This window comes from Lepisosteus platostomus, chromosome 14 (genome assembly GCF_059453375.1).
Source record: "Lepisosteus platostomus isolate fLepPlt1 chromosome 14, fLepPlt1.hap1, whole genome shotgun sequence".
NCBI classification, from domain to species: domain Eukaryota; kingdom Metazoa; phylum Chordata; class Actinopteri; order Semionotiformes; family Lepisosteidae; genus Lepisosteus; species Lepisosteus platostomus.
In genome coordinates this window covers 39022872-39075731 of record NC_142624.1, presented here as the reverse complement: position 1 = coordinate 39075731, position 52860 = coordinate 39022872, and the positions used below count along the sequence as shown (strand labels likewise).

At 42.5% G+C, this 52860-nt stretch overlaps 1 protein-coding gene and 1 long non-coding RNA gene across 4 annotated transcripts; one reads left to right on the top strand and one right to left on the bottom strand.

Moving 5' to 3' along the window:
* Positions 1-5163: 5163 nt before the first annotated feature.
* On the bottom strand, positions 5164-9066 carry LOC148649483 (uncharacterized). The gene is made up of 2 exons (XR_015926367.1): positions 8598-9066; positions 5164-7246 (listed from the first exon to the last, which is right to left on the bottom strand). It is a non-coding gene; the product is annotated as an uncharacterized LOC148649483 (long non-coding RNA).
* A 127-nt stretch (positions 9067-9193) lies between these two features.
* lypd6 (LY6/PLAUR domain containing 6) lies at positions 9194-40523 on the top strand. Of its 3 annotated transcripts, none has more exons than XR_015926366.1 (6): positions 9194-9345; positions 32600-32787; positions 36841-36939; positions 37701-37831; positions 38809-38941; positions 39205-39339. XR_015926366.1 is itself a non-coding variant. In XM_088606254.1 (6 exons), the coding sequence occupies exons 3-6, from the start codon at positions 32670-32672 to the stop codon at positions 39376-39378; spliced, it is 522 nt and encodes a 173-aa protein (XP_088462380.1). In that variant the 5' UTR covers positions 9226-9345; positions 31956-32048; positions 32600-32669; the 3' UTR covers positions 39379-40523. The 3 variants fall into 3 exon arrangements, 2 of the variants coding, with proteins under 2 accessions (XP_088462379.1, XP_088462380.1); XM_088606254.1 differs by lacking the exon at positions 38809-38941 and adding an exon at positions 31956-32048 and having other exon boundaries at positions 9226-9345; positions 39205-40523; XM_088606253.1 differs by lacking the exon at positions 38809-38941 and having other exon boundaries at positions 9196-9345; positions 39205-40523.
* Positions 40524-52860: the final 12337 nt, after the last annotated feature.

Below are 52860 nucleotides of genomic sequence, written 5' to 3'. Positions count from 1 at the left end.
CGGGGGAGGATCAGGTGAAGAAATATATGGGAACGCAGAGGCAAAAGGAACCGGATGAAGCGGCAGGTCAGGTAACAATATCATTTAAGTTTTTGTATATAAATGCTAGGCAAATTAAAAATATCGTAACGCATACGGCCTCCATTGCAGGTTGTGAGAGCCGGCCTACCAGCGTGGTGACGTCACCGCCCTTCCCTGTGAACAGCAGAGACTGCAGCCGTTGGGCTGAGGGGAGATTTCCCTTTGGCTCAACTGGCTGGGTCCTTGTTGAGTGAAGCTGGAGGCCCGGGTTTGAGTCCCCAGCAGTGGGGGCTGACCTGAGGCGGCAGTGGCGAGGGTGCATACCCACGTGAACCCGAGAGCACTACAATATATATTACAGCTTTCACATATATCCTGTATCTCATAGACAACCTGTAAGAACAATTACTATATATGATACTTTTAAAAAATAAAGATCAGAGTAAGACAGGAGATCAAGAAGATTGTGCATACAATAATATTGAACTGCAATTTACAGCAGAGGGTGATCTCAATGGAGTGTGACTTCCACACCATATGGCAGAAATGGCATCTTCCGAGAGGAACCAATTCCTTTGTATTCATGACGGCACATATCTTGCAGCTGTAGGTATTTATGCTCACCATTGATTTAACAGCTGAACCAATAGCTGTAGGGTGAAAGGATGTGGATTCTGCAGTTAATAGTTACGACTGCAAAAAGAGCATCAAAGGCCCTAATCCAGTTATGACACGCTGCAGCGAGCTGATGTGATTAGTCTGCAGAGAGCAAGGTGTGTCGCTCTGTTCGAGGTGGTGAAACGCAAAGATCTAGGCTTTCCTATCATGTGAATATCACAGGGGCCACAGATGTGGATTTGATCCCTTGCATTTAAAGACCTGTCAACTGCCCATCTCAGAGCATGTCTCGAAGCAAAACTCATTCCTAAATCACCTTGAAAAAGTTTCACGTTACCAAAATAATCCTTACAGAAATGACTGAACGTAGGCCGACAGAGAGGAAATACAATACGAAGCATATCTGTGCGCTCAGTGTTCGGCGAAGGCATGAGTCTCAGTGTGGAACTCTGTTTATCCTGGGCACGACCTTGTTACATGAGTCTTTCTGAGCATCGGGCTGCTGTCCATCAATTTAGCTTCAAGCAGTTTGAATCATTGCTTCGGATGGGGTAGTTCTTGAACATTTAAGCATTGATCCATTGAAGGTTTTTCGTTACTCCTGCCACGGCCTTTCATTCAAACACGTGTTTTAGCACCTTCTCATAATCGGGAGGTCCGTCTTCTGTGAGGTCTTCCACAGTATCATGACCCGTGCGGCAGAATTCTCCTCCAGGGCTTCCCTTGTGGAAGATTCTTCTAGAAGTCGACAGACTGTGCTTTAAGAAGTCCATGATTTCCATAATAAGGAAGACAGTAGTGCAGAACGAAGACAGAACAATTGTTTTGCTAGATACAGTATATATATACCCACCTCTTTAAATAATGCACCATGTAGTTACAGCCTTAATAGATTATCCCCTAAATCATCCAGATGATTCAGCTCAGAGCACTTCTTTAGTAACGTCTTCTGATTCCTACCTCAGCTTGGATGGTCTTTTACCTTACAATACTGTTTTACAACTATAGTACCGTATGTATTCTCTGGAAGTATTTTAACGATCACCTACACTTTCAAGAATCTCACAGTTAAAAGGCGGTGTGGGGGTTTTGGCAACTTGTGTAGTATTCAGGCTAGTAGATTTAAGATGTAATTATCCTGTCTTGTTTATACAAGCCTGAGAATTCTGGGATGTTTTCCAAGTAAGATGACAGAATCAAATAATGGCAATTACTTTTTGTAAAGCATTGCTTGATTAATGTATAATCTGACCCTAGGCTAATTTTTAGTTAGTTTTGACCAGTAATTTCTCATATAACAAGTCCAATTAGAACATATGTTTTTATCTAAATTGATCCTCTAAACTGAATACTTTATTTTCATATAGTATTGAGAACTACTGTAGACAAAAGCACTGGGTGGTCATTCATTGTGTGACATGATTAAAACTGTTCCTGTTAACATCATGCTAAAGATTAATTTCTCTTCGGCTTCAATCCAGAAACTGGGCAAGCCCAGCCGATTGTTGATAAAGAGACACAATGTAAATATGTCTTTGACTGTTCTTTCCAAACATCGGGGGGCAGGGAAATACCTTGATGACTCAACATGGTCAACATGAATGAAGTACTGTTGAGCGTTTGCCTTTATCTGGAAAATATTGCGAATTTAAATATTAATTATCTGCAATTAACACATTTATTATTTTTTATTCACGCTGCACTGGACAACTACTATTGAGGCCAAGAGTTATCACTAGCAAAATGTCTTTGGGTTTTATCTGAGTTTCAAAAGCGTTGAAATGAAGAGGTGTGACAGCCAGAGAAATCTGTCAGGATTCAGACTGTGAGCCAGTCTTGGAGAAAGAATGACTGTTGCTGAAGTCCCACTCTGGCCAGTACTGCTGCACTGCTGCTTCTTGTTCAATCAGCTCTTCCATCCCTGAGTTTGGACTGGGGCTCTAGGAAACAACGGTCTGAGAAATATTTAAAAGCCTTTGTAATATGTAACATTACAAATAAATATGTATTATGAAATATGACAAGTGAAATGTGTAAAAGCCTTTCGGAAATAAAACGGTGTCCGAAGTTCTTGGGGCTACAGGAACCGCTGTCTGCTGGAGGGCACGATTACTAGCTGCTGAGCAGCAATAAGAGGTGCTGCCTGCCTCCTTAACTCTGCCTCCTCCTTAACTCTGCCCTCTAATCCTTCATCCTGAATTGCTCTTGGCATTCTTTCTCTGGAAGCCTTATAGTAAGCAGATAATTACTATTTCCTTCTATTGACTTAAGCTGCCCTGTTTTCTTATGCCCATCTGGTTTTTGAAATGGACAAGAGTAATTCAGAGCTCTCTCCTACATTCCCTATACTTTTAAATTCCTCTTTTTGTCCTGCCATCATCTACTGGTTCCTCATGTCTATATGTAGGATTTAAAGGCACAGCCAGTAACACTCATGTTCTGTAATGTTTTTACTTTTACAGTTGCAGAATTATTTGAAAGACAGAAGTGTTTTTGATTTTCGATTGAAGTCTATAGTACAGTAAAACTTTTATGTTGGCTAAGAAGGAGAAGTTGTCTCTTTGACAAACACCCTTGGATTTTTTAATGATCACAGAAAGGCAGGACCTCGGTTTTATGTCTCATCTGTAGGACAACTCCTTTTTCTACAACATAGTGTTCCCATCAGTATACTGGGGGATTAGGACCCACATGGACTGCAGGGTGAGCACCCCCCACTGGCCCCACTAACACCTCTTCCAGCAGCAGCCTTAGTTTTTCCCAGGAAGTCTCCCATCCAGGCTCACACTGCTGGGCTTCAGTAGACTGCTAGGTGTGAGCTGCAGGGAGATACAGCTGCTGGCTGCTGGATATGAAACATCTCCCTGCTGTCTCAGGGACCTTGACATCACCCCTCGAACCCACGGGCATGAGACGCTTTTTCTGGTTGAATGAATTCTTGTGCATGTGCAGTATGTAAATTGATCCGCATAACACTGCGCTTCCCTTGACAGCTTTTAAACTATGAAAGTTTTTAGTTTGTGAGAGCCGCATCAGACGTGGGAAATTCAATTCTCTTTTTGAGAAAGCACGTAGATTTCAAAGCTTTGTTCCCCCTCCTCATTTACGGTGAATTGTACAGTGTACTGTATTTGGCTATTAAAGAAAAGATCTGTTCAGTTCAGTTCAGTTCCAGGGGCTGGGTGGTTATCGAGAGGATGTGCTCTCCCTGCTGGTTTTGTGTCCAGGTTCCAAGTACATTTCTGAACAGATTACTGTACGTTCACGTTAGTATTTTCCTCAAAATAAAGACGTAACTGATAATCAAGGCTGTCAGTCATGCTCTGTCCCTTGTGTGTTAAAAAGGCTTCTTGGGAAGCTGAAAAGAAAGGAAAGGTCTGTGGATCAAACTGCAGCAGCCTGTGCATGATCAGGGTTATTCTCAACACACCCAACTCTCCAGAGAGGAGAATAAGAGCCAGGCGTCATGTCAGCAAGGTGCCCCACCTCTCTATGTTGTAACTTCAGTTTTTAAACAATGTTATCATTGATATCCAGACTGCTTCAAGAGCCCGAACTGTGAAACGCCAGGTCCTCCAATAACCTGGTGTCCAGAGTAGATTACATTCAATTTAACACGCCACTGAAAAATCATTCTTTCCTTTTTATAAAAAAAATGCATTCCTGCAGTTTAAGCTCGGGCAGCATGGTAGCACAGAGGTTATCACTGATGCCCTTTAGCACTGGGACCCTGGGTTCAGTTCCAGACCTGAGGTGCCGCCTGTGTGGAGTTTGTGTCTATGTGTGTTTCTACTGGGTGCTCTGATTTCTTTCCACAGTCCACAGACTTACTAGTAGGTTAATGGGCTTCTGGGGAAATGTGTGCTGGTGTGAGAATGTGTGTGTCTGTGTCTGCCTGCGATGGACTGGTGTCCCATTGCTTGCCAGTGTACTGTAGCCTCTGGCTTCTCTGTGATGAGAGGAAAGGTGGGTGGAAGCAGATGAATGTTGTGAGTATCTTATTCCACTCTTTACAAGATACATTTCTATATATTATATGCATTTCTTGCATTTGAAGGTTTGTGGATTTTATAAGCTCAGAAAAATATTTTGGCCTGTCTTATGCCGTGAATAATGTTCTGTATGACGTTAGGGAACATTTATTTGTTTCAACCCTATTCAACCTTTTACCCTATTCAACCTTAAATACAACATACTGCCTGACATGTTTTTAAAAAGCACCTGCAATAAAATCTTTAAAAGTGTTTACAGACAGTAAAGAGTTTTGTTGTTTTCTCGGTAAAAGCATAAAATCGACAAAAGTTTGACTTGCAAGCTTAGTTATAGAAGGGAAGATTACATATACTTTGTTTTGGTTATAGATTATTAATATCAAGGTGATTATAATGGTGCTTGTGAGGATGGGTTTGACTCTAGAGTATCTTGAACACTGTCTACAGCAGCGATAGTGTGATTTATCAAATAATCCCTTAAAAATAAAGCACATACTTCATTAAGCCACACACAAATAAAGCAGTTACAATGTTAAACAGTTCCGGTGTTTTATAGTTAAATGTCACAAATCAAGATTATAGAGCTTGTTATATATAATACAATTTCCTCTTTTATAAGCATGTCTTAGGGCAGAGATTTACAGTATTCTTGATGGATTTATTTGAATGTTACAAAAAAATGCACGAGTGTCATTTTGGTTTCTCTCATAGTAGCAATCTGTAGACGCTGGGAAAGCATGAACACAGATTTTTTTCTTTTGACTTTTTTTAGGTTCATTTTTTACGATGTGCCCTCAGACTATTTTTTTAAAAGGTTGCCTGACAGGCTTGCTCAAAATTCTTTTCAAACAGATGGGACTCAGGCAAGCTGGAAATGACAAAATGCAGTCAGTACTCGAGAGATGTGTGGTCTAGAGGCATGTAAGCAAAGCTTTTCGGTCACCTTTTTTCTCTAGAAGGATAATACACTGTAAGAGATCATCAATAACTGCCAGTACAGATCACAGTGCAGAACTGCCAAAGCTGACATTTCAACAGGTGAAACAAAGTTCAGCCTTTATTAGCACACTAGCGTTGTGCATGTCCAAAACTAAAAATATACAAAATATACATTCCATTTCTGATAAATGGTATAGAACTGCATCTGATTAAAAGATTGTTGCTGTTTTTTTTCATTGGGTTTTAATTTCTATAGTAGTTTCATGATGTTAGGTCTTCTACATCCAGCAATCTGCTGTGAGATTTGTATTATTCTCCTTACTGCAGGGTTAAATTATAATTTCAAACTGAAAAAATAAGCTTTCAAATTGTAGCCCATTAAATGAATAACAATTTATATACATTCAAGCTATCTAGTATTTGTTCTCTGATAATATACAGTAGGTCAAATATAATTATCATCCCATCAGGACTGACATTTCACACTGCAGCACCTTTTGATACATGTTCCTTGCAGAAAATATAACAATAGATTTTTCCAGACATTCATACAAAAGATTAAAGGTTATTAGAAATTGACAGAACAGATAAAGAACTGTCCAATAAGAGATGATTAATAAAGGTAATCATGTTAAACGTGCAAAACAAGTTAATTGTTTGTCACATACTGTAGTTTAAAAAGCTTTTGCCTGAATGTATTTTGAGGCTATTTTGAGATTACTCCAGTTCACCTTTTTTCTGCTGCATTCCATTCTGAGCTTGACAGTCTGAATAATGGAGTGGCTGTGCTCTGTGCATATGGACATGAGAGTCAATTTGGATTTTAAACACTCTCCTTTTTCTACAAGTGACACAAACCAGTTCTGCAACGGTTTGCAGATAAGAGAAGCAGCTCTTCTGATCTGTGTTAAACCTCATCACCCCCAAGTCTGTACATGAGAAATTAAGACAGGTTACAAACGAGAGGCCATTCAGCCCATTCAGTCACTATTACCTCACTGATCCAAGGCTGTCATGCAGCTGTTCTTCAGAAGGAGCCAGGATGTACTGTAGCGTGTTCCACACTCCCACAACCCTTTGTGTAAAGACGTGTCTCGTGGTCTCGGTCTTAAAAGCAGTTGCCATTAGTTTCAATTTGTTTTTCCTGATTTAATTTTTACTTTTGTATTTTGTTGTGTTTTTAGGCCAGTGTCTGACAGGTTTAGCCGATTTTTTTAACACGACCAGTGTTAAAAATAATATAGCCAATAATTATATTGGTTATTATATTGGTAACCAATAACGTGGGTGTTATTTCAGCACAACACTGTATGTGTCCTTGTGAATTTCTGCTCCTAGAATAAGAACGAGAATGAGGAAGAGAACAATTATTTTTTTAGTACCTTTCCAAACCCAAGGATGCTGTACTGTACATAGTGATAAAGAACCAAAGAGAAACAAACAGCCATATACAAAGAAACAAGAACATACAGGATTAACTGTAAGGGAATCACGCATAACCCCTAGCAAAAAGATGAGTTTTAAGTTTTGATTTGTAGAGAGTCAGGGAATTTGTCTCTTGTCGAGTCTGAGGAAAGGCGTTCCATACCACTGGAGCAGAGACAGCAAAGGCACCAACGGTCCGAAATTTAGTCCTGGGGACATGGAGGAAACGACCAGCCTCAACTGACCAGAGCCTACGAGGGGAACATGGAGCAGTTCAGAGAGGTGTGACAGAGCCAGGGTTTGAGCCTTAAAAGTCAGTGACAAGATCTTATATCGAATACATGATACATACATTCATAGGCAACCAATGTAGACATTTTAGTGTAGGAGTGATATGCTGCCAGGTTCTGCTGTGAGTTAGGCATCTACAGTAGCTGCAGAGTTCTGAACATATTCCATCTTACTGAGAAGAGTGTTAAAGAGCCCACAGTAGGAATGACTACCGATGTAGAAAGCTAGACATTGATACTCCTGCTTGAAAGACTAAGGAAATGACATCAGCCTGAATGCTATTGAACAAATGAAACAAAATCAGCAAAAGCAAGCTTTTATTCTTAATAAAACACCCCCTTTTTTCATTTTTCCTCTGGGAGATAAATTAATAATAGTCGTGTCTGTTTTGCAAAAAACCCATCTTGTTTACATTTGGGAAATGTTAGAAACTATCACAACACAGCTGTTACTTCGTGAGCAGTTAGCTGTGTGTTGTTTGATGACGGCATGCATTTGACAATCGTATTAACAAGCAACAGTCGGTCACATACAGTAGTAAGCGGTCCCAGAATACGTAACGCCCGCGTTCCTAGGTACATTTTAAAGGATAGCTCAGCGTTTCCTGCACTATTACACCCTGACTGGCGTCCCGTCCGGCTGTGGACCGCCAGGCGCTCGCTGCTTGCCGGGCTAGGATTCTGCTCCCAGCGATCCTGTACCGGATAAAAGCGCTTAGAAGATGGACTGATATACAAATTGCAACTGACTGTCCAGACGTGAAAGTCGGGAGGTGGCCAGTGGTCTTAATTTACCTTTTCTACTGCAACATGAGATCATTCTTCAGAGCGAGTGATTAATATGAAAGCAGTCAGGCACGACCATGAACTTTATCAATCATTTTTAAATTAGCAGGAAATACCATTATATATATAAAAAACATTAAAAAGAAACAGTATGACATGAAAAAGAATTCAGCAGCACAAATTATTTATCCGGTGTATTTGATGATAATATCAGATGACTGATTTATAAATTACTTTCTAGTGTATATTAACATTGAAAATATATTCATCTCAATGTATTTCAGAACTTCTTTTCACGACTTTTTGTTATTGTAAAAATACCGGGTTTCAAACTAGATCAAACCTTCAAGAACAGACCCGACGCTAAACCGCTCCAATTATTATGCCCGCAAAATCTCAAATCAGTACAGCTACAACAAGTACTTCTAATAAAGAGATGGAAACGGAAGAGAATAAAATGCAGTAGGGAGAAACGCGATGGAGACGATCAGAAATAGTTTTTAGGTGAAAATAGCCGGTCGCCCACCTGTCAGCCTGCGAGTGGCGCGTATCGCCAGCAGAGGGCGCTGCTTCGGGCTGCCGGACAGGTTCAGCGTCGTCAACAACGACCATTAGTCCCGGGCAGTTCTTCAAAATCATACTTCTTATTGTTCCACTACGGCGGCCACTGCGGCGCATCGCCGTTATCAACAAGAAACAAAACGAAAATAAAATACAGCTTTCAAAAAAACACAGAAAGTGTTTCGCTGCCTGTGAGTAGAACTATTTTAGATCACGCCATCGCATTAAAATCAACCAAAACAAACGATGAAAATGTGAACGTAATGAAAGAATTAAATCATTTTTATAATTTAGTGCTATAATTCATGCTTACAATAACTTTATGATATGTAATTGCTTATAAAACATATGATCACTCCCCAGTGTCTGATTTGGTTGAACCTCTTCGCCTGTGGGACAGGAGGCTGTGGGAGGGGCCTGAGGGGCCGCTGGGACACCACCCTGTGCCGAGGTGCCTAAGCTCCGCCAATAGAAACCGTCCTCCCGCCGCGGCCACGCCCTCCGGCCCCTCCGATTGGTCGGGGCGGCGAGCGAGGCGAGTGCGGCTCAGGACTGTATATCACCTCCGAGACGCTCAAGAGAGCGACACACCGCAGACCTCCGACACCAGCCCGCAGCCGCCCCCCAGCGCACGGCGAAAAGCAGCTGTTTCTTTTGACCCGTGGAATACAGGGAGGTGTTTTCCGAAAGTCTGGCAGCTGGAGCAGTTGTTGGTGAGTAATAGTGATAATAGTTCTCTCTCTCTCTCTCGCCTTTTTTTTAAAAAAGAAAACAAACAAAACTCACCGAGGAGTCTGCGTGTCTGACTCAGAGGATGCCCCTCTTGCAGCTGCTCTCCGACCTGACCAGGACAAAAGGCAAACCGTCCGTTGAGCAGTGTTTTAGAACAAAAATCAAGAGGTGAAAATGGAAAGTGGTACTATTTTCTCCCCCCCCCCAAAAAAAAAACAACAACAACAACATTTGGCAGCATTTCGTCTTGGCCGTAGTACTGTACCTCCCACCCCGTATATAAATCAAACTCCTTCAGGTCGCCTCGCAAGCTCATTGTTCCGAGCTCCTAGCCCTGCGCACACCCCGAGCCTGAGCGGCCTGAGCCGTCCAGTCCGCAATGGGCCAGTCGGAGAGCCGTGCGCCGGAGCGCACCTGGGCGCTTCTCCACTGCCCTGCAGGTGCTGTTGTTCCCCTCTCGTCCTCCTCTCTGCGTGTCGTCTCCGGGGGGAAGCGCACAAAGGGAGGCTGCGAGGGGCTTCAGCTCTGTGGTTGTCACAGGGGTCGGGAATGCAGCTAAACTGAACACAGGTGGAAAAGGTTCAGGTGAAGAGTGGACAAGAGGCTACGTTGGAACAGTCGCCAGTTGTAGCGCTGCTGTCAGAATCGACTCGATTAAAATCACATGCGCCTCCAGACTGACCTGTCTTTTCCTAGGTTGACCCTTTCCTGGGTACCTGTCTCAGATTTAAAAAAAAAAAAAAACATCTTCCCCTGTCCGGGACAATTGGGAAAACTGTTGAGTCATCTGTTCTGCCGCTCCGCATACCGGTATATATCATTCTGAAAGGGCAGGACTTCTGGCTTGAGGCGGATCTGTCACATTTGCAGCCAGACTAATTTAAATGAAAAATAGGAGAAGTACAACTGTAATTGGTCTGCAAATCTTGCCTTAAGTAAAACTGAACGTGGCGAGCGGCGACGAGGCTCTGGAACTGGGCAGATAGATGCTGTGCAGCACAGGCACCTGAGGATATTGAAAGAGAATGGAAGATTAATGTGGTTCACACGCCTTACAGTAACTTACAGTATGTGTTCAGGTGTTTATTTGTTCACTGCAGTTCAACCTGCGCATAAGTGTGTTGTAGTGTGCGCTGGGTCTGCTTTCACAAGTATGAACGTACGTTATTGATCAATCACCCAAACCAAAGACCGGAGACCTGGAGGAGAAAATTAAAAATCTGTTTTATAGAAAAAAAAAACAAAACACAGGGTTTTCTGGCTGCGAGAGGGGACAGCAGCGTTCAGGAAGGCCAGGCTGATGCCCAGGTAGCAGGTGGAAGGATATGTTGTAGGAGAGTGCAGCTCTTTGCAGTCGATACTGAGCTGTTACTCCAGTCAGTATTTACTGCTGCCATTTCATTTAAAATGTGTGACATAAGACAATGTACAATTCCTTTTTTGATGTAAATTGTAATAAACTACAATGATCTGAAGAGCACTGAAAGTAATTCAAAGATGAAGAAATAGGAGAGCAGCAAAGACTTACAGTGCCTTTACAACTTAATTTTCCTTTTCAGATGCAAAAGCACCCTGATAACCAAACTTGTTTTGGGGCATTTTATGCATATTGGAATTTCAGCACACAGAAGGAGTCTTTTTTTGCCATGAGGTTAATAAAAAAGACTCTGCCGAAGGTTTGTAAAAGCAGATACACCTGCCTGAAAACAAACAATACGCACTGCAAACACAAGGCACTTAGCTTGATCCAGAGACAGATAAGTCCTCTGATAACTCTGAAATGGAGAAACAAGCAACATGCATTTGGGTTGGAAATTCTCAATACAGAGCAGAGGTAGCAAACAGGCTTTGATACGTGACCTGAGTGTGTTGATTGTTTACAGTAACGTAGTCTTCTGAGAACCTCTTCGTATTTGCAGGTAAATCGGTGCCCCGTGTATCTGCTCTTGTGGGGTAGTGATTGTGAACTGGCAGGTAGTTCAGAGAGGGACCGGAATAGGGTTGCCTTGTGACCAGCCCCTCCAGCCTGTCTTTACCCTGTCACTTGAAGTATGGCAGCACTGTAACGAGGAGAAAGACCAGGGCTGGCCGGAGCACAGCCTCTACACACACTCCCCAGCTCATGAGCGCTTAAACACGTATGGATATATCAGGCCTCTTACTCATTTTGGATAAAGTGCATACATCTTAAAAAATTAAGTACAGTATTATAATCTGATTTATTCCTGGTATGTTATATGAGCTGGAAGAGTGTTGTTCTCTTGACTGTATTAATTCCACTCCCTGGTGCAGTGGGCAGACCTCAGTGAAGGAGGTAGAACCAACCCCCTGGAGAAACTGGAACCCTGGGTGTCCCGATAGCAGCTACTGTGCCAAAGGGTTAGTCCAGACGGGGTTAGAAAATAAAGACTGGAAGTGGCAGTAAAAAGATCTTGCTTTACGTTCTGCTGTTTATGTTTCCAGTAGTTTTTGCAGTCTGTTTCTTTAAGAACGAGGAGGAGAGGAAGCAGGAGAATTCAAACTGTGGATTTTCCCTAATCATGAGAACATAGAAAATTCTTGTAAAATCTGCTGTCACTTGATGTCGTTTTTTATTGAAAGGTCATTTTACTATCATAGGTATGCTTTTTTGGTGTTTTTATATATTTTTCTCTGTGCTGAGATCTGCCTTAAAACAATGGTAGTTTTTTAATGAAGCTGTCTGTAGGTTTGCTGTGTCTACTCAAAACTTCATTCAGCTTTTTAAAAATATTAGCTAACTTTAAAAATGTTAGAGCTGATGTGAACTTGATCACTATACATGTAAAGAAATGAAATTCTGCATTTTGATTTTTTTTCCAAAAATACCTCATTTGTAGCAGAAATACTGCTGATTCTAAATGAAAAAGCATCAACTTCCTTAATTTCGGGTAGCTTGTACGTCTTATGTTCGTGTGTCAGACGTTGCTTGGAAAAGCCGGAAATTGACATTTCATAAAGATCCCGATGCTAATAGTTTTTTTCAGAAAATTCTTGTTTGAGCAGGACAGTACTTCATGAACATGTAGGAAGGAATCTGCAACACCTGCATAGTGTCAGCATGCATCTGTGAGATGTAGCAGGGCACATGATGTCACTAATGCACAAGCAATGATGGTGAGTCTGATGATAGACATATAGGGGTGATCATCTATTATTGTAGGTTTGGTGTTGCTTCACTCGCTGGCATTGCGTGCATGAAAACTCGGCATATCTTTCTGCGCACCTGGACCTTGTTTTGGTAAATTGAAGTCTTTTCTTGCTAAGTTTACATCATAAAACAATGTGGAGAAATTGTTAAGCTTCATATAAAGTGCTTGTGCAAATAGTTTCATAGAAAACCATGCTGTAGCCTACCATTGCTTTGGGCTGTATTTAGAGATTATTTGGTAGAGAACCCTGAGATAGGGATTGCCGCCTGTGTGCTGCTGTGAAATCAATGACTTCTGTGTTCTCAGGGCATTTTGGAAGAACTGGCACCTGAAATGAAGTTAAACAGTAGATAATCGGAACTGTGTAGAGTGTGAGCAGAACACAGCCAGGACTGTTGTTTTGATTGAGCCCTGTGATTCTCATTACACTTCTAAGAAGGAATTCAGTATCTCTTGAGCAGGGAATGTGCTTTTTTAATAGAGAATAGCTGCTTTAACGTTCGTACTGTACCTACATTGTAGTCCTAAAATAGGTCAAAGGACACAATTACAGCTACATCCTCACAATTAATTTCCCAAAACAAACGAACACTCGATAAATAAGTCTTTGCAAAGATTGAAGTGGTTTTCCTCTGCATTGTGTGACATAACACAGTGAAAGGTATTGCTTTATTCCTTTTTGTTCAGCAGTACTGGGAAAACCACTTTTCATGGCACAGTATTTAAGGTTTTCTGATAAATTACTTAACTGAAAGTGTTTTTTTTTATTTTTCGTTAGATCAAAGCAATTGTTTTGAGTAGTCAATCATGCTGTGTTCCTGGTTCTGCCTCTGACATGTCACATCACTTGTTCTTGGTATAAATAATGGTTTCAGAGGAATGTTCCACTTATTAAATGAAGGAGTTTGTAAAATAAGAATAGCTGGGCTACATACTGTAGTTTATAAAAGAGTAGAGGATTGGGGCGTGTTTCACTGGAGCACTTCAGGGAGACTGTATTGGTTAAGATCCCAGATTAACCACACTCATCTGTCTTAAACACTATGCTGTATAAACTGCCTGTTTATGTTAGCTGGGTAATAAAAGTTTACCATCCGTTTATTAACATACGTTTTGTTCCTTGGCTATGTAAACAGAACGTTCAGGCACTGTGGAAGGGGAAAAGATGTTTCATACTGTACATACCATAGTAATTCAAATTCTAATAAATCAAACATGCTTTTGTATTTTATTATGGGTTAAAATCTGTATTGCTCAATCGTGGAGTCACTTATTAGAAATAACAACCAATTTAAATTAAATCACCTCTTTTGGTTTTTGTGTTATTTGAGGACAACACTTGTTTCTAAGAAAGTTCAGGATATAAAACAGAAGAAAAATGTTGGGACTTTTCTCCTCTGAATAAAGTTCACAAACATGTAGTTTATGTGTAGATATGCTTGTTCTTTTAGCTGAGATGAGAGAGGAACTCAGATGCTTGAGCCATGTTTTTCTTATACAGTGTTTTGTAATATGGGGCACGACACGAATTCGGTTTAGACTACAAAGCCTGTAGTCTGCAGTGAAAGAAACACAGAGACGTGCTGTAGATGTTTTTTTCCACTTGCATAAATGGGTTCTAGCAGGCATGCTTGTTATCCCAGTCCCTGTAAAAAAATATATAGATCAAAGCAAAAAAAATGAATATATTTTAATGCTGAACAAGGCAAAAATGTTTAATTCAGGAACTGCTTTGAACTGTAGCATTTGCTAAGGAAACCAGGGAATTAATATCCAGAATTGGTAATTTTTAGTCGTGCTGCTGTTAAATGCAGACAACAAAGAGGTTTCGATGTAGCTTCCTTGTTCCATCACCTCAGGGCAAGAACAAGAACAGGGCAAATGAGAAAACCCACAACAATTAAAACATGTCCCATTCCACCGAGACCAAGCGGGACCCTTTGTTTAGAGATCTGCAGTTGAGGGAGGCTGTGCTTCCTGTTGTCCCCAGACTGCTGATTTCCCAGCTCTTAGCAGACCACTCTTTCAAATCCCACGGGGAACCTCACTTTCATACTCGAGCTTTTCATCTGAGTTCATCTGTGGATGCCAGACTCTTCTGTATGTTTTGTTATAAAGCACCACAGGATGATGCATCAGGAAAGGTGCTGTATAAGGTAAATATGATTGCGGTCTGAGTCCAGAGGGGACTCAGAAGAAGGGGACCAGGAAGAAAAGCAGCTTTTGCTTTGCTTTTTTGTACTGTACTGTAGAGTTTCAGCGTGCAACACTGACTGCAGGTAAAGAATGTCTCGGTAGCAGACCAGGCAGTGCGTTTTGTTTTGGTTGTTCTCTTGTGATATGTGGCTTATCTGAAGCTGTACTCTTGGCTTGATCTGTACAAATTCAGCCTCTAATTTGAGTTGTGTGACTCATTGTCATGTGGTTTGAAAAACTGATCATCCATTTTTATCATTTGTTGACCACTCAGAAAAAGTTAAAAAAAAATAAGGAGGGATCATCGCTTCTCTGAGGGTTTAAATATCTCAACGGAAAGCTTGAAAAACATGTTTTATATTCTCAGTTTGCCTACATATGTGTTCAGTGCGGATGTAAATAGGTGTGGGGTAAACTGGAGGTTTGTCGGGGTTACTCGTACTGTGCCACAGAAGTCATGACTGTTACTCTGTTTTTATTTAAATATCTTTTGTAATTGAAAAGATTTTTGTAATTCATTTTTTATTTGAAAAAAGTACAAGCCTTGGCTTCCTTCAAGAAAAAGTTGGTTGAGTTCTTTGTATCTACTAGCAGCCTAACCAGCTGGTAATTTCCTGTCATTTCTTACGTGTTGTGGTATATGTAAACAACCGTAAAATGAAATTGAAATGTAGTATGTAGCAGGATCAGGGAACGTTCCTTGCAGGTGTTGTACAACTTTGAATAATTGTCTGAATATACAGTCTCCCCAGGCAAGAGCATTTCAGAGAGACGTGCCCTGCATGCAGTATGCTGTAGGTGATCCATACACAGTGTTCTCCAACCAGGAGAAAAATCCTGCCTTTCGCCTGACGCAGTGGTTCACAGACTGCAAAGCATGCCGTGCTCATGTTCTCTTACTACCCAGGGGAAAGTCAGTCTGGAACCTCTTTTCCTTTAAAGCTCACATACAAGCATTCTCTTACCCATTACCGAGGCCCAGCGGTAAAACGCTGAAGCTGGAGCCCGGAGCAGAAGCAGTCTCATGGGGGAGACGTGCCGTCCCCTGTCTGGAGGGACACTTGACTGGCACAGGTGGCATTTCAGCTCCCGCCGTTCATCTGTCCCCGTCACAGAGAGCCGCCTCTCTCCCGGCTGGATGCTAATAAAGCCCAGATGCCGGGCTCAGCTGTCCGTGCGGTTCCCCACAAAGAGCAGCTTTTCCAGGTGGGAGCGCTCTGACGCAGCCTGCCACTCCACTGCGGCGGCTGCACGCTCTCCAGCTAAACACTGTTCATCGCGGCTCCGACCTGTTGTGGACTTCCGAATAGTTTTGGGCTGGCTCTGGCTGCCAGAGACGGTACCAGCTGTCGTTTAGTACAGGACAGGTGAGCTTGTTCTCATTACCCCTCTGCCATGCATGTAATTCGCAGGGATTGTGGAGCTTCTGCAATTAGCTTGTCCTCCCACCACATTTGAACATTCCTGCTTATTGTAATTGTGTTCTTATATGAGGGCATGGAGTATATAGCCACTCTAATCATACCTTATCTATCATAGTCTTCATGATTGTATCAAATGCAGAAACATGTTTAAAATGATATTGTTTTATCCTGAATATGTAGTTATATTTTCTGCTTTATATCTTAAGTAGATGAGTTTAAAGGATTCCTTAACTGAACTGAAGTGTCTGAGAAATTGTCTAAAGAAATGAAGTGATTTTTTTCCACAATGTGCTGACAGAGTAATACACAGCCTATATAAAAGCATTCTCTCTCTCCGCTTTCCAGCTCCAAGTTCCCTTATGTGTTAGTAATAAATCCTGAGAACAGGGTGTTTAGAAACATTTGAAAGTATTGATCTGAGCTAAAGAACCTCTTAATTCATCACTGTATGGCATTTTAGTATTCATGGGCAATACCACATTTTTCTGGTTATGGAAGCTCAGCTAGTACTACGCATTCTGTTATTCTGTTAAAAAAACATTTACATTAAAGAGAGTTTCCCCACACCCAGACAACTAATTAAACAGCCTTTAGTGATCTAAAGTCTCTGATGAATGATAGAGGGTTTTTCTAGTGCCGTGAAGCATGTCCACTCCAGCTCCTGGATGAAGGGAGAACAACTGCTCGGTCCTAATTAGCTCCTTTGTCTTTTGGCTGCACTGTGGCTCTTCCCAGAGCTCAAGAGGATAGCGCTCCCGTCTTCTTCCGCAGCTGTGAAGGCGAAGCTCTTAGGAATTAGTAGTGAGGACCCTATGCAGACCCTACCAGGGCAAACTCCAGAAGGCGTAGTCGAAAGAATGTGAGGAAGGCGAGAGTCAAAACCAGAACGAGAGCAAAAGTACCAAAACCGAAACCGGAAGACGTAGACGGAGAACAAACCAGGGTCAGGAAGCCAAAAAACCAAGTAGTAAATATCAATGAGACTGGGAGTAGCTCTAGCCAAGAAAACCCTAATACTGAGCACCGGGAAGAGTGTGAGGCAGCATAAAATGGGCTGGAGAGAAGGGCTAATTGGGAATGGTGCTGGAATGTGAGGTGGAATGCCGAGTCCTGCGGGGGTTTTCATTTCGAGCCCCAGCCTCGTGACTCCTCGTTTGTCTGCGGAGAAGTCACGTCGTGTGAAGCCTGGGAAAGGCTTGGGTGCTCTGATCCGTGGCCCGTGGTGATCTCTCTGGCTTGGGCCCTGCCTCTCCAGCGGGCCTCAGTTGGCTTCAGTGGGGCACTCCTGTCCCCCCACTGTCGCAGCCTCCCTGAAAACAGAGCTCATCGTGGTTCCACCTCTCAGCCCAGGCCAGCTCGGCCATGTGCTTCCTGTTTCTTTTGAGATCCTCAATCGTTTCGCTGGGTAACAGGCCTTCACTCCTGCACAACATCCGTGGCTCTGATCTCCAGCCCCTTTTCAATCATGCTGTCGTTGAGGACACTGAGGACACTACCAGGCTGGCAAGGGTTTTTGGATTATTAGTGTTGAATCTTGGGGAATATTCCCGCCCTTCTCCTGTCATGTAATAGCTGGAGTGGAAGGGCCACAGGCTGACCTTTCTCTGCAGGAAGAAGGTTTCCGAAAGGATGTTTTAAGGCTGTGTCGGTTACAAAACAAGACCCTCCTGTCGCACAATATCAGAGCAGTGGGATGGACGCCGTGCAGTCCGAGAGTCTTAACAGTTGCCCTGAGCTGAGGCAGCTGGCCGGCAGCTCTCTGTGCCCGCTGTTTTTAGATGAACTTCTGGTGTCATTTCTTCCTCTGTGTCTGATTTTGGGGTTGTATGCAGGAGCATAGGGTGTATTCCCATCATGGGTGGGAATGGGAGGGATGGGGAGTGGGATGTGGGATTTTCCAGATGTTGTGTTGTGGTTGATTGGAAGTTCTTGTACTCCATCGTAAAACTTTGTTAACAAAGTCATATAGCTTAAACTGTAAAGGAACAAGTAAGGGTTTATTCCATGATGAAAAGAGAAGAAAAGAAACAATGTTTCAGCTGTGGAGTCTTCTTTGGGTGTCAAAATGTTGAAACTTGGAGTTTCATTTCTTCTCTTTTCAGCAGGAATAAACCTTTACTTGTTCCTTTGCAGTCTACGCCTGCTGACGCAGCTCCCTACGTGAACTACTTTAGCTTGAACTGTTCTGCACTTAGCCATGTGCGCTGTGTGTGGAGATACTGAATTCAGGAAAAGAATGAGAATGTGTAGTTGAATGTTTCCACCTGTATCTTGGCGCTGTCAAGCGCGTGTTTAATGTTCGGAAGCTTGCTCAAGAAAATGAGGTTTGTTGAGGTATTGCCAAAAGGAAGAGCTGCTGCTCTGCTTTGCTCCCACACTGTCAGACACACGTAGGCAGTGTGTGTGTGTGGGGGGTTGATGTACGTGCACAGCCCTTGTTGTAATGAAGTCCTGCATGTTTCTGTCAGCTGTAACTTCTCATGAACTCATGGTGTTCAGACACGCCTGTCAGAAGGTTTTTAAACTCCGCCTTGCATTGTGTTCCACTCGGATTTGGCCATACCTTGTTGTCAGCACGTAGACGTTTATTTTATTGCACCCGTATGCTGTTTCCTTTGTCAAACCTGTGTACATCGTGTGTCATCCTGGAATTGCTTGTCGTTAAGCAAACAATAAGAACCTCAGTGTGTATCTGTATCTGTTCTGTATTTCTGTGCCTAGTCCCCCACAGCCCGCCTGGGTGTCAGGACTGGTCCTGGCCAGTGCCCTCAGTGATAAGATCTTCATTTTCCAGTTGACGATGGTTGGTCTTTGTTATATACAGTAACTATATGGCTGAATGAGCCCATGTGTTTGCCCTGTTATTTTAAGCTTAATATTTTGGTGGTGTACAGCAATGCTGCGTTCCTCTCTGAGGTGATTAAGATTGCATCATTCCATCTGAGGGCTCTGTATCCATCTGCCCTAAGCAAGGGGAAGTGCCGATTGCTTTCAAATTGGAGCATTTCAGCACTTCAGTCATGCTACAGTTAAGCTCATGACAAATCATACACCTTAATGAAATCATAACGTCTGGAGATCATTGTACAGCACTCATCATTACCCTGGCCCGTTTTCTGTGTAGTGCCTTGGTTTGACGGTCATGTCTGTGATATAACCACAGTTTAACAGTTTTTTTTTCAAAACACGTCTCTCATTCTGTTCAGACAGACCTGTGGAAGGACTTGCCACAGTAACACCCAAGCAAAAGGTAAGCAGAAGGAGCTTTCCATTCAGCGTTCTCATGCAAAACACTGTACTTTTGAAATCTGGCATTAAAAGGCATAAAAGTCGTTCTGGCAACTGTAGTTTCTTGTTGCGAAGGGACTGAACTCTCACATTATCGCGTTATGGTCAGTACAGGATGAAAAACATGTCCTTTCTCAGCAGCTGGGATGTGATTGTGGACGAAATGAGTTTTCTTTTCTTTCACAGTCCGTTTGCTTTTAAGAATGTTTGCAGGAGTTCAGCAGAGGTCTTGGCAGTAGGCACAATAAGATGGTGTCAGACACAAATCCTGGCAGCGCTGCGCAGTCTAAAGAATAGAATTCTTGCCCAAGGTTGTAATTACAGTCTAAAACGCCCAGACGGCCACATGTGTCCCTCCTACAGTATAATAAAGAGTGATAGGCCGACATGAGAGCACTGTAGCTTCAGCCTGTCCCCTGCCTGACTAGGAGTTACGTAATTAATCCTTTTAATCTTCACATGGAGCCACCAGCGGATTAAAAAATTATCCAGTTGACTTAAAGTACTTCAAAGAACGATACGGGATTATGCTGCGCGCACATGTAGGATTTCAATTAAGAGCACGGTGATTGGAGTCTAAGATGACTTGTGTTTTCCACAGCCTCCGTGACACAGGTATCGCTGACAGTCCGGCTGGCTGTTACCGTGCGGGTGACCGAGGTGTCCGCTGTAACTCTGTTCGCTTCTGGTAGCGCCACGCCAGGGGTGTCAAACTCGGCACGTACTGTACCTCACAGTGCTAAATGCCATTTGTACATACGAAACCCTTTCACGCATTACACGGTATTATTTTAGTGGTTTCCGTGTTTATTTTCCAACGACATACCTCCCTTTAAGATGCAATTACCCGGCAGTGCATCATCAGCAGATCCCAGTTTCGCAGAACATCACCTTCTGAGATTAGTGTGTGCTTTTAGAATTTATTAACAGGAATTATTTGAAATATCATAATTGTGATTATTGCACAGCTCCTCTCTTCTGAAAAGAATGTTGCCTGGACTTGTCATTCAACGGCTCTTGCGCCGTTAATTCCCAATATATTCTTTCATGGTATTATTTTTATAAGGACGGAAGTAACGCGAAACTGCCGGTAGCAAACCGTGGCACTGAAATGCGCCAGACAGGGGCTCTGGGGTCATTGACGAACTACAGTACTATAGTAGTGGTTTAGTGTTTTTAACTGGGGAAAAAAGAATCTGCAGAGTTGTTCATGGGATGCGTTAAAAAAATCCCGCAATACAATTTCTTCTACAACTGCTGCAGTTCTAACACTAATGCGATGAAATATACATTGACAGGGCAGCGGGCGGGGTACTGGGTTCAGCTCGGCCAGTTGGAAACGAAGTGGTTCCTGTTTATTATGGAAACGAGCTGTTCGCAGCCCTACGGCGTCTTGTACAAAGACAGAATATCTGAAGCAAAACACTTTTTCCGGGGATAATTCGGTCCGGCACCACTGATAAATTGTTCCAACATCAACACTTGTCCTTCAAAATCGCAGCCGCCTCTTGATACAAATACAAACACACAAGTTACAAGTACATATCAAACATTTCTACACTTCTCTCTGAACCACAGATCTTTAATTTATTTTTTTTCTTGATAACATAATTAGAAGGCACTTGCTACCACGTTCAAGAAAATCCTTTAAGGATTGTAAAAAAAAAAACACCAGGTGCAGTTTTTGAGTGTGAATATAATAGCGGCGATCTAATCTCTGAGGCTGCTCCACAAGTTGAAGGACTGTACTCATAAAACCCTTGTATTAATTTTACCGTCCTGTTTTTTTTACACAGAAAAAAAAATCCTTAGATTAAAAAAATAAGTCAAACACATTTAAATCGTTTCTTATCTCTTAAATTTGCTCCCAGCAAGATCTGTCATTCCCCCCAACGTTTTCCGGCTGTTTTCTCAGAAGGAAAACAGGTGTTCATTTTGCACAACTGTTTTATTCATGCCAGCCCACGTGTCCTATTTACAGAAAGTCTTCGCAGCGCCGTTGAGAAAGTGAGGAACCCGGTGTCAGCGAGTCTGCTCTGCTGGCAGTGAGCCTCCCGAGTCTGGTTAGACGGGTCCGGAGAGTCTCAAGGCAGCGGGAGAAATGGGCAGATCTGGGAGGGATTCCCGTTGAAGGGTTACTGCATGACCTCAAACATGACACTGCGATACTGTATCTCGTTTCAGGCTGGCAGCAGCTTGAGAGAGGCGCTATTGATCTATTGAGCCAGGAGCTTTTGTGGTAGCTTTTCGATTTCACCGCCGTTTCCGTCGGCTCTAGCGAGGTGGGTTGTGGAAGAAGGCTTTGGCGGGCGTTGTGGTGTTCTGGAAACGGCCTCAGCTGATGTTCTCCTTTGTGTTGCATGTTTCATTTGAATTTGGAAACAAATCAAAACGGCGGTAGCTGATACGGAGCTTCGGATGTTCGGGTTTCCCCATGTGTTTCTGCCTACCGTGAAGTTGCCCCCACCCCTACGAACAGCACAAGTGACAACCCCCCCCTTCCGAAAAACAAGGCGCTATATCTCGGGAACGAAAACACCCGGGAAGTTACTTTCAACGGCACAAACGCGGCCCTAACGAATGAGGTGGGTTTCATCGTTTGTGCTGTTTGTAGGGGGTCCTAAGTCACGGAGGTTGTATTTGTCAGTGTCTGGCGCTGGTAAGCCTGTAAAGGCTGTTACAGCTCCTACTGCCTCACACAAAGCACAAGGCGCTGTGTGCAGAGCTAACTAGTTTCTGGAACGCTTTCTAGATTTGGCCAACGCGTTGGTATCGAATAAAAGCATTTATTTCTGCTAAGGTTGTAGTTGTTCAGACAAAATAAACAGCTCTGTACGTTCTCTCAGGTTTATTATTTACCAAACGTGTTTCATTCCCCACATAATTTGCTAGATTTTAGGTTGCCGTTTGTTTCTAAAAATAAGGGCCTAATTCATTGGGACCTGTTTTAACAAATGGATACCTTTTCAACAGACTGCACTTAAAGAATTTAGAATGACTAGAGAAAACAACCAGGAGCAATCTGCTGCTGAATTAAGCATATTCGTAAATCGCTGTTTTTTTTAATTAGGGGAGGATTAGACCGCTTCTCTCTAGCTCTTGACATCTCAGATGAGCAGATTACAAGCGCCTTTGGTGGTTTTAGCAAGTACAGAAAATGCTTTCTGTAGCCTCTTCATTTGTTTCCCTAATGCATTTGCATGATAAGAAGGATCTGCTTAATGACACCTGCCTGCCAAAAAGGGGACCTGCCACTTCTGAGTGTTGTTCCTGGCAGAAAACCAGGCTCACTGGAATGCAAACAGTGCTCTCTGTTACTATTGTAAAGCAGGCAGGATCCCACAGACCCCACCATTATCACTTTGCATGTGAGCTCTAAAAAACCACATCCATCCAGCTCAAGCCTCTTGAATGATAATGATTTTCTTTTTCAAAAGCAAAACAATATTCCTCAACGTCCCTGGAAAAGTAATGCCTTGAATGGTAGCAGAATATGACGGAGCTTGTGTTGTGTTTCCGCATGGAAAGTCTCTCCATTTGTCAATGACAGCACACCACTTCTAGATGATGCAGCTGGAACAAGTACCTTTTCAATGTTTAAGTATTGTGTAATTATATTGCCGTTGGCTTTCATACCTGTTCAGTGAAAGATACCTGTAGAAGGAGAAGGTACAATTAAGCTTAGTTTTCTACTCTCAATAACCGAACAGGAATGTGAGAATATAGTCACAAAGCTGTTTTTCCACGTAGATTTCCATGTATTTTTCCGGAGAACAGAGGAAGGGAGAGGTGGATGAAGTGTCCAGCTGTAGCCCCCATGGAAATATGTTTTACTTTAGAAATAAAAATGAGGAATTCAAAGCTCGTTTCCCATTCTGATCCAAATCCACCGAACTGCAATGAAGAAGGCTCTCAGTAGAGACGTCCAAATGTTAAAGTAAAATTCTTTCTTTTTCCTTGTGCTAAAGTTCTTCGGATGAAAGATTTTTCACGTCCAGTTTCTTATTAGGTTGCTGTAACGAATAAATGTGCTGCTTGCTGCCTTCACCTTCACCCAGAAATGAATTAGTAAAGATCTCTTATATAAGGATCATTCATTCAGCTGCTGTCTGGCTGAGGAAAGGGATCAATTTTAAACAGTGTCAATGGCCAGGTCAGGGAACGGGACCGCAGGAACACAGCCCAGTGTTCTCCCACTCGCCCTCACAGTCCTGCCAGGGTGGGTCTTGGGGGAACTGAAGACAGGCTTGTGTGAGGTGATGGCCCGCTGGAGAGACCTCTCAGATGAAGTGCTCGTCTCACAAGCTCCTCTTTAGCCACGTCTGGGCACCTCTGTCAGAAACACATAAGGAAGGTTGCAAATGAGAGCAGGTCATTCGGCCCCTTTACTGTAGCCCATCTGGACACTGATATGTACTGGAACTGGTCTGAGCGTCTCTTCCAGTAGCTTCTTGAAAGAATCTGTGGTATTGGCGTCTCCTGGTTTGTGTCTCACTGTTGATTCTGACAAAGTCTCTGAGGTTTTTGAACTCTTGGATGGGGAACCACCGTAGTCACAGAGCTATTCCACAGCTCTTGCTTGGAGGCCAGAGGTGCATCAGGTTGCTCTTTCTCTGGACCTGTCAGGTGGTGATCAAAATTGTAAACAATGTTCTAAATCAAGTCTTACTGGTACATTTTACTGTTCTAACAACATCTTCCTTCGTTAAATATTTACCTTTTGTGCCATATCCTCTCACATTCTGTTTCCCTTTTCTAATCTCATCCCTGGATTGTGATTGCAGGGTCCCAAGGCTGCCACTATAGCAGAAGTGGTCAAACAGTCTTGAGTTTCTTACTAAATCCATCTAAAGACCTCTGGACAGGAAAAGCCTTCCCTGACGGATAACATGCTCCAGTCTGCTCCTGTTTTCCACATTTTGACTTCACCATTCCTAAATAAACTCAATGTGTTGATATTCGAGATACTGTAAAAAAGAATATGGCAAATTACCCTGCTACTTCTATTGTATGACTACTAGTAAGTACTAGTAGTATTAGTACTAATAAGAATGATAAAAAATCCCAGAAATGTTCTTGTATAGGTATGGAACTTAAATGAAAATTGATTCTCTCAAGTCTTCAGTTCTGCGTTCCTGTGGAGATTACCTGTGTGAAGTGCATGTATTTCTCACTGGGAAACCAGAATAGAGGCCGTGTGTGTAGGGTGTCTGCCATGCGCTGACCTGTGAGCACAGCACCTACAGTAGCAGGGGAGGAGGAGGCTGTCACAACCACTGTCTGGTCCTTTTCTTCAGGAAATCCCTGGCCGCCTTTAATTCTCGCTGTTGTAGCCACAGCGCATGATGCAACCATAAGAGTGCTTGTTTGGTATTTTTACTGTATTCGAATTGCCCCAAAGTGCTTGGCAGGCAAGATTAAATTCCATTTCCCACAGAGATAATGATGGTAATTTGCAGCCCTGGAATTAAAAGGAACCTTGATGGCATCTGTACTCTTTAAGCAGCAGCGTACAGTACTGCCTTCAACAGCACGTTAACTGTCCAGGTGCCAGAGGAAGTGAGTGTTGGGACAGCGTGTTGCAGAGTTGAGACTAAACTTGAGTATTCAGATGTAAAGCTAGGTAATAAATGCCATTTGTTACATATGACAGCAATGTAATTCCATTAGTGATACTAACATGGATAAACATACATGCATTAATGGAGCTGTGAAATGTATAACCTTCCTTCCCATCTGTGGAGCTGACCTTTTTGGGTACCTATCTTGAGTTAGATGGCATGAAGCAAGATGAAGACTAGAGAGCTGTCTTTGATGGGAAAGCAAGATATAATGGTTGCTTATCCTAATAGCAGAGCCTGGGTCAGATCACGGATTGCTACTTTATGAAAGAAACGTGACAAATCTGAATCTGAGGTGAGTGGCAAATAAACACGGTGAGGAGCGTGCCTTACGTTTGTATGCCTTGGTGCTGGGATATATTCACTTTTTGGTTTATCTTCCATTTGTCAGAAAGAATAAAACAGGTCAGTCTTGCATTCTGATTGAGGCTCCTTGAGTGGCCGACGGTAATATAGCGTACGAGCCAGTTGTTTTTCTCAGCTTGACCCTTTAAGAAAGAACACTCCAGTTAGGGGTGCCATGACATGAACCTCAAACTGCTCCCCAGAAACACCCTGCAAGGGCACAACATGTAAAGTAAGAACTGTCTTAAAAGGGGCACCAGAAAGACCCCCCAGACGTCTGTACAGGCACCTGCAGCCACGAAACCGAATCCTTATCCCATTGTCAATGAACGTCTGTTTTTTAGGTCCGGAATCTAAATGATTCTACATTTTTGTCTTCCTCTCAGAAAACACAGTTCAGCCTTCGTTGGAAAATGGGTTTGTCCAGCAAGGAAGAATTTTGCTTGATATGTTTTGCACCACTGGAATGTTTTCATGCCTGACAGCTGGGACATTAAGGCATCTAAACCTGGGCTGAATTTGTCTTCCCAAAACCATTTCCATGTGGAAGGGGAACGCTAACAGAATTGCACAGGTCATTCCTAAGATCCCTCGTGTTCGGGGTGATGTTTTTGCTGAATCTTGCAGCAGTAAAAGAAGAAAAACAGCTTAACCTTGTCGAAATCGGAACATTTTTGAACAAAGTATTCATAACCTTGTAACAGAGAATACCGTTCTTTGGTACATTATAAATGTTTATATTATAAAATATACAATAAGATATAATTTTGCCAGGCAACATTTTAACTTTTCTGATTTAACTTTGGAATTTGGAGACAATAAGGCATCTGTGCCTCTCTGGGACCCTGCTTCCTCCTTGCCTTCAAGTCTCTGTTGCATCTCCGCTCTCTGTGCTACGTGGTTCTCTGTGATGCTAGTTGTGATTGTGACTGTTCTTCTCTTAGGAGAAGGAGTATAAAATAAAAACATTCTTTTAAATGTGAGTGGGTTAAATTTGAAGATTCACTGCAAAATCAGGACAGCGATCTAAACAAATATATTTTCCATAATGATCTCCTGATTTCCATAATGCGTGTTTTGGCACTCAGCGTGTGGCTCCACCCAGAGTGTGCAGGCGTCCCCATTAGCTCAGTAACAAGAGCCCAGGGAAGAAAGTGTAATTTTCCAGCACCAAGACCATTAAATAAGCTCTATTCAGGACCAGCGCTGCACACTAATTATGTTTGACAATTAATTGCATGGCCTGATTATAGAGGGATCACAAACCCTCTGGCGATGTTGGCTTGGTATTTGGAAAGACTGGAGGCTTCTGCCTGCTAGTGACCTTTCCCACAGCTCAGACAAGTCCTCCCACTACTGCAGGACAGCTAGGGGGTAACGTTAGAGGTGCGATGCCAGTCTTCAGACTACCCTTAGCGGCCTGAAATAGACGAGTGTTTTCATGACAGGATAGAAGAAAGGTCTTGGACCAGTGTGTGCTGCTGTTCAAAGAGTCCAGATCAAGGGCGGTCCAAGACCTTTCTCCTGTGGCACAAAGGCCATTTCTCCTGTTCCACCATTCGTCCTTTTCAAAAGTACCGCAGATATCTTGGTGTCTTCATTTCAGGTAATGGGAAGTGAAAGATCATGTGTGTTATATATGTCAGCTCGTACTTTTCCACGTGGCGCTGACTCCACTGGAGCGAAGAGACAAGTCGAGCTCTGCGAGGCTGGAATATCTTTGTATATTCGGTTGGCTACACTTCAAGAGTTACCAAGCTGTTTCGTAATAACAAGAGGCAGATGTGCTGTTCTCTGCATGTACAGCACCTTTTTCTTTTCCCAGTTTTCCAGAGTCCTGTCTTTTCATTCCCATGGGAGATGGTCAGCAGTTAGCAGGGACTAGCCTCTTGTCTCCCACTAGATGATAGTAATCACATCTTCACTTGCTGCAGCCAGTTCGTTACTGACTCGGGGAGGCTCAGAAATCCCAGGCAGGTAAAGAACAGGCACAGTGCCATTGTTGGCAGCCAACAGCTGTTAAAGTGTTTGGTTAGGGTTCGTCAGCTTACAAAAATATACTATCACAAGGCAAGATGAAAGTTTGTCTTATCTCTGCGTGTACATACTGGATATGAACATGTACAGTATTTGACAACATAATGAGTTTTGGTAAGTTGTTATGTCATGGTATATGATAAAAGCATAATTTTCTGATTAAGAAGAATGTGGATTACTTGCTGTTTTCTTTCGGTAAGTGTTTAACACTTTTTTCACAGTTATTTACAGGCTTAAAGCTTAAATTGAGCTTAAGCTAAAGAATCTTTTTCAAAAAGCATTTTACATGACAATAAAACAGTAGTACTGGTACTAACACATGAAAATGAAGCTAATAATTATACAGCATCTTGTAAAATTATCAGATCATTTAACAGTTTTCACATTTAAGTAAGTAAATGACATTTTGCTGTATAATTAAACTAAAATTGAAAAATAAGGATTGCCTAACTATTCAAACCCTTTGCTGTGGCCAAGATCAGGAGAAAGGCATAAAAGCTGTTTAAAGACCCATAATGAGCCTTTACATAAAGTCAGGCATTAAGTGCAAGGCACCAGGACACTGCCTAGATCAGCCTATCCCTCCACACTCAGCTGCCAGGCAAGGAGGAAACTGATTAAGGAAACTTCAACTCTGACACATGATGGAGTCCAAGAGTCCAGACGATCACTCCGCAGGGGGCTAGTCTGGATCTTCAAAATATCCGACCCCAAGTGGGCTTTGCAACAGAGCACCTGCAAACATGTGGCAAAAAAGTTTAGTCAGACCAGTCAAAGTGTACAGTAACACTTTGCATTTAGACAAAATAGTTCCATCTGACACAAACCCAACATAGTGCAGCATCTCTGTGTCGGCACCATCTCTACCGTCCAGCGTAGTGTCATGGTTCTGCTTCATCAGCTGGGACTGGGAACACAGATACTGGCTAATCATAGAGGAAAACCTGCTGTAGACACAAACTAGGACAGAAATTCACCTTTCAGCAGGACAATGGCCCAAAGAACGAGACCAGAGCTCCACTGGAGTGACTTAAGAGTAAGAAAGTCCTGACTTGATTCGCGTTGAGAATCGTATTGACCAGATCTGCCTAAAGAACGAGACAGAACAACACCAGGCCGGTGGCGAGTTGGTAGAGACTGACCCCACAAGGACTTGCAGCTGGAACTCCCACCAGATACTGAGCTTATGAATCTTAACACTGATGCAATCAGCATGTTTTAGTTTTTTCTCCTCATGCTTCAGCTTCAGTATTCATGTTTGGAATTATGTACATTTTTTAAAACGTGTATAGATAATTTTGTAACTTCACAAAATGGGACAACATGAGCAGGGCATGAATACTGTATGCACTGCATACTTTTTCTAAGCACTGTCTATTCATCATAAGGAAGCTAATTTCACATTTCAAACAAAAGAAGGTCAGGCATTTCATCTACGATCTTATGATGTTGGGAGTTTTGAGTTCTGGTAGTTTTATACATTGCTTTGTGAACACGTGATCTCACCTTCAGACTGTATGGTGAATACCAGGGCAGGGCACGAGTTCTCACTTGAGAGAGATTAGACTGCAGCTTTTGAAACACTTCAAACTGTTCTTGTTTCTTTGTGTCAGATTGGTACTGCTTATTATGTGCATTAATATAATGTGCTGCGCTGCAAGATCATAGCAGTAGCCTGAGGCAGGAGATGCACTGATAGGGCTCTGCTTGCTGTCTCGCAGAGCTTGCCTTCATAAGATCACCAGCAGGTTTCTCAGGCAGTGGGCTGCACAAAGGATTGTTTACCAAGGACCTTAATACCTTAAGCAAGTTAGTATGGAATATTGCTTGATATTTGTAACAAAGCTTTTAAGAGCTGTTAACGTTACACAGACATCTTTTTGTGTACAACATGGCATTACTGTTGAGTGCTATAAAAGATTGTTTTAATGTTCACGGTCATAATTCTTGGCTACGAACGACAACAAAAGGATTTATGGGCCTGATTTTCATTGTTTTATGTAAAAGCTAATTTACATTCTAGATTGTGTTTAAATTCAAACAATTCAAGATACTTTTGGTGGGAGGAATTGTCTGTACTGCAGTTGCACAAAGATGTGGGCCATTGAAAAAGATTAATGTGAATGAATCTATCAGATGATGAGAGTATTACTGTATAAAATACACTTAGGCCAGTTTTTCAAGTTTTCATCTATGGTATAGTAATGTTTTTATACGACTGTCAAGGAGATGATCCGCTTAATATTCTATCATTGAAAACATATAGAATTATGTGATTTCTTTTGATATGTGTTAAGTTCCCTGTACTGTACTGTATATCAAGTAGGCTATGGAAGGGATCTTAACATTGATATTTTCATTTGAGAAAATTACGGGTTCACTATTGGACTGAATTGAATAATTTGTCCCTGTCAGGCAGGTATAGAAAATTGTTTTTGATAGATCACCTTAACCAGTTCCTTAGGATCTGAAATTGACATTTATTTATTCATTCATTAACTGAGCATTGTCATTAATTAAAGCACAGTTCGCACCTTTATGAAACACCAATCAATCTGGGGCTTGAGAAGCACTTACTGTACAACTCTGTGTTGTTTTGCATTTTAAATTCCTCATTGGACTTTTTTCCGAAAGCGTTTTGTTATTGTAAGGTCAAAATAAGCTGTTTCTACATGTCCGTTCCCAGAAAGATTGGGTAAACATGTGGGCACATTTTGGTCATGGGACACAGCAAGGGGAGCCATCTGAGCATGCTGACCAGGCTGGTATGGGTCACTTCCAGGATAGGAATGCCGCATTAAGGCACGGCTAACACACACACACGTTTTTTCTTCTTCTGCCAAAGTGGAGAAGGACAATATAAATTACAGGGGTCAGACACGAGGCCATTTCTGAGCTCCTGGTCTCAGTTCACCAGAGCAGTTTCTAATCGCGGGACAGCAGCCCTTTTTGTTTTGGGTACTGGCATGGAAATAAAGTTTAGAATTAGGAGCGCCACAAACCAAGCAGGACTGCTGCTGGCCTCCGGCTTTGTTGGGGCGAGGATAACGTGCCTCTGCTAGCCAGGAACTAGGGCCAGTGTTCAGGAGGCTGGATCCTGTCTAAGACGAACTGAGCACTGTTGACTTTGGGGCCTGGTGTTTAATGTGTGCACGGATGACATATTGGCTTAAATGGGGATTTCAGCTGTCTAATAATGAATTAACCCCTGCCCCACCAGTGTCCAGGAGGAGTGGTCTTTGGGGTGTAGACAGATCTACATCAGAGAAATACTTCATAGGTCCAGACTGTGTTTTTAATGTCCAATAATGGACAAAAGCACACCTAGTATCACTGCACTGTGTATTGGGATTGATGTATCACTGCACTGTGATGGCTGCATTAATTATTTTTATTATTTATATTTCTCGCTCATTTCCATCTATTGTTTTCTAGGTTTTTAGCAGGAAATTAGCTTGTTTTTCCTTTTTAGATCAAGCATGTCTGTGCAGCAAAGCACCAAACAGATTAATGGTTTCTCCTGGACAGAAAGGAGAGTCGCTGCATTGTGTTTGATCAGTATTGAAATGCAGTTCTCATCACTTTACGTCTTGAAATTAGGCTTGAAAATCTTAGAAAAGGAATTCCTTCTGAGAAAAAAACTTCTTGGCATTTAAAAATGTCCTGCATTGCTATTACATTAGTTTTTCTTTGCCTTTAAGCAGAATTATGAAATGTTAAAAGCTAACATGTCACGTTGCTGTTGTACTGGAGATACTGGGGTGGATACTCTGCTGTCCGTTCAGTTTAAAGCACAACGCAAGAAATAACATGGGAACTGGGAGAACAGCTTGTCAGTTTTTAATTGCTTCCCAGTCATTTTTACATGGGTTACACTTGTTTGTTCCTTCCTGAGGTTGGGCCTCAGTGACTAGATTTCCACAGTGAGGACTGGTGTCTTATATTCGGAGCTCCAAGAGAGCAGTCCTTTGTTTAGTCTGACACCCAGGGGAGTATTTCCTTTTGTTTCGTCTGCTTGTGATACGGCTCGTGATGTATCTCCCCCTGGGCAAGGCAGGAGTGTATATGCTTTACATTTAATTACCTCATATTTTTAATGCCATAGCTGTCGGTAGTAAATTGGATCATTCAGATCCTGCCTAACAAGCAAGTCAAATAGAATATTTATGTCCTTCTAATCACTGTGCCACATTCAACTGCTTAAACACTGTGCTGTTCAGTCGAATTCTTAAAATAAGCATGAAGTTCAATTGCACGTACAAGAATGATCACGGTAACAGAGCCTTAAAACAAGTCTTTAATTTAAGCACAAAGATTTTTTTAAGGTTTGCATTTTAATTGAGAAGATTCACTCACTGTGAAGGCACTTGTAAGGGCTCCCCTTGCTTCTGTCATAGAAATTCTGAGTCTGACATCATTTTTGTTAATCCTTGAATGTCTTCCACATGATGTAATTCCTTTTTCATAACGTGGGTTCAGGCTGATGGTTGTCTGTGCCTCTTCTATACAGTACTAGGTCCTTCATTCAGATAATCCTCCAGGCTACTGGGCTTCCTGATCTCTGGAGGCTGGAGGAATATGGTGGAATGCCGATTGTGTTCAGGTGATACAAGCCTTCCTGGCTTCTTTCTAGCAGTAAAACAAACCTTTGCTATTCCTGTTTCAAATTTTGACTAACACATATATGAACCCCCTCTGTCAGTAAGTTGTTTCCATGGTTTTTCACATGATGCAAGCGTCTTCTCTGACCAGAAAAAACAGTGGGGCCAGATTAAAGTTTCACAAGAATATAGAACATAGAATTTTTTTTCTGTATGGAGAATATTAATATTCAGCCTGAATGCATTTATTTTAGTGAGCACTGCCAGGGAACAGGCAGAAAGAAGGGACAATGTGCAATGGAAAAGTAAAAAACCCAAAGGTCAAAGTGGCTCTGCAATGTTTCCATTTGCAGATGCAGAAAAACATTATCATTTTTTTTTCCTGAACATTGTAACATGAACATTTATAATGTTATCACATATTTGGAGTTGCAATTGTTTTTTGTTCAGGCTGTGCAACATTATCGGCGTTCACAGAAAATATACGCAGAGAAAAAAAAACATCTTTTGTTTTTCTTAAAAAAATAAAAGTGGCGTTGTGTTGTTTCTGTAGGTGCCTTGTTGGCGATCGGGGAAGCAGGAGGCGGCCATCTGGGTCTGCATGAGTGAGGCTGCACCCAGCGATGGAACCCTGTCCTACACTGGCCTGGGTCCTGCTGTTGAGTCTGATCACCGACTGGCTGAAAACTGTCCACTCACGGGACTTCATAGCCACAGACATCATCTATCTCCATCCTTCAAGTAAGACCTCAGCACATAAACGGGGGCTTGTATTTACTGCCAGAGGCACTGCTGCATACAAATGAAATTCTTTCAAAATTACTATAGCCTTTCTGGATCTGAATGAAGAACATGTCCGTTAAACAGTGCTATGACCTTGTAGCCTGAGCTCACCAGCTCTCAGAAGCTAAGTACGGCTGAGCCTGGTCGTAACTGAGGCAAAGATCAACAAGGAGAACCAGGCTGCTGCTGTAATTGATGCAGATGAATAGTAGGAGGCACTTCTACTTCACTTCTTAGCCCATCTGTACTAGGATTCCCATAACAATGCCCCAGTGTGGAGATGGGCGCATGGTCTTGGAGAAGATAATAATAATAATAATTCTAATTGCTTTCACTTATATAGCACTTTTCTGGACACTCCACTCAAAGCGCTTTACAGGTAATGGGGACTCTCCTCCATCACCACCAATGTGCAGCATTGAAGATGCATTCCTCTTGGAAGAGGTGTTTAACACGGGTCTTGATTTCTACAAGAGCCCCTGCCACTGTATGCAAGAGTTCTTGCTAAATTCAGTTCCAGACTTGGCACAACCCGACTTGCCACCTGTTCCTCCTTGATTCAGCTGGAATATAACACTCGTATGAATCCGTATTCTAATGCCACTAATGACCACGGAGTGTGCTTTAGCCCCACGGCGCGGGAGAGAAAAGCCGCTCATTTTAATGTGGGCGCCCTGCTGTTCACAGTGTCATAAGGAAGTGCAGTGGCTGAACTTCTAAACATTCAGTCTTAATTGATACCCAAATATTTCCTCAAACATAAGCGGCTTCTCTGGGAGCCATGCCTGGCCCGGGTGCCAGATTAAAGTGTGCCGGAGAGCACCTGCTCCATAGATCACCCCTCTGCAGGCGCTGCGGATCCTGTTTCGATTAGCCTCATGACAGGGTGTGACAGGGCTCCCCCAGGCTGCCAGAGGGACTCTAGCCTTGCCATTGGCCTTGGCTGTTCATTGCATGGCCTTGTGTCTGTAGCCGTGTCTGATTGCTGAAACCCTATAAGCCAGGTTGGAACCGAGCGCCCAGGCCTTGAAAGCAGCGGTTAGGGGAGGGTGTTATTAGGGCCTGGTAATGGGGAGCGTGAACCTGTGATGTTCGCCGTGTCTCTCTGAAGGGCTGCCCGCGCGGCGGGGGCCAGGGCAGCGCGGCTCAGATGGCGGGGGCCTGTCCCTCTCCTGTGATCCACGGCCAAGAGAGACCCGGCCGCAGCTGTGCGCTGCTCCTCTCCGCGGGCCCTTTGAAGTGCTGAAGCGCCCCGCTCCCACATCTCCGCTGAGCTCAGCACCGGGGGTAATCAATAACATCCAGGGCTCCAGTCACAAGGCCCCCGCGCATTCACCCTCCCCCGTCTACCAGGGGCTAACGGCGCTGCCCATCTCCGCAGCAGGCTTGTATCCCGAGCCCTCAGGTCGGAGGAGCCAGTGAAGGGGCTAGCTGCAGCCTCCGTGCTGTGCTGCTCCTAATGAGCATTTGTTTCCCCCTCCAAGATGAATTAATATCAATGTTGATTTGATTACTGAAAGCACTCATCAGAGCATTAAAGAACTGGAGTGCCCGGGTATAAAACAATGATGAGTACAAATGCAGTTAATTAATTGGCAGCGTTTCGGTCACAGTCAGAGTGGCCTGAACAGAGTGTTCTGTGTGGGCTTTTGCACAGATAAGATGCGGCCACTAGTGATTTGAAACTGGTATCGTTTAGCTCATGTTTCCCACGCTTCAGTCCCTAATAAACCTTGAAAGCACGGCACCACTGCTGCAAGCGGTCTACCGCAGGATGGGCCGAACGGCCTCTTCTCCTTCACAGCCTGTGTTTCTACTTATCTTTACGTGCCAATATCCTCAATAGTCCGGTTACATAGAGCAGTTTCCCACTGACAACCCACGCAGGTACAACCAGCGGATCTGTTGGTTGATGTTACAGGTTGTTTTTCTTTCCAAGAGTAAAAGTCTCTGCTCAGATTAAATTCTGTCCTAATCTCTGTGGTTAGTGAAGCAATTAAGTAGCAGGGTCTGCTTTTGTTCAGCTTGCTGACCCCAGGGAAAACTTTCCTTCGGCGACAGAGCCGCTGATCCCTCCTGAGCATGACATTTCCAGCAGACCCCGTGCAGCTGTGTGTCCCGCAGCCAGCCCTGCTTTCAGGCTCCTGAGACTGACGGGCCGGCCGCTTCGTGGTGCCACACACGTCTCCGGAAGACACCAAGCGCTGAAGCCCCGAGCCCGCTCTCCTGCCGTGCGCCGCAAGGGAAGAGACCGCACAGGAAAAGTGTTCAGGCTCGTGTTTATTGGTCACAAAGTGGTTGTTTTCCAAGGAAGAACAGGGAGAGGAAAAGCCTTTTCTTTCTGTCATGTTCTGGAGTTTTCTCAGTTCTGTCAGCCCGGGCTGTTCCAGGCGGAGGATTATAGTACAGTATTGACCGAGGGACACGATCCTCCTGGAAAGGACACTACGGTCAGGACAGAGGGGAATGCATGGCTTCTGTGTCACTGCAGTGATGCACGTCACACTCTCCGTCTCTCTGCCACAGGTTCTTTATAAAGTAGCATATCTGTCAAAGTTATTGGCCCGTACTGGGATGCAGTCGACAGGAAGAATGTGAGTGATAAGGCATACTTGTGGGCAACTTTGCGAGAGTCTAAGCGTGCTCCTCACACTGCTCGCAGCGCCGCGCACTCTATCTCGGGCTGTTGACTCTAGCAGCGGCTGTGAAACTGTGGTCTTGTGCGAGCACGCTGACTAGCCCACATGAAAGCCACTGCCTCGGCGGGCTCGTACCGCAGCGGGAGCTGAGCCGCGGCCTGGTGCCGCGTGATGGGTGTGGAAATCTGGGATTCTGAAAGGGGTCATGTCTTGTGCTGATGGACTAACAAAAGGACAGGCTTCAAAAAGCTGTCTCTCTTGCAAACGTACACCATTCTGAAAACCCAACTTCCTCGCTCCCTTTCACGCGCACTCCACATGGCTTGGCAGCACAGCACCTGTCTGATTTAATACCTTCCTGCTCCCCACCTCCCAGCCTTTCTTATCTGACCCTGGCCTCCTCTCTGTCCCCCGAGCCACACTCTAGGGATGTCGGGGCCTTCTCCCGCTGCGCCCCAAAGCTCTGGAATTCTATCCCCAAGGATATCGGAGTCCCCTTCCCTGAGCCCTTTCACACCCCAACTCCAAACCTCCTTCTTCAGCAGGGTTTTGACGAAATTCATGCCCATGTCTTCCCCTGTGCATCTTCTGCCACACTCAGAACTCTTGCTTTCCATTGTTTGATTGTAGTATTGTTTATTGTATTATTATCTCCTGGAATCTTTTTCTTACTGTGAAGCGCTTTGAGAAGCTACTTTTAAAGGTGCTATATAAAACAAAGTCAGTATCAGCGTTGTTACCAGTAGGTATTATTACAGGTGCTTTAGCCTTTCTCCCTGCAGACACTGTCACTGTGTCTGGTGTCTCGTCACTGGGACGCCGCGCGGCCTGTAGCGATGACCGAGAACTGCTTTCTGATGGGTTTCGGGGAGGGATGATCTCCCGAAGGGACAAGCCCTCCCCCAGACCGAAGCAGGACAGGCAGCGTGGCAGAAGTGTCAGTGGGCTGAGTGGCAGGCTTTGTGCTGCGAGTGAAGTCTGGACGACCCCCAGATCCCCAGCTGTCAGGGCTGCTGGGAACAGCGCGAACAATCCCGCTGCTCGGCCACAGCAGATGGCTCAGCCGTGCAGCTTCAGTTTGTTTGGAAGCGAAACCCCGGCATGCGAGTGTGTCCTTGTGCTGTATTCTTGTCAGAGTGCGGCCTTTTCTGGCCGAGAGAGTCTGGCTTTTTTAACACTAATGCAGAAGGTAGGAAAAAATTAGATACTAACATCTCTTTTGCTAAAAATGCGTGCATCAATTTCCCTACGGGATTAATAAAGTATTATCTATCTATCTAAGGGGCACTTTTCCAACTTTTTCAAAAGTGAATGTTGCAAGGGAGGGATCGCACAGCACCTCTGATACTGTAACGTCTCCTTTTCCTTACAGCCACTCCATACCCAGGTGGGTTCAAGTGTTTCACTTGTGAAAATGCAACAGATAACTATGAATGCAATCGATGGGCACCAGACTTGTACTGCCCCAGAGGTGAGTCGTGTGTTGGGTCTTTTCCTTCTGCATGTATGGTTGGATTCAAGTTAATTAGCTGTAGCCCTGTTCATAAAAGGCTCTTTGTGTGTCTTCTCCTTGTCCGCTGTTTCTTATGCAAACTTCACTTAAGGCTTCCTGGGGAACAGACTATTCCTAGAGTTATTTTCGATCTTTATTTTTCTTCGCATGTCTGGGGTCACGCCTCAGAGCTGTTGTACTAGGCTTCTCATTAAAACGTGCAAACGATAAGATGAACCACAGTGCAGACACTGGTGGGCGAGCGGCGATATACGAGTTAAAGTTAATTTTACCCACCCTACTGGGTGAAAAGTGAGAACCGCAATAAAACGGAGAATCGCCAGGTTTACAGGTTGGCAGCTGCTTCAGCTACCGCAGTCCAAGTCTGGCTTCTGCACCAGTTCACAGATAAACGTCACGCACCTCTACTGGCCTCGTCATTGTGAGCGGTGCAGAGGCCGGGGGAGGCTGTCTGGGTTGTACAGGCCTCAGCTGTTCTATACAGTGGCCTGCCGCTGCCGGTTTGAGCCAGTCTGCCTGTCAACTCCTGCGCAGGGCTGGCAGATGCCCTCTCTTTAAAGCCATTTCTGTCTCAAAAGTCTCTGCATCTTCTGAAAGCGCTGAGCATGAAAACCTGGTGAAGTACAGTATACTCACCTCTCGCCGCTGACGTTTCTTTGCGCCTTTCTTTCAACAGATCATCACTGCAAGGGTGCTAACAGTAAACATGCTTTTTCCAGAAGCCAGGTACTGCTTCACGAGTCACAGGATGGACTCCCGGGGGGAAAGCGTGTCGGTGACGAAGCGCTGCGTGCCCCTGGAGGACTGTCTGTCGACGGGGTGTGCGGCGCTCGGTCCTGAAGGCCACAAGGTGAGGGAGGCAGGCCTATCTGCTGACCGGGCACAGAGGTTTCCTCAGCGTGTGTTGTGCTGGGATGGGACACACTGTAGCATACCCCGGAGAACCCGAAACAGCCCAGCAGTGTCAAAACATCATGAGAGAGCAGAGTAGTATCTTCAGTAATTGGTGCTAAGCAACCAAAGAACCTCTGTACCTTATGTGTTTATGCAAAGTCATATTTAATGAAAGTACGTTAAGATCTTTTTATATTTCTACAGATTTTTGAATAATGTTTTATAAAATGCAAAAATAAGCACCAGATTTGATTCACTGTGTTTCCATCCATCCTTGCTAAATAATTTGGCTGATGCTCTTGTCCAAAGAAACTTACATTTATACCAGTTTCATCAACTGGCTATTTTTACTGGTGTAATTAAGGTGTAATATCCTGCTAAAGGACACCAACCATTATCTTCCAGTTAAGTGTCTAGAACCCTGACTACCAATCCAACGACTGACAAGCCAGTCTCACCCAGCTGATTTAAGTGATCATTTCCTGACTTTTGCGATACATCTATATACATCTTGCAGACACCTCTTCTTGCATTTTTACTGCTTTTATTCTATATGTGGACTGTGGTCCAACCTACACAAAAACAGAAAACAAAATCTATCCTGGGTCTGTCTGGCGTCCTACCTCCAGCTCAGAAGCAGGCGTCCTACCGCTTTTAATGTCCACCTTCTGTTATTAATTCAATGTCGACATTGTGTCTGTTTCTGCATTGGTGGTTTTTGGGGTCACTAGTTTCTTTTTTGGTGTTCCTCCTCTTCCTATGGCCAGGGGGCTACCTCTCAAGCAGGCAGGTTAAACTAAAGCTTATTGTATAAATACTCAATAAACAATCACAAAATATCAGATTCTTGGAAGGATTCTTGGATTCCTCGTGAATGATTTGGGGATTGTATGTTGTCAAATATGCTTTTTATTTAATCCTTGCATTTTCCAGAGTGATCTGTCTTATAACAAGCTCAAGAGTGCAGTTAAACTGCTCCCTCCCAGGGGCTGTGATTTCAATCCACAATGACTCCTGATGATCCCGAGCCTTATTACTGAATTCAGGAGGCACCCTTCCTTGACAGGTTAGGCTTTAGATCTATCCGACAGGCTTTTATCGGCCCGATAAAGCTGCAGATATATCTGTTCTCTAATGGAACATGGCAGTAGTGCATAGGGCCCCGGGACAAAGCAGAACTGTCAAACTTCCTGCCACGTCAGTGTTTGTGAACTGTATTTGAATTAAAGCTTCTGTCAGTATGTGGAAAGACTAATTGCATTGTCATTTTTCACCCTTAGATACACTGTTGACTAATCTGAGTCCTTGCTTGTTTTTTAATGAACGCAGGTGTGCACCTCATGCTGTGAGGGGAATATCTGTAACATGCCACTGCCGAGGAATGAGACCGACGCCATATTTGCAACTACTTCGCCTCTCAACAGAACCCCGAGACTTGTGCACAACCCTCTGGGTCTCTTCAGCATATCCTGCTACAGTCTCATTGTTCTGTGGCTTCCATAACATTTGAAGCACAGCTGAAGGGGAAGAGATGTGGGGACTTATACTCAACTAAAGGCCAAATTTCTGACTAAAGTATTAAAAATGTCGTTTTAACTTATCATAGTTATATTATTTTGTTTTTTTATTTGATTTTTTTAAACAAAGAGATTCAGGAAGTAAACTGAACAAGATGTCTATTACAAATAGCGGATGTACTCCAGAGACTGTGTCGACCTCTCAGCCTAAGATGACATCTGTGAGCCCATGTGTGGTTGAAGATTGTGCCCGAGTTCTGTAATTCACTGTTACTTCCAGCACTGTATAGCAGCCCCCGAACAAGCCAAGATTAATATTCCTGGGCAAGTCAGGAGTCTATGCCTGTTTGTGACCTCAGTTTCATGTTTTCATTTTTTTTTTCTGTATATGTGTTTTGTACAGTATATATAGTATTTATTTTTGTATAATACATTTATACTAGAATGTTCAAATGTTAGATGAATATTAAGCATTTAAATTTAAAACACAACATACAACACATAAAACATTTAAAGATGAAGACAAAATTGCCCAGCTGGGAAAGTCTGGCCCGTGGACTCTGTTGTTCTGTATGATGGTAAAGGTTATTTTTTGATCAACATGATAAAGCAGCACCTACTGTATGATACATTACTGGCCAGTCATTTAACTCTTAATAGAGACCTTTGCATATAGGAATATTAAGATATGCTATTTATAGGTCACAGTTAAAAAGTAATTGAATAAATAAGGAAAATAGATAAACATTAATATGTGAGTTTCCACAAAATGTCTTTAAAGCAATGCTTTGCAAAATAAATATTTACAACAAACTTGCAAAACTACAGTTCTTCTGTTCTGTAAATCAGGAGGACAAGCTTAGCATGTTTTCTGAATAACTTCTGATGGGGGGGGGGTGCTTTTTGTTATCACTGAGCCCATGGTGTGGTCACAGAAGTATCCTGACCAGATAAGTGAGGTTATTTGTATTTTCACTGTTAATCTGGGCAGTTTGCCTGTGAATATGACAGGGGGTTATATGGGGAATATGACAGCAGGTTCACTCCACCTACTTCAAATGGATCCTTTACCAAGAATTTAAGGAATATGACTGTCAGCAGAATAAATGTATTACCAGTGATTTCAAACAATGCCCTTTGTTGGACTGTACTTATTTGTGTTACACTATAAAACAAAATATTACAAGAATGCTGGATACAGTATACAAATTGTGTACCTGTCGATTTTGCATGGAGCAATATATACAGTACATACAAGTGACAGAACTTCTCAGTATGAATATAGCAAAGCTGTTCAATTTGATAAAAACAAGCCTGAGCATTTTTATTAAACAAAGCATAACCATATATACTTGTGTTCAAAGCAGTATGTACCAAGTACACAGCTAGTGTACATTACATTTTAAATGTAATATTGATGTAAATGTTGTAAAATTGGGAACGTGTTTGGACAATTTATATTAAAACAATTCGATCAAAAAAAATGACCGACCACTTGATGAATGATTACAAGTTATTGATATACTTAAGCTAAATAGTGGAAATCACAGCCACAGGTGTCACAGCTTCTGACAAGTCAGTCCAAAAGGAATTCAGCAGATTGTCATGACTGTTTAAAATGCATGCAGCCACAAAAAAATGCAACGTGTGAGGACATAAGGAGAATTACATTCCTGTTTTATTTGTTCTGAAACCCTTTGGCCAGAGAGCATACACGATATAACCCTGCACTTGCTCCACCTGGTGTGTCATGGAAATCGGACTGGCTTTGCGGTGGTAAGCTACAGGTACTGCCTTTGTACCATAAAGACAAAATAGGTAAGCACAGAATGTAATATACGGATGAACAGGCAATTCATTACATTACTTCTTTAGTTATTCCCCAAACATCTGAATGCCTGCGAAGGAAACCGAAATATTTTTTGTTTTTCCCATAGAATTTCCGTCAAACCTTATCTGAGCCCCAGAGGCCTTCCTCCAGGGAAGATGACAAGAATTTCCCAGCAGAGTCCACTGACTAACTGGTTTCTCACCGGACTAGTTTGCTCACAGTTCTCGAGCTTTTTCAGTGACAACCATTCTAAAAACACACAATCCGAGAAGCTACAGTATCACTGAACATTCATTACTAAGGCATGATCAATAATTGTAATCACCTCTAGATATTCAGCTTTCCTTAATGATGATTGAAATCCTCAGTACTCCCCATGTCCATATCCCTATATGTTTATGTTTAACTTCTTAAAGCTTTTTAACTGCTGAAGAGACTGTAGTGAAATGTTCTAAATCGCAACATTCAGTGGATTGCAGTTACTGAAACAATTATGACCAAATCTTCCTTCTGTAACCCGTCAGAACAACGGGTTAAAACGAACAAAGCTTTTTTAATGGTTCTGGTGTGCCTGGATTTGACTGATTAGCGCTAAATGAAAATTTCAGTGGAAGTACGTAAGATGGAATGGGTGACATAAATGGAGCTGGAGAGAGGCCTAAAGATGTTTAAAGATAAGATCAGACATTGAAATTCAGACTCAATATAAAATAAAAATCCAACAATTTTTTTTTTTTAGTAGAAGCCCATTTCTTCAGTTAGGCCTTCTAACCTGTGATTGTCTTTGAATTCTGTTTCAGCCAGAAATGTCTAATTCTGTTTCCATGTAATCCCCCCAAAAATCTTCTGTGCTTTTCCAGCCTGTTGAGGAATGATAGGTCCTGAGATACACATTTTCCCTTGTTTATTACTGCACATGCATGATCAGTGACATGAGAAACAAACCACCCTTCTGACACAGTGATAAAAGGGATCTTCATACACCCTGTCACTCATCAGGTTCTTGGTAGGTTCAGCCCCTCCTGGGGGCAGAATGTCTCCTTAAACTCAAAACATCTTGCCCTGGAAAGTGAACTGACAAGGTCGCGAGGTCATCATAAGAAAAACAAACTGGTGTCATCGCGTTTGGCTTTCTTCAATCAAGCAATCTTTTTCAAAGGCTGGCGACTCTAGTCCCGTCCTGGGTTCAGGCCTTGGGACAGACTCGCAGTAGCACCAGGTGCTACAGGTGAAAGGCTTGTGGAGACACCTCACATTTTTTTTAAGCTGCCCCATCAGATGAACTGGATCACTTTTTATGGCGATTTTTAGTGGCTTATTTGAGGTTTATTGCAGATTTGACTTACTTTGCAACTTTCTCAGTTTTGTGAACACAGAACTGTGACCTTGGCAGGCTGTAACAGGACAGTCACAGGGCTATTTTAAGGCCTCTTTGTCTCTGTTGCACAGACAGGCCAGGTGACTGAAAATCTGTTGGAGTTTGTAGGGAAGTATGTTTTCCACTTAAACGAGTGGAAGATTGTGGACACTCTGAAGAAAGTCTGAACCCTAACCCTAACTGATAAACCTTAGCTAGGGTTAGGATTAAGACTTCTACAAAACGTAGACAATTTTAGATGGTATTGCTGTGTTTTAGGACAAAAATTATATTTAGGGATCGTGATATATCACTGTTATCTGAACATTTTTCCTGGCATACAGTATATGGCCATTTACAGTGCATTGTCCTGAAGGGAAATGTTGCCCAAAATTCAAACGTTTGGAAGAAATTGATGACACTTATCAAACTCTTGCATATTGCATTGAATGTACAGGTATTTTCAGCATACACTTTTGAGCAATAACAGAGGCATTGAGATTTTAGACTTCAGGCCTCAAATTACACAGTGCCCTAACTGTGACTGAATGCAAAAAAGTCTAATATTCCAAGGCAGAGTAAAAATGCCTCTTTCCCCCTTCTCTGCTTTCAAAGCCACACATAAAGCTAATATCTGTGGTTGGTGTTGATACACAGAGACATAAAAGCGGTTCTAACAGGGATTAGATTCCCTCAGCCACCGGGTGTTAATTTTAAAGATGACCTTTAGCTTTCGACAGGTTCCTTGGCGTTGCTCGGTCAGGTCTGAATTAGGTCCCACTGGAGCGTATGTAACTCTGAGCTTTTGCTTGATATTTCATCAGCAGGACTTCCTGCACATTAACTGTGCTAACACATGGGTGATATTAATTCAATAGCAACATAGCCCAGCCCACACAGGGGCACAAAACCAGTAAGGTCAAAGCCAATAGCTTCACCCTCCCCTTCCTGCAGCTACTACATCCAGATATTCACACAATGACCGCACCTACTGAGCAATGCATACTCACAGTAATTTGCAAACAAAAAAGGTTAGCTTAGACTTAGGTTTCACAAACAAGTTTTTTTTAGTGTTAAAAAAGCTGAAACACTCTTCCATGCCCTTCTCAGTGGAGTGAAGCATATCCATACTGGGGGTTCAACAGCACTTAACCATCTTCCTTAACTCTGCACAATTTCACAGGTCCTGCTCGGCTTTGAGCGTCCTCAGGCCACTCGCAAAAATGACATCAGCAAACCTTGCTTTCCAGCTGACCGATAACACGTTTTTAATGATTAAGAGCAGTTTTGGGCTACGTTTCAAGTTCACAATTACAACCCTCCAGAATAGCCTTTATTGTTGCAGTGCAGCACTGCATATCCGTTCTATCATAAACCCTGTTACCAACTATAGCTATTAATTACAGCGCTCATTCCACAATCCATATAGACCCACCATTAAAACAAATCTTTTCTAAGACTAATAACAGTGCCAAAGGATGTTTGTACAGATATATCGAAGGCAGTGAAGGCCACTATTGTGAAGGGCAGTTATTAAAACAGCTGAACAGACTATGAGAGCATGCTTGAACAGCTTGTCCAGGCACACAGTAATGACACAGACTGAAGGAAATAAACAGTAAATAAGAAGTAAAGCAAGCGCCACATACTCCGTCACAAACAGTTATATCATTTGAAAATGAGCTGTGCAGCAGAAAGTAAAAAAAGAATTAACTTTAAAATCCACACTGTCCAAACATCTTTCGTCTGCCTGATATATTAGCCTGAGGCCATACGTGTTTGCTACTGTGAAGCTGCCTCTTCATTTTAAGTCACTCAGACTGCATACTATCAGGGCACCACTCTTTGATTTCAGGGGAAAAAAAGAAGCTGTAATAGTTTTAAAATAGAATCATTGTTGATATTCCAGATGCTAGCCTGGTCTGGGCCATAAGGAAGGACCACACCTATTGTTTCTGGCTTCCCTAAGAGAGCTAGCTGCCCTTCACAATCAGGATCACGGGGATCTTTCCTGCTTGCCTGTTTTTTAAAAAACCTCCTGTGTCGGCCAGAGGTTCACAGCTTTACACTCCTAAACCACAAGCGCCATACTGCAGCCTTAAGCCACAAGAAATTCACTCGACATGAACACTGGCTTTTTAACTGCACAGCCTTCTTCAGCTTGCTGTATTACCAAGCTGATCACGGTATGTTAACTGACAATTTAAATTAGTGAATCAATATTTTTCAACAGCAGTAACACATGGTTACTATATCTTGATATGTACCTGTTGGTAATCTAAAAGTAGGAGACATTTTTGCTATCACTTTGCTTTAATTGTGGATAAAAAAACACGATCATAGCTCCTTCAAAAACACTGCACAACATGATTAAACCACAGGCATAAAAATGTCACAACTGACCAGGTATGGATAACTGTGTGCTTGAAAAGAATTGTGCATGTTGGTTTATTGTGTAGTATTTATCAATGTATATAATGAGTTTTTGATATCTTCTCACAGACCAGTAACCGAGGTTTATTCTCAAAACAGCAACACAAAAATGTCTTGTTACATCTAAACTGTTTTTTTCAGAATAGGTTTGCAGGGCTGTACACATTATAATGAACATGGTGAAAGACTAGCATTTAAAAGGACTTCAAAAGGCAGTTTCCACATGCTAAAAAAACACCCTAATGCATTTTTTTGTAGAAAGCTTGCCTAACACTCCTATTGTCCTCTAAAAGATATAAACATGAAGGTCACCATGTCAGATACACAATGACTGTAACTGCTGATATTTGTAGCTGAGAACTTTCTGTTCTTTAAATACTGTTTTCTATTTTTATGTTTATCCAGGATAATGTCGGCTAAGCCTGTCATCTAACCAGTATAAATCTGTCCCACAGTGACCTCCCTTAATGTTTGTTTTATCTGCATTGGATCTTGTACTTGTAATCTTGTTGAGAGCCTGCTTTGTCTTTTTTGCAGAGATGAATAGCAGAAGCTGTTGTATTTGAGCTCATATACAGTAGTACACAATGAGTACATGATTGCAAACAAAGACAATCAAACATTGAAGTGGTCTCAAAATTTTGCATGGAATTCCAATCCCTAATATTCCTTTTCATTGTAAAGATTTTGATGTAAATCTTTGGGAAACAATTTAAATATATGCTTTTGCAGGGGTTTCAGTAACATATAATTGAATACAATAAAGACTATTATTGTAACTATTGACATAATTAAGCTATTTCATAGGCACAAGGATTCATTTCAGTTTCAGGTAAAATTAATGTTAATCATGCAACCATTATTTTTTGCAAAGGAAACAGTGCTGGTATTTAGTATTTAACTGACAGCACTGTTAAGGTTCAGAAACGCATTAGCACATGAATGTGAAAAGAGAAAAATAAGGTGCACTTGTATATTTAACAGGTCTGTTTGTTCTAGATTTACAGATGTTTAACAAAACTAAAAGCAATAAATTCCTTTTTTTGTTGTAGACCAGCACTATGTCCCCTATAGCAACATGTTTATACAGGTATGAGGAGAAAATACAATTTCCTTACTCCCCACACACAATGATCTTTGGTTTATGCCTCTGTCCTACAAATCCCTGCTCAAACCCAGTGCCTAATTAAATCAAATTCCTGGAGTGAAAAGCTAACAGGATTACTAGATTAACAGGAATTTAATGAAACTGTATATAGCTCTCTCACAGAAATGTAAGCAGGCAGGATTACACAGGGCTGGGGTTTGTAATGTAGCAGGTTGTCTGAATTAACAGTCCTCTGTCTTCACACAGGAAAGTGTTACAGATTCCAGAACTAATTTATACAAAGGACCTTGTGACTTGTGTGTATTTTTTTTTATACCAGACTGTCTGGGAAATCCACAGACCAAGGGAGAGGCCTACTTCTGTGAAAATCTTTACCACTTTTTTTTACTGTTGTAGCTGTGTATTTAAAATGGGTTTCATCTTTATAGTTCTGTCCCTTTTTTCCATTTTGTCTGGTGTTGGTAATTGGTAATTAATTGTTAATAATTAATCATTAACAGCAGAAACAATATGCACAGTAAGACAAAAAACACAGTAGATTCCACATGTAACCCAATCTGTTAGGCCTTGTTCAGTAGGAAACTGTTCAAAAAAAGAAAATAACACTTTAGCATGCAAGACGTCTTTATAGATTTGAGGGACAACCACATGTCCTCCAGAGGTTTTCCTTGTGTTATAAATTAGATGACATGCTGAGTTACCAACTGCAACAGCTGGACCACCTGTGTCCAAAGACTAATTTTTATAAAAATGGGCTCTTCTCATGAATGCTTTTAAACCATTTATGTCTTGGGAAGAAATTTGAGAAAATGTCTTCTTTCACCATAAGAACATCACCTTTTGCAGGCAGACTTTGGGTCAACAGAACCAGTAGAACCTGTGTTTGTTTTACACTCACACATACAATACGATAAAATATTTATGGTGCATATCATCTGTAGGGTGTGTGATCCACTGTGGAACAGCTCCATGAGTACAACAGCAGACCAAGACAGGTTCTCCCTACTGCAAGGTAAGCGAATATGCTGGCCTCCTGTGCAGAACAACTCTGCTCATAGCCAAGCCTGCCTCTGCTGCAGCTTGCCAAATGTTCTGACATCTTTCTGACTTATGAGGTTTTTTTCATATGGCAGCCTTAGAAGACACATGGAGCAACTTCGCAACAGTATAACATTCTAGAGTATATCATTCTTAGACATTTCTTCCACAGATTCAAGTTCTACTTTTAACACCACCAGCCACTACAAACCCACTGACTCTCAGTCTAATCTTTTCCTACACCACTGAATCAAATCAAACCTCAGACTCAATTACATTAATTAATTACCTCAATTAATCCTCACTATCAGAATAGTACAAGACATGCAAAGGAACTGTAAAAGTGCACAGCAAGTTCCATCCACAAGACAGGTTTTTAAAACACCCCCTCTAATTTCAAATAGAAAGACCAAGAAGCTAAAAAATGCCTTGTTCACATTGAGATTTGTTCTTGTGCGATTTTTTTAAAAGGCACTTTTCCAAGCATTAGACCAAGATGCATCACCTGCCATTACACCAATCCCTGCACAGAGATCAGGGGCCCTAAACATCAGGTGCCACTCCCCAAACCTTAAAATGCACATCTAAAGGAGTAGCTTACTGCACTGCCTGTAAAAATCCAACCAACTTTAAAGAGAAACGACATCACAATGAGCCAACCACTCTGTGAAACACACACAGAGCATCTGAATGACTACCAGAGCACATCCAGGTGCCCATCGCTTGCACAGCGATAATCGCCCTGCTGAGGACTTCAGTGTTGTCCCACAGTGGTTCCCACTAACGAAAGGACTGAGAACAGATCTTCAGACTGGGGACTTTGGAACCCTGTGGAACGAATTCTATTCTGACATCATGACAGCATCATCCACAAGCTGTGGAAAACAGCAGTGTGATTGCATTTTATGATTTATGATTCATTTACTTTTTCAGTCTGCAGTTTGTGCACTGAAGCTGTAATACACTCCAAATCTTCCATTCATCACAGGTGTCTGTGAAACTGCAGCTGCAGGGTGCTCACTTGACTAAGTTGCTCTTCCTGTTACTGCCTGTGTTTTCATGAACCCGAAGTGTTGAAAACCGACACCATTAAAAGCCTCCATTCTCCACACTTTCTGAACTTCAGAAATGAAGATAAATCACTTTCTTCTGGCAAAGATGTGATTCTCTTTGCACACGTAGCTGAAGTGAGTCCCGTACGTGCTGTTTATTTTCCCAAATTTAGAATTAAATGTATTTGAAATATAAGATCAAGTGTGGAAGCTCTGATTTCTTCTTTTTCTCTATCTTTCTAAAAGCTTTAGATAAACAAAAATAAATTTACTGTCTCATCTCAACTCAGTGTTTTCAATATGGAACATGGCAAGAAATACAAACCCAATGAAAGCCTGCATTGTGATGGCCTGTGGAAGTGACAGTAATGACATTTCATTGCTGTAAGATAATCGAATCGAATTTCGGTTCAGACTGCATTTGCTTACAGTTAAGCAAGTCTCTCTCTAGCCCACGTGCTTTCCTATTCTGGTTTATTCATGGTGTGGGATCAACTGGCTGCAGCACTGAAGGAGGCACTTACAGTGTACAGTGTAGTGTGTCCTCAAACTGTATTCCCAACCCGCCTGGGTGCTCAAGCTGGGGGAATCCTGGGGTGGTGGACCTCCCACGTTCCAGCAGCTTGATTCCAGAGCCCCTCCGGTCCCCCCACTCGCCCCCATACACGACCTGAGCAGAGCCTTCCACCACAGCACAGCTCCCAGCCTGCAGGCTCTTCTAGCGAGGGCAGTCGGCAAGCACCGAGAACGGGGGAATATTTAACATTTCCAAGCTCAATGCGTTTCAAAGTCTTTTGTTTTAAAAAAACATAGCTTATCTCACATCTTTGTTATTTTTTGTCATCTTAAATCACACCTGTGCAGACTCTAATTTGTAATTTGTAATTTCTAAGGGTGCAATATGTTAATACTGGAACTGACCTTTATTATTGAGATTCCCAAGTCCACAATGGCATCTTCCCTTAATCACTGCCTGTAGGATCAAAAAGGACCTTCCAGCCTTTCATCATAACTCAAGGCCTTTCAACCCAGCAGTGCATGTATGTGGCCTTCTCTGGAGCTTTTCCAAATTGTCTATTTCCTCTTTAAGACAATAAAGATTTCATAGAGGCGGCGCGGGCAAAAGTGGATGCAATCATCTATCCTCCCCCTTAAAAACTCGTGCAGAATGAGAAATATGTAAGGAGATACAGTACCAGCATAGAGCACGGCCTGCCACTCTGTGGTCTCAGTATCAAAGGGCTGTCCACGCACGGCTGGGGGAGGAGGAGTGCCTGTCAGGCTAATGTTTATAGACTACTGTAAAAACCGGTAGGCACATGGTCCAAAAACAACAAGCTTTATCTAACACTTCACTTGCGAAAAAGAAATGTTGACTTAAGCACACTTACAGAAACAACAGGAAAGGATCTGAAATGTCTCTTCGCTTGCAGACGCATTCAAGCTACCCTGGCCAATTTTCATCTATTGTTTGAAGAAATGATTCATTAGTACTTCTGTACCAGTCCTTACTTTGCCCTTCCAAAGCTGGAGAAACATCGCCGGTGCCCCTTTGATCAGCTGGGCGGACAGGAAGCAATCAGGGTAGAGCCCTGCGTGCACGGAGAGGAAAACGTCCTCCACATTGGCGACTGAAAGCCGGCAGCACTGGGAAATGTGTCCAGAGCCCTCAGTACTACCCTACTCTGCTTGCTCGATGGCGTTGGAGAAAGACTTACCCTTCACTCAGGCAGAGATACACCTCAAACTGCTGCCAGAGGGCCACAACTCTGCAACTGTGATTATATTAATTAGCCTTCAACAAGGAGAAAAAATGGCAGAGAATTGTCTGGACTGGAAGAAGGCAATTCACTGACCCACAGGTGCCCTACCGCCTCACAGATGGCTTGCTCTTATTGTACCTGGCACATCTTTGTGTAGAGGGTTCACAATGGACACTCAGTCTGAAGTCCAAATAAGCACCTAGATCTCAATTAGAACAACGTAAGAATATATTTCAATTTATTACACCTGATTTTTCAATAAAACAAAAAATCGAAAAGCTATTTTTTAGATTTTATGAAGCAATTTTACACTTTAAATGGTATTCCAGAGTTCTGTCCCAGGTGAGACACTGCTGTTGAACCCTTGTGCAAGATCCTTCTCCTGAGGTGTTCGAGTCCAACACCCAGCTGGATAAATGGGTGGACACGTAACGATGGATAAAAGCATCAGCCAAACAAAAAAAAACAACGTTTCCTTACAAAATAGCTATCATATCTGTGCCATGTTGCATCTTCCTACAACACTGTAGAAACATGACACATGTGTAGAAAGAACAACTTATTGCAAAGCCTGAAGCAGAAGTCTCCATTATTCTTTCTAACCAGAGGACGCAGTGTGCTGTTCGAGCTCAAGTCAGGAGCTCTTTCTCTTCATGGTCTCTGTTTGCTTCCTGCCAGCCTAACGCTTTCCCCAGTTTAGGTGGCTGAAAAGAAAATCCTTGTTTCAAATCACAAAGAGAAGTGCTCATTTAACACTGAAGCTAAAAAATCACCTCTTGAAATATATTGTGATCACTATTTCTCTTTTCACTGACAACACATTACGCTGAATTTCTGCTGAATATGTTAATTGTAAGGTTAGAGGCATATTTTAAACTCAGATACGCAGCTTAATGTATGATAAAGATGTTAATGCTTTATGAGGCAATGGTCCATAATATTTCTACTGCACTTTGTAAAGAAACATGTTTATCTGAGAAGAGATAATTTTTTAAAAAGCATACGTTAAAGTATAACACAAGATTTTAGAGTTTGATTTAACTTCATAGAAGAGTGTGTATCAACTGGAGAGAACCTGGACATTGAAATGATGAACAAAGTTTGAAATGCTTTTCTGAAGCATTGCTGATGCCATGATTCATCACTGAAAAAACATCTGTAAACCGAGAAAATATTCCAGTTAGCCTGGCAGTTAACTCGGCACTAGGAGTAGGATAAATCTTAGAAAACAACAAGCTCAATATCTCCCTCTACTGGAAAGAAAGCTACATAAAGACTATACAATTTCCCCTTTGCAATTTTTGTGTTCTGAACTTTAACATGATAATCTCATCCAAACAGAATTAAAAATAAGTGATGGAAAAGACCTTAACTTACAGCTAACAGCTAATTTTGACTGCTTTTGGAACTAGCAGCTAGCTAGCAGCACCCCATCACAAACAGCACAGGTTCTGCAGGCTGGGAAACAGAATTTGCGCAACTAGATTCCTATAGACACAGAACATGGTGGGAAATTAAATTATGAAAACGAATATGATAAACAATTTTATCATTTATTATCAGATTTGTAATCACTCCTAGACTGACTCCTAGAAACCCCCCCTGATTTTATCCATTCTTATTCTAATCAGCAATGATAATACTACAATCATTAGGTACTATATTGGCTTGTGCCTCCAGTCATATACAGATACATATTGATAATCATACAAGTGTGGTTTCATTTCCCTGTACCTGTCGATTAGACGGGCCGGTAGATAACACAGATCTTCTCTGCTCAAACGGTGTGGATTTCTTTACGCTCTATGTAGGCAATTTAAACTTTATGAGGAACTGCAGATTTAAAGAGCAGATGAGGGCTATCTGACAAGGTCTGGCATCCGCAGCTCTCAGCCTCTGAACGATACCTCAATCACCAGACAAAAGCTGGCAGGCCGGAAACCCGGCTGAAAGACAAGTCTAAGGCCTCTTGCACCCCAGTCTTACCTTTAACCTTTTAATTATTTGAAAGCACTGCATGTTTTCCCAGACAAAACATGAAAGAACTCAGTCCTTTATGACAGGGATGACCCGCACTATGACTGATAACCCGTCTTTCTGCACCGGCAGAGCGTCTGGCAGATGGGGATGGGCTTAAGATGACAGGTCTGCCGTTTACAAAGGACGAGCAGTGCAACTCTTCCACACAGCACAACATCAAAGGCTGAATAGCTGAAGAAGGCAGCAATTCTACCTGCAGCAGCAGAACCTTCGCTGCTCATGAAGGTAATGCTGTTCACATTCGTTCTGATAAGTCAGGGAATGCTATTCTGGTCCTGGGCACCCCCTCATCTCCTGCTTTCAGCTGCAGCTGAGCTCTTGGTTATATAATGGCACCCCAAATTGACCCAGTAACAGGACTCACCTGAACTATTTTAATCATGACATATTTAAAATGATTTCAACAGAAATTACCAACATCTCTGCAGGGATTGCTGAGTGAACCTAAAGTACTAAAAGGGCACCAAAAACTTGTCTATTTCTAAGCTTAACGCCAGCTGGGGAACACTGCAGATTTCTTTGCACATAGCAGATCTCGTTGGCACCACTGACAAGCCAATAAGCATAATGAGAGAGACAGGGCTACTACATCACAAAAATCAGAATCTGACAGCTCTCACCACCTCATCAATGGAACAAATAGTCAACATAGAGAGAAAAATAAGCTAAAAATCCTAATCCTTCACATTAAACTCGGAGCTTGCCTTTTCACAATTGATTAGCTGAAAAACCTCAAGAAAGGCTTTACAAAGTTTCAATCACGCAAATCGTTAGTTTAATTAAGCATTGAACTTGGCTGGAAAGAGGTAGGTCAAGTGGTGATGGCAGTTCAGAATGATACTGTAC

Bases quoted from the DNA above. Each gene is read 5' to 3' on its own strand.
- lypd6 (XM_088606253.1), top strand. From the start codon at position 32,670: ATGGAACCCTGTCCTACACTGGCCTGGGTCCTGCTGTTGAGTCTGATC. The intron at 36,940-37,700 runs GTGAGTCGTGTG...TGCTTTTTCCAG, and splicing joins AGACTTGTACTGCCCCAGAG to AAGCCAGGTACTGCTTCACG. The intron at 37,832-39,204 runs GTGAGGGAGGCA...TAATGAACGCAG, and splicing joins TCGGTCCTGAAGGCCACAAG to GTGTGCACCTCATGCTGTGA.